Genomic DNA, 72,089 nt, shown 5'->3' on the forward strand with positions numbered 1-72,089 from the left:
TGCTTCAGTCAAACTAGGGAATCCTACGATTGGAGGGGGTGTTGTTGTAAGGAGTGCTTTTGGAGAGCTTATGGGTGCCCTAGCTAAACCTTAGGTAGCCTCTTGGTCGGTTCTTCGTGCAGAACTTGCTGCAATTCATAAGGCTATTATTTTTTGCATGGAGGCAGGTTTCATCTGTGGTGACATTGTGAGTGACTACTTTATTGCAAGAACTTGGTGACTTCCGATAATGGAGGGGACCGTTTGGATCCATCCTGCTTTCTAGTTGAAGAAATTAAAAGGTTGCTATCAGTTCATGCAAACCTGGTCTGTTCTTTCAATTTCAGAGAAACAAATGCTGCAGCACATTTTCTTGCTAGTTATGCAACTAATTAATCCGTGTATGAATCTTGGCTTAAGAACGGCCCTTCATGGCTGAACCATGTTCTTCAAACTGATATATGTCACCATGTTACTTGTTTAATATATCTACTCTAATTTTTCAAAAAAAAAAAAAAAAAAACAACGCCAGATGACAATCCCACATGCCTTGCACGTGGGTAAAACCAAGTGTGTATATATACATATTTAGATCTAAAACAAGATTACGGATTAATCAATATACCAATAGATCATAGGTTACTGAACCCCAAGTAGGCAACTTCATGGAAGAAGCACTATAGCTCAAAATATTGCATGGAGATAAACCCAAAATACCCACCGGTAAATTGTGCTTTTGTTTTGAAGCTTTCATATTTTCATAATTTACACCGTGCTTTTGTTTTGAAGCTTTCATATTTTCATAATTTACACCCAAACGCAAGGGCTAATTCATTTCATTTGTGTATCCTATACATACTTCTGTACTCCTTTTGTCTCACTGGTTTCAGTTAAACTAGTTCGGGTTTAGATCATCCTTGAAGGACAATTCTAAGTTACACATATCTGTCAGCATGTCATTCTCTATCTCTTTCAACTAAAAGAGCCTAACACTATCAAGCCTGACCTGCCATATGATGCAGTTTCACCATCATTTGTGCTGCAGCTGATTCTCTTGCTCCTCGAGGAACCAAATGCAAGTCACCTTCGCTTGAAAATTCAAAATCTGCCCCTCTGACGGTTACACTAGCTCGAAATCCACCTTAACAAAAATAAATAATAATGAAATAATGAAAAGAGAAAGGTGAAAACATATAGTTCTGAATTATAAATATCAGTACTGCATGATAATTCTTGATGCATCATAACTCTAATAGCCTTATCTTCCAGATAAGATACATAAAATGGAAAAATTCCCACACAGCATTCTTGAAGGCTTGTAATGGTAAAATTTGTTCCAGTAACTATCTAAAAGTCAAAGTTACAAGAATAACATTCGAGAAGAATAGAACAATGACCTTTTGAAATATGTATAAGGCTTTAGGATTTGGATTTCTAGTTCATACAAAGAAACATACTACCTGAGTTTAGAGTTTGTTAGTGTTTTCTGTTCACTTCATATGCAAAGCCGGATGCATTTTCAAGCAACGTCTTTTATGATTGATAATGAGTTAAAATGGTATTATAACTCACGTAATAATTTGTTCCATATATGTAAGACCCACATTTTGCCCACACTATATTGGACGAACCCAGGCTCAAAACGGACGTTAAAGTTTGAATGGCATTGACTTGATATATGTACTTGAATCCACCTAACTTTTAAAATTAGTGGAAACTTGCCCCAGGACCTCACGTAGGTCTACCCATAAAACTGATGCTTCTAGAGAGAGAGAGAGAGACAGACAGACAGACAGACAGACAGAGATAGTTAACCCCATATCATAGATTTCTTGTTTTGGGAGGGAAAAAAAAAAAAAATGCATTTGACATGTACATTTCTACTTTCGAAAAATGCATTCCATATTTTATCTGTAAGGTACTATGGTTATTTTGAATAATGTTTGGTGAAAAACTTACTAATTTTGCCACCTTTTTTATATGCAATGTCATAGTTTAGGGGGTATGTTTTGTGGATTATTTGCTAGTAAATAGTTTAAGGGGTTTATATGTATTTTAAACTTTGATTGATTCATCATTTAAACTTTAAGAGAGTAGAAACCATGGGGATTCAGATGTGAGAAAATAGATTGTTAAAGTAATGAGATAGAATCAAGAATAGAAGATCCCCTCTACTTTCAATTCTATGAACAATTATGCCACAAGCAATTTTCTTAAATTCTTCTAATTTCAGATTGCAGACTAATTAGGACTAATCTTACCTTCTGATAGGAATACACGGTAAGTTGGTAATATCCAGTTGTTTTCATCACAAACGCCATCTAGTTCCTGCCAAGTTTTTATTGTCATAAGAATGTAATACAACAAAATGCAAAGAATCCCAACTTTTATTGCGAAAACTTACACTGATTCTAACAACCAATTATTTTTTTACTTTTCAGAGGTATATGGCTAATTAAATCAGTTTACCAGGAAATTATAAGATATTTTGCATGGTGAACTAAATCTCAGGGATGGAATACATACAATAAGAATATTAACATTGATTGATGTGGAGAATGGTATTTCAAGCCAAGATGGAGGGCATCCTACATTTTAATACCCCAAAATCTAGACATGAGGATACATCCATGTACTTGTGCATCCTTGGGAGTTTTACACAGAAATTTATAGATGTCAACAATCATAGATTATAAGCTCAACCTCCCACCAAAATTCCAGTATTTCTTATTTTACCTTTCTCCCATCATGGATTCAAGCATGAAAATGTCAATTGGTATTCCAAATATCCACAATGCAACAAAAATCAGAGATGTTCAACTACACAATGTGCTAATTGCTAACATTTAAATATGGCCAAAACTTGAATTAAAGCTATTGCATAAAAGCTGCCACTGATGGCACCCACCTCCACCTAACATGGATGGAAAGCCAAACCAAAAAAAAAAAAAAAAAAAAAAAGCTGGCACTGATGGAAGGTAAACAGGTTGAAATGACTGCTAGATATAACAGAAAACATAGCACGTGTAATGACATGTTTGATGAGTATAGCCACATATGGTTTGACATGCTTTGTGGCAAGGAATTTTCATCTTTACAGTCATATATGGATGATCCAACTAGAAAGCCTATACAATATTAGCTTTCCCTTTTTCCTTGCCAACAAAAAGTTTGCTTTTAAAATGAAATTAGAGTTACCCTTCAAGTTCCATATGGAGCATTTGAATAGCTGAGAGTTGTAAACATGAAATAACAGTTATGGTTATGTTAAGAGTTCCATAATAGTAAAGAATGCATAAGGAATAAGAGACCCAACTTGCCTGGCATGGACTTCGTTTGTTGAGAATGGCCTCTGACAATCTCTTCTTCTTGATACATCGAGCTGAGAACTGGTCTTCAAGTTGATAAATCCTATCTTGTGCAGAACTTCTCAGGCATACATCATTACAACCTTCTATTATGGAATCTATCTTTAATGCCAAGTCATCCTCGCCATCTGTTGATTGAGTACAATGCAAATGTTATATAATTAGGTTACTTATTACACATTTTCTAACCAGAAACAACTGTCACCTAAAGTGGCAACACCTAAATTTAGAAATTCCATTCATGATCTAGGAAGCATGGGATTCCTGAGGGAGACGGGCCAGAACTCTGTTTCTCATTCCACTTGAAAAAGATAAAATTTTGCTAATTCCGAAAAGTACCTGAACTAATAAAGATTACAATTGAACTACGGTAATTATCTATTTTAATTCCAATTCCTGATTATTACTGCAATTGAATAAGCCTCATTCCCACTCCTATGTTGAAAATTTCAGTAAACACCTTAACAGAAATGTCATCTTTGTCACCATTGACTATCAGTGGTTTAACTCATTTTATTACTTCAAAAATACCAAGAAACAACCCGTAAGTTAAACTTTATAATCATATGTGAGGCTGTGACACAACTCTAACGACATGAACTGCATTAACAAAATGAAAATCAAAGATCATGTTGGCTTTAACAAATATATTTTGATCCAAGTAAACTAGGATGTTTCTACTTAAAATCATCCAAAACATGTCTTCCGCTCATGGATGCTCCTGTATTACAAACCATGCATCATGAACGATATGCCAAACATAAATTTCTTCTCTGCTGCTGTTTTGACCAAGTTAAGCAGGCACCAGAGTTCAGTGATGGAATTTGAATGGAACAGGTGATAAAGGTAAGCTCTCAATAGATAAATTCAAATTACCGAGAGTGCAAAGGGAGGATATAGCAAACACATGCCCGCTCAATAATCTTATGAAGGAAAGTTCTAGATGCTTCTTGGTGTGTGAATAAGCTATTTGTTAAGATTTTCTGGTACATTTTTCTGTTAGCCACTAAGAAAGGAAAAAAGTTTTTCAAGACTAGCACATAAAATAAAAGAGAAATTCCTTAAGACAAACAGGAAAGGAGAAAAAATGGAAAAACTGGTACTGGTATAAAAATAAGTGAAAAAATGGAGCTTTTTGATGTGACCATTCAATTGTACAGAAAGTGCAATAATTTTTTTGATATATAAAAAAAAAATTGAACGTTTTCATTTCTTTGAAAGAAAACATAATTGAAAAAGGACAAAACAATTTCAGTATTTCTAAAGAGAAATCCTATACAATACATAGAAAATCAAAACGAATTACAAATAGACTTATATTAATATTAATAGAATATAGTATCGATAGGATGACAAATCCTCTAAAACAGCCACAAAAATTTAAATTAAATTATAAAGCATCCTTTGATCTTAATTGAAAGCATAAAAAATAGTATATTTCATAAATTGGCTTGCTTAATTTCATATATCACAGAGGATATTTATACTGAGTATTCATAACCTATTCCAGGAAAAGTCAACTCAACAATAAATTTGAAACTATACTATGATTCTAATACAGTAATTCCTATCTAAATAAGGGAGTATAATTATACAGTACAATAAAGCTTGTACATGCTAACTCTCCCCCTGAAGTTGGTGCATAGATATCACACATGCCCAACTTCGATAGCGTCGTACAAAATGGACCACCAGAAATACCATGAGTCATTATATCAGCTAAATGATCTGCACTCTTAATGTAAGAAACCTTTATCCTGCCAGAATCTAAATTATCTTTGATGTAGTTCCTGTCAAGCTCAATGTGCTTAGTCCGATCATCTTGTACTGGATTATTTGCTATTTCAATTGCTACTGTGTTACCACAGAAGAGTGTCATGGGTTTCTCTGAACTGAAACCAAGGTCACTTAGGAGAATTCTTAACCAAGTAAGCTCTATAATCCCATGATGAAGAGCATGGTATTCAGCTTCTACATTAGACAGCGCTACCACATTTTTTTTCTTGCTTATCCAAGTCACTAGATTGCCCCCAACAAATGATACAAATCCTAACGTAGATTTTCTGTCCAATCTAGATCTATCAAAGTCTGAATCCATGTAACCTACAATGTCCAAATGTCTATGACTTGAGATGACTTGAGGTAGGCCAAAATACGATTCACTGCACCAATGTGTTGGTCACTTGAATTGTGCATCAATTGACTCACAACACCAACTGCATATGATAAGTCAGGTCTAGTGTGAGTTAGATAGATCAACTTCCTCACTAGTCTCTAATATCTCTCTGTGTTCATTGGACTCTGATCAGGATAGATGCATAAGCCATGGTTCACCTCAATGGGCAATCTACAGGTTCATAAATAGAGTTCCCAGCTTCAGCCAAGAGATCTAATACATACTTCCGTTGGGAGAGGAAGAGTTCATGCTTGAGCCAAGACACTTCAATGCCCAGGAAATACTTTAGATCTCCCAAGTCCTTCATTTCAAACTCCTTAGATAGATAATTCTGAAGCTTCTCTATCTCACTAAGCTTACTAACTATAACAATCATGTCATCAACATAAACAATAAGCGAGGTAATATTATCACCATCTCTTATATATATATATATATATACTAAAAAAAAAAAAAAAAAAAAAAAAACAGGGTGCAATTGGCCAAAGCTTGCTTGAACCCATATTCTTTCATTGAGTAGCCTAATCTTCCAAACCATTATCTTGGCGACTGTTTCAGCCCATACAGAGCCTTCTTTAACTTGCATACCTTACCTTTTGGTGTAAACCCTGGAGGAGGATCCATATATACCTCTTCCGAAAGATCAGCATGTAAGGAAGGCATTCTTCACATCAAACTACCTTAATGGCGTGTCTAGATTAACTGCAAGAGATAGTAAAAATACCAATATTCATTTTGGCCACAGAGGCAAAGTTCTCTTGGTAGTCAATTCCATAAGTTAGGGTGTAACCTTTGACAACCAATCTGGCTTTGTACCTGTTAACTGTCCCATCTGACTTATATTTTACCGAGAAAACCAATTTACACCCTACTATCTTCTTCCCTTGAGGTAATTCAACTATCTCCTAAGTAGGGTTCTTTTTTAGGGCCTTCATCTCATCTACCATAGAAGATTTGCACTGAGGATCTTCAGGGGCTTCCTGAAAATGACTAGGAATTGACACAGAAGACAACTAAAACGCAAATGCTAGAAGAGTTCTAGACAAACAATGATAATAGACAAAGTCAGAGATAGGATAAACAACATTAGAAGATAATTTTGCAAAACTTAACCTATCATGTTCTTTACGATCACGAAGAGGATATCTCTTAACTTCTTGGGGAATTGAGGTACTAAATTCAAGATTAGAATCAGTTCTTGATATTGAAGGTTTAGGAAGAGACATGTACCTCAAGGTTAATCTCAGAAGAATCATCTGATGGCATGGTAGATTCATCCAGAGGGTTATCGAAGATTGGAGGCATGACAATAGCATCCTTATTCTTTCTTGTATAACCTTTTTGAAACAGCCTAGCTGGTCTTTCACTCCTTTTACTCCTCTCTTCAAATTCAGATTCAGTACCAGCAACATTTTCAAGTTCAGGTTCCACATTGGTAGGTCTTCCTTCTTCCACATTAGCAAGTCTTCCTTCCGAATCCTCCCCCTTACCCTAAGTCCAAAACCTTTTCCCTTCTAACGACAAACATTCCTCTTCCTTACTGTTCATCTCCCCTTGAAGAGGAATCAAAGATACATCTTCTGAAAGATAATTCTTGCTCACAGAATTGCACACAGAATTGCACATCCATAGACACATAGCATTCACCTGTAGGAGGATGAAAATATTTGTAGCCCTTTTGTGAACTAGAATAACCAAGAAAGACACATTTAAGAACTCGAGGGTCAAGATTATCCCTATGATGAAAGTGCACGTGAAAATAACATGCATAACCAAAAACCTTAAGACACAAGTTTAAGGCAGAAGGAATAATGTGAAAATGAGATGACATTCTCAAAGGAGTTTGATAGTCAATGATACAGGCAGGCATTCCATTGATAAGGAAGACAGCAGTTATGAAAGCCTCAGCCCAAAACCGATTAGGAAAATGCATAGTAAAGCATAAAGCTAGAGCTACCTTGAGAATATGCTGATTCTTACGCTCAGCTAAGCCATTCTGCTGATGCGTGTAGGTGCATAATGTTTGATGAAGGATGCCATGTTCTTTGAACAAATCAGCAAGAGATTGGTTTACAAACTCACGACCATTATCAGAATGGAAAACTTGAACCGGAGTATAAAATTGTGTTAATCATTTTTAAAAAATTGAGGAATAACATGTATAACATCATTTTTATATTTCAACAAATATATCCAGCTTACCCTAGTACAATCATTAATAAAAGACACAAAGTATATATGTCCCGAAACTGAAGGAGTAGAGAAAGAGCCTCGAACATCAGTATAAACACATGTGAAAGGAACTGGACTTTTATTGAAACTTATTTTAAAAGGTACACAATGATTTTTAGCATAAATGCATTGTCTGCACCTTAAGCTAGAAAGAAAAACATTCTGAGATAAATGAGGGAATAAACTTTCTAAATAAAGAAAAGAAGGATGACCCAAACAACAATGCCATAAAAAAAATCTTATCTCCATTAGACATCCCTGTTGCTACTTGAAAACCATGTCCATGTTCAGATGGTAAATCTGTTGTCCTCTCTAAATTGTAAAGACCTCCTCTTTCCCTACCAATGTCAATCGTTATCTTCGTAAGATTGTCCTAAAACACACCATGAGTTGAATAAAAGGTTACAGAACAAGTAAGATGTTTGATGATCTTGCTAATCAAAAGGAGACTATCAGAAAGATTAGGCACAAGAAAAACAGAAGACATGGAGAACAATGATGATAGTGAAATGTTAAGGAGAACGATGATGATAGTGAAATGTTCCCTGCCTCTGAGATTGGCATAGGAGTCCCATTAGCAACCTAGACAGACTTGATAGATGAAAGCATCAGTGAGTCGAGTAAGAAGATTCAGTAGTCATGTCATCAGTGGCCCCCTGAATCAATAACCCAAGTGCTACCAGCAGCAGAAATAAAGGCCGAACCAGAATTACCTTCCTTAGAAGACAAACGAGTCATATGAGAAGCATAACATGGAGAGGTATCCGTGAGGGCAACCTGAGTAGATTTCTTTTTCTTTCTTTCAGCTTGTTTAAGTTTGTACCACTCCAGATAGCCATGCTTCTTCCAGCAAACATCGTCTGTATGCCTGGTGCTATTAAAGTTAGCACAGAAACGAGAAGAGGAATTGGAAGAAGAAACATGTGGTGTTGGCCGAGAGTTATTCTTTTACACAGCAAGGGCTGAAGCCTCAGAGCAATCTTCTGTTCTCATGGTGAGCTGTCTCTGCTCTTCATGCCGAACCACTGAATATGTTTCTTCTAGACTTGGTAAAGGAGTAGCCAAAACACAACTACTAACTTGATCTAAATTGCGATCAAGGCCTCAACAATACATTTCCTTTGTTTCTCAATATCTGATGGATGTCATAACATTGAGCCTCCAATAATCAAGTTCCACAAATATTGAGTTCAAATCATTATAGTGTTCTGCAAGAGGCAGACCATCTTAGCGTAATTGAAAGGACTTCTTCATCAATTCATAAACTTCAGAAAAATTAAAGACGTCAAGATAGCTCCTCCTAACTGCTTCCCAAGCATCCTTAGCCGCTCTACATCACACAATATGGTACACGAGTTTGTCAGTTAATTAACCAAGACCTCACAAGAGCATATTCAGCCTCCCATTCATCATATAGCTTGGATCACTCTCTTTGGGTGCAGTCTCTATCCCTGTAATGTAGCCCTTCTTTTTCCTGCCATCAATATGCATCTCCGAAATTTGGGACCAAACACGATAATTAATACCATCTACTTTAATAGGGATTGAAAAAGAAGTCTCATGAATGGTCACGGTGGAGGGCTATTGGCTTTGAGGAATTTTTGAGTCAGGCTTTGTAGACATAGTAGCTACAGATTAGGTAGAAAACAAAAAAGCAGACAAAGACAAAAAAGACAACAGCAGAATTTCTTTCTTTTTGCTTTGATACCAAATTGATAAACTTCCTTACTTAATTTCATATATCACAGAGGGTATTTATACAGAGTATTCATAACCTATTTTAGGAAAAGTCAACTAAACAATAAATTTGACAACTATACTATGATTCTAATACATTAATTCCTATCTAAATAAGGGAATACAATTATACAGTATAATACAGCTTGTACACGCTAACTAGTATCTTTTCAAACTTCTTAGGAGTCAAGCTCACAAAGAAGCAAAATCTTTAATTCAATCACAAAGCCCATAGAAACCTTTAAATCTATATCCAAAGAGTATCCCACTTCTTTTCTAACCAAATAACTCAAAACAAAGCCACCAACACACATTTAGAATTTCAGCCCTACCACTTCTTCAAAACCAAAGATGAGCAGTCACACCACAATTTCGAGATAGATGATCAACAAATTCTTCACTACTCAATGCACATAACATACCAAGCAGGGTAAAACAGGAAGTCAGTCTTCTCTTTAACAGCATATCACAAGTATCTATATTCTGGGAAATTTCAGATACTGTAAAAGAAAGTTCATACACATATCCTAATATTTCCCACCCCTCTACCTCCTTTAGATTTTGATCTTGTCACCACCTCAACAAATGAAATTATTCATGAAACATTCCTATCTACCCTCCCAAATTAAATCACCTTGTTCTGAACTCTAGCACCCTCTAGCACCAATACCAGCTTTGAAACTCTAAGCAAAAAGAGGCTATAAATGGAAGTGCTAGGTAAGAAACAAAAGTTAAAGTGTTAGAAAAAGACTTTCTAAACTTTTTACTCTGTTTTCTCTTCTTCTCTCTCTTTTTCTTTTCTTTTTTTTTCTCCCTTTTTTTTTTTCCGTGAATAAAAGTTAAAGCCATTAAAAAAGAAGTACCACATCTAAAGAGGATGAGAAATCTTCTAGGAAACATAGAAATATAGAACTCCAAAATTACAGGGCATTTTTCTTAATAGATGCCAATAAAAATAAATAATGAAAAAAGAAAGATCGTGCATAGTTAGGCTTCAAGATATCTGTGGGATAAGAAAAAAATTTTGGCTTCTTTATGGGCTTCATCCTTCAAGTTGTTGAACTTAATTGTCATTTTATCATGTGAATACATTTTAATGAACAAAACAAAAAGGACAAGGTGCAAATAAACAAGAAAGGAATGCATACCATTTAAAATTGTCTGGATTTTTTTATCACACTGAGCAATCTCATCCTCTAAATGGCGCAGCTGTAAAGACTGGAAAGACAAGCAAAGAGATTATTAAATAAAAAGAAATTTTCTCCTAACCCAAGAAGTATTAGCAAAGCAAATATGACAATGTGATAGCAAGGCACATCGTATAGAAGATAACATGACCAGTAGCTGTACTTAAAAAATTCTCGCAAAGCTCGTGTACTCAATTAAAAACAATACAAAACATTCTGAAGTATGTAAGTTGAAAACCGCTGAGCTTTGTTTAATATATGTCATTGGCTCAGCTACCATAAATTATACTCTACAAACAGTCTTACTGAAGGTCCGAATCCAATTCATTTGCATTGCAGATACACCATATTTTTTTGTGATTCAAAAAGAATAATTTATCACAATTATAATTGGAAAACTAAAGATTGCAAAATTAATACCAGTATATCCCTTCTTGAAATGAGAACTTTTAAAGCAGTTTGTGACAATTTGTTTTCCTTTGAAGTCAAGGTAATTTGTAGCTTTTCAAGATCTTTAGACTTTGAATGATAGGTGGCTGGGGAACGAGCACCAATTCCATCCTGATCTGACGAGATATACCCACTGACATTGTCTCCATGAGAAGCCTTCATAGCTCTGCACATGGTAGTGGTTGACCTTATTGTTGAATCCATTGTCTCAAACTGCTGAGCCATAGAGAAATTATTAGATGAAAAAGAAATTATTAGACGGAAAGCTAAAAATTGTAAAGGCACCTCTGAAACACAAGCTACATTCAGCAATTCACATATCATAGTAAAACTCAGAAGCACTAAATGAATTTATCTATATGCATTCCCATCTCTATCTCAAACAGAAGATTGGGAAGTATAGACTCTCATAGATCAAGATAAAAAATAAATAAATAAACAGAAAAGGCTGTAGCCGAAGTAGTGAAATCTAACCTTAACATCAACATGACTTGCTGAGCTATTTACATCACTTCCTGCATGAAAGGGAGGTAACACGTTTGCGTGGTCATCTGCTTCAGTTATATTGGAACTATGATTGCATTTTTTTCCATTCTGGAAGATATGAGGCTCACTGAGAGCATGGGGCAAACCAATCTTGCAAACTCCATAGGTTCCTTTCAGCGTGGAAGATTCTGAATCAACACCACTTATCTTGCTGCCAAGACCCCCTCCTGTGTCATCATTTACATGAGATCTCTTTCGGCTTTTATGTATTTCTGTCTTACAAGGATCTTCCGGCCACTCAAGGATATTTCCCACCCTTGAATCTTGAAAAATATTTAGATGTTCTTGCCTGGGGAGTAAATTTTAGGTTCCAAAAAGTAAAAAATACAGAGTCAAATAAGATTGTGAATTACTAGATCCTATGTCATATGTAAAATAAGAGAACAAAAAACATAAAAATCACAATTTTCAAATATCGACAATACTAATTACAGCAGAAAATACAGTTAAATTTCCATAGTTTTTTTTACAGCATATAAGCCTTAAATCAAATTCTTTCATGCAAAAGCTATAGAAAAACTTCAGACGCCTCATGCATGAACCATAAAGTACACAACTTATAGGTCATTCTTGATCAATACTTTTAACTGTTTCTGACGAGAAAAATTTTAAAACTCAAGACAGCTATGAAAATCACAATCTTTTAAGTTGACAATTCAATAGGGAATTAATTTCCTAAAGTTTGGACTCAAAAGTCATGCATCTATACCAAATAGGGACTGTTGCACATCAGCTAACTTTGCTTCATAGGTTCCACTGTGTTTAAACTAATTATGCAGTACAATGTTTATAGCAAGGGGACTTTTCTCTCAACTAAGGCTAACATACACAGGTCTGGAGGAATATTTGATTTATGCATGTATATCGTCTGGATGGCACATTTGAAGATACATAAGAGTCGAATGACATAAAGCTCAGCTAAATATCTTTCATCAATTAAATTAGAGTAATCATATATGTTTTAGTAAAATGAATGTTTGAGATTATAATTGCTACAGCACTAGCTTTGGATGGCATATCCATAATGCAAATGCCAGCAAACCATCATCTAACTCGTGAAAGTTTCTAGAGCACTCTAAATACACAAACATGAGAAGTTAGAACTACAAAGAATAAAGAAGAAATAACCGCACCTACAAATCCATTCCGAAAAAATCCCAACATAAGGAAGGACATGGAAATACTCAACAACTGGAGTAACTGTCCATCTGCCAAAACTCTTTCTTATCAAAGGACCCTGCAAGCTAAAAATGTTGCACGGACATAACATCGAAGCATCAGGAATACCACAGAGAATAGCAGCTACATGAAAAATCACATAATCATAATGCACTTCATCAATACTTTTATAGAAGGATGAATTCAAGTAGTGAAAGCATCATATATGTTGCTTCCTCCAATAGTACAACTGATATTATGGCATGTCAAACTTTCAGTCAATGGATGAAAAGATAATTCTGTAAAACAAACAAGTGCCTGATCGTATTCATCTTTTACCAAAGTGCTTTTGGTCTTTATTAAAACATATCTATCATCTACAACTTAAAGGAGAATTACCAGTTAAAATACAAATGATTTGACTTCCCAACGTAATTGCATTGAATTAACAATAAAAGGAAACTGAATAGCTTCCACCATCTTATGCTACAACCACTTTCACAATGATGCACAAAAAGAATATTTACACCTAAAAGCAAAGGAAATAACACAAACAAACATAGAAAAGTAGTTTAGAAGCCTCAAAAATAAAATAAAATAAAATAAAAGACAAAAACAAAACAAAACAAAGTAACAAAAACAAAAGACAAAAGCCATCACAAATCGAAGTGCAATTGGCCAACAGCTTTGAGTTTTCGAATTTGAGTTAATCAAATATTGTTGCTTCTAGCTTTTCAACCAAACTACAATGAAAAGAGAATCAAATATGGCTATTCAGCATTGAATAAGTTGTGTGTTTTGTTGGCTTAAACACAAATTCAGGTTGATGATAATATGGTAACAGAGTCCAGCGTGTCTTTCTTGTCTTGTGTTGAAATCCAAGTAAACCTCATTCTAGTGATTATGGCTCATTTTCAAGACACGATTGGCATCTGCTTCCTATAAGTCTAATTTTCGGAATTGAAGGTATCTAGCAAGAGAAACTAACATCTTTATCAGTTACTCTCAACTAACCATTCTAAAGTGTAACCAATCATGTCATGCTTCAGGAAAAATCAAATTATCACAAAGTAATAACTGACCATATATCACCAAGTAATAATTGGTATCCACCCACGACATTCATGCCATACTTAAGGAAATCCAAATACTTAGCATCTTTGCGGGCCTCTACAAATAAAGCTTTCAAAGATTTTCCTTTTTTCTTTGATTGTTCTAGATTGGAAAATTTTCATGGGGTGGCTGATTTGTTCATAAATTGTATTATTGTCCTAATGTTACCATTTTGTTTTTCTGCTCTATTTTGAGGATTGCTTATCCCTCTATTTTACACTTTGTCAATATTTCCTATCAATAAAAGATCATTTTATATTTGACAATTAAAAAAAATAAAATAAAATAAAATAATGACCTTCACTATTCAAGATTTTGAAAAAAGGCAAATACACTGAACTCCTGGAGATTATGAATATTAAGCCAAAAAGTGTATTCAATCAAGGTACACATGCTAGACTAAGGAGATACTAGAAGTTCATAGCTTCTGGTAGTTTAAATTTTATTGAATCTAACAACATTTGCAAGGAGAAGAAAAAGAAACTATGGGAAAAAAATGAAAGCTTAAATTAGAATCAAATGGAAATATATTTGATCAAAGAAAAAAATTCAGGAATTTCTTGCAGTTGCCTAACACAGGCTATTGATAATGTAAAAGCCCAACAACCAATTTCACTCTGACTGTTCAATATATCATTCAGACTTCTGAAATATACTTCAGAAGGAGAGATAAAAAAATAAAAATAAAAATAAAAATAAATAAAAGGATTTAGAACAAACTAAAGTAACTAGTTCAGTCTGAAATATACCTCCTGCATCCCTGACTCCTGAGTTAGTAAACTAAATTTGTATATAACCAAACAAAATGCTCAACAGATGCTTATATTGAATACTGACATTCATTTGGTGTCTAGAGAAGGAAAAACAAACAACGGAATATAATCTACATTGTCTTGCACCAAACAAAGCCTACCCATTGCAATTAAACGATCAAAAACCTGTGCCATATAAAATACTCTTCTCTACCAGTTAAAAAGAGAAAAAGTAATAAATAAAAAGAAAGATGAGAAGGCTGTGCCCAGAACTAAACCTGTCGATAGCATCTTTAATGGGAACTTGGTTGACATCCTTATTGACTGATTCAGTGCACATCATAATGTAAAAGCGGGTAGCTGTCTTTTCTTTACTCACAGAATACACAAGATGGTTTTCCAAAGCCAAAAGGTCGCTCTGACTAATACCTATATCACATATGAGAATCAATAATGTATCAACAGTGTTTTTGGCAAGTCTTTGGCAAGTCAGAAACAAAAGAAAGCAAGAAGAAAGAGCATTCCTAAGGGACTCCTTATTTTAAAAATCATATTTTTCAAATTAGAGACCATCTTCAAAGGATAAAGAGTGATATTTTAGAAGGCCCTCCAACAATACTCTTTATCTATGTTCTTCACTTTGCTTTTTTCAAAAAACATTTACAATTCTACACCATTAAATAAAGTTTCTTTTCTCTATATATATATATATATTCCTATAATATACAGTGATAGTGCCCTTGGGACTTGTGCAACATCAATAAAAATAGTATCAAATACAAATAGAGAATGGATTTGGCTTTCTACAATTGAAGAGCCAAACCAACTCTTTATATTAAAAGGTCAAAATAAAGTGGATTGGAGCTTTTTTTAAGGGTTGGCCCTCTAAAATAAAGAGCATTAGATACAAAAATGTCAATAGAAATAGTATCAATCAATAAAAATAGTATCAAATACAAATAGAGAATGGATTTGGCTTTCTACAACTGAAGAGCCAAACCAACTCTTTATATTAAAAGGTCAAAATAACGTGGATTGGAGCTTTTTTTAAGGGTTGGCCCTCTAAAATAAAGAGCATTAGACAGATAAAAGGTCCCTCGGGGATGCTCTAAAAATTGAAATGTGCAACAAATCCAGAAAATATGATCTTCAAATATGATGAGTGAGCAGCCTAGTCAACATGCAGGTAGAGCTATTAAAACTTTTATAGTATATGGTAACTTGACAAACACAGAGAACTTACAAAAGGACTTTATTTAAATAAATAATAAATAGCAGGGCTCCTCATTATGTCAGGCATGTTGTGCCAAAAACATTTACATCTAAACAAAATAATAATAATAATAATAATAATAATAATAATAATAATAATATTATTATTATTATTATTATGTCGTGGTAATAAGAAATAGAATATTATTACTTGTCTGAGATGAGATTAGAAACATAATATATGCAAAATCTAAGCCCTAAATAAAGAGCATTCTAGGCTTAAAAACTTTTTGTCAGATGCCAAGTCATTGAAATTACCCATCCACCACCACCCAACAGAAGTGAAGGGGAAAAAAATATATATATATACATCTATACATATATAACTTAAAATTAAATTAAATTAAAAGAAAAAACCTCCAAATAATCTAGAAAAGCCATTAAATTTATTTTTTCATTTGCTTTTTCATCAACCTTATAGCTTATCAACATGAGTTTCGCAATTAAATATAAACATTTAGAGATCACTGCTTCCAGTTGTTGCACATTTCACTTTCTATAATTAATTTTTCTATATTGTTACATGTAACCACCTTTTTAGACAATATATTTGGGATGCTTCGGTATAGTTAATATCAAAATAAGCTGGTAACATATAAGGAGGCACTGCTGCAAAAACACAATGATGTTCATCAGCATGAAATTTTATGCAAGGAATATAGCGTACCTGTTGCCTCCTTAACAGCTAAATATGCAAGTTGCTGTAAAGCAGCTTCATTAATCTTCGATTCAACTCTTAAATTTCTGATCATGACTCTTCTTTTTTTATCTGAATTCTTTGCTTCCACTGTACCTTCTGAACTTTGGCTCAAGACATCCACGTCTTTCTGAAACACTGACCATACCCCCTGGGTGATGGAACTGAACAATAAAAAGCAGTTTTCTTTCTTTGAGTCGATTAAAAGAACAGCAACTTTGGAAATTGGCCACCCCTCAATGTATGGAACTTCTCTTGAAGCATCTAGACTTTTAGATACATTGCAGGCATCCACGATCATTTTCTCTGTTATCGAGAATTTTTTGTCCAGGTCCTCTAACTCAATATCATTGGATCCTTGCATAAATGTCAAATGTGCCAACAAGGCTGGTCTAAGAACCACAGCCAACTTGCAAAATGACTCAAAACCCAAAAATTCTAGCTTAGGGTATTGTTTCCTGTGGTAGTAGTTATATAGTAATACGACAGCATACACCTAACAGAAACAAATTTCATAAAATAAAAAATAAAAAAATAAAAAAAGGCAGTTATGAAGGTGAACAATTATGATTTCAAGAGTTAAGAGCATGCACAATGCAAGCCTGTGCAAAACAGCGTGAACTTGTAACTCAGCACTCCAAACTACCTAAAAGAATGTTTAAGTAGCATTTATTGATGTGTTGTAAAGAGAATAAAATTGAAAAAATTATAATAAAATAACATTATTTACATAGGAGATGGAACCTTTTTAGACATGTACTTTGAGCACTCCACACTTCATTCAATAAACTTTAAGTGAAAAAGTTTTGAGCAGTGACACCATTATTAGACCGGTTGCATTTAAAATTTGCTAAGACCTGAGTTTAATGAATTTTTTGAATGTTTTATAATAATTCTTTTTGAAAATATTTCCTTTCTTTTTTAAATGCCTTCCCAAAGCTCCAGCAGCAACACAATTAGTGCTTGGTCCAATGTCTAAAAAAGTGAAACCAATTCCAGAATGTTATTGATAATTAGCTGATAACTCAATCAGTTAGGGTGTTGCAGATTTTCAAGGTGACATTTATTTGAATGTAGGCTTTTACTAAATTAACATAATTTGATCTTTAAAACTTTAAACAGACATGATACATACAATATATAATTCTCTATGGATCAATAATTTCATTAAGATAGTACAAGCATATGCTACTAAACTCATGCTTGTCAGAACTATTTGAGATCAACTACTTTTGTTGTTCATACAGAGATATAGTTTTGTTGCTATTTTTCCAAATACAGAAATTCATAATACTTTTGGAAGTACCACATTTGTCATCCATAATGTTAGAAAGCTTGAGACAGGGTTAGAATACAATATTTGAATCGCTTCAGAGTGAAGCATGTTTAGAAATCAAAACCTACACCAATGCTATTTCTTTAAAACTAACCCGTAAATTAAAAATATCATACCACTGATAATTGTTTATCAGGTATCTAAAATATCGCTTAACCAAGTTCGTTTCATGGTTCAAAATAATTATCTAATACGTCAATGCAGACTAGCAGATAATGCCTACTTGTCAAGTTTAACACAATTTTCAAATAATATGAAAGTTTAACAAAGAGTATGTGGGTAAAGCACTGATAACATAAACCTTTCCAACCTATACCCATGATGCCAAACACAAACAATTAGAACTACTATACACATTAGCAAAGAATTCAACGACACAACTAGAAACCAACTTTGAGAAAGGCAGCTGCCCATACGAGGCATTCTCAATATTTTAATATCTAATTATGGAAATTAAAAGAAAAAATAAAATTGGAGTTTTCTATGTAAAAATTAAAACAATCAAAATGATGAGAAAATGGGTAAGAGAATTGGCCAATGGAAAAATATTAAAGAGATTAAATGTAAGAGAAACACCTGTTTTGCAATTGATTGCTGCTGAGATTGCGATGGGGTTTCCCGCAATAAAGATTTTACCGGAAGCAGTGGATCAACCAGGTATTCCAATAATGCCTCTATAGCATCCTCAGTCGGACATACGTCTGCCATTGCTCTGGTATATGAAAACATTTAGAACCCCACTTGCCCCTTTTTTTTCTTTTTTCATTTTTTTTTTTTTTTAACTCCACAAAAAAAGCAATGGACAAAGAACCCAAATGCATATACATATATATAAAGATGATTTACAAAAATAATTCATTCGTGGCACATATGTACAATTATGTAGAAGCAAAAATCAAAAACGTCAGTTCCATTGCAGAGAAACTTACATATTCCATTTTCCATGAAAAAAAAAAAAAAAAATCATATAATTCTCAGGAGTCCTGGGTTACATATTTCATTTTCTATTAAAAAAAATTATAACAAAAAAAAATTCATATAATTCTCCGGAGTAAGGAGGACAATGCAGAAAACATAATATTAAAAAATATATATAAATAAATAACCAAAGCAAAGAAGAAAACTTAGGAACTGAAGCTCAAATAACTCACTTAGCAAAATACACATCACTCACATAATATACACGTAAAATGTACAAAAACCCAAACCCAAGCCCTATAAATAAGTTAAATAAACAAGGAAAATTTTGGGTTTTATGATTAAGGCAAAACAATATAAAAAAGAAAAACTACTGCAACATAAAAAGCCAAAAACAAAACGTACCAAAAAAAAAAAAATGATAATAATAAAACCGAGGATAATGCCTGTAAATCAGCAAAAATGCATAGTGTTGTGCAGACCTGAGGAGAGAGAGAGACGAAAGTTGTGAATTGATCAGTCAGGCAAAGAAAGTCTGTTTTTTTTTGTTTTTTTTTTTTTTTGTAATTTTCATTTTCCAACGCGCGCCAAGTGTCTCTCCTTCACTACTCCCAACTTGACAATTTCTTTTTTTTTTTTTTTTTGCTTCAAGGCAATTTCTTTTGTCTTTTTCTTTTTTTCTACCCAGAAAAAAAAATTAAAAAATTAAAAAAAAATAAACTATCCTTAAGCATTTTAATTTTTTTAAAATCATTTAAAATTTAGCATAATTTGCCCAAAAAAAGTTAATAAATTTATTTATAAAAATTGTTTTTATTTGCATATGAAATTAATATTAAATTATTCTATAATTTCCAATAATATTAAAACAAAATTTTAATACATATTAACACATAAAATAAAGGTAGAAATGATAATTTAAATTCAGTTTGATGCATAGGTAGGATAGTCTCTTCATAATTCAACTTAAAAAACACACTTTTTCTAAGTATCATCAAGTTTCCTTTTCATGATTTTTGTTATATTAGATTATCTTAACATAACCTTAATGGCAAAATCCGGCCCCCTTTGTAGATAAGGAATTTGAATAACTACTAAATGAATACGAAATATAGGATTATAAAAATTTAATGCATCCATCCATCTCCAACATGCACATGCTATGAATGTCAAGCTGATATGATCAGGATTATTATCTACTTTTAAAAATTATCATTATAATTTTTTAAAAAACAAAATTTTCTTTTAAAAAATAAAAAATTAATATCATATATAATTAATTAATAATCTTTTCACACACCCTTAAAGAACAATTTTATAATTGACTATCAATTCATGCAACCAAGATATCAAAAATGTTAAATCCCATGCCACCATACATAGCAATTCATGTTTCAATTGGAGATGCTTTTAAAATCAAAAGCTTCATGTCCAACGTACGCAGTATACTCATTCCCCTCCAATCTTTTTCCAATGCACAAAGAAAAACAAAACCACCCTTTTTCAAGGCGTAACAATACTAAGCTTTAGAATTTTGATATCGTTGAAAATATCAAATATTCAAAATATAAAAAATTATATAAAAATATTTTAAAATATCGAATATCGATAAAAATTCATAAAAATAATTGAAATTTATTTTAAAAAATAATTTTTTTTATTAAAACTCTAGTATTAGTTTATTTAAATAATCAATTATCAAATTAATTATAAAATTATTAAATAAATATTATATTTTTCTTAATCAATTTAATTTGTAATAAACGATAACAATCATAAATAAACTATTATTGATAAAAACATGCAAAAAATATATATGTTTGATAAATTATTTATTAATTAAGATAAATCAATCATTACAATTACATTATATTTCATAAATATTATCTCAATATTCATATAACTGTTAGATAATTAAAAATTATTAATATCTTTCTCATTATCATTTTGAGATGTGAAATGTGAAAAGTAATTATTAAAAGATATATCTCCTTAATAATTTTTTTTATATAATTATTAATATGCTAACAATAAAAATCTCATATTCAATATAATTGTTCTTTACGTTTAGTATAATATATTCTATTATTTTTTTATTTTTATTTATTTAATGTTATCAATATCAATTTTACATAATATTATATTTCTATATTATTATTTTTCATTTTTATATAGTCAATTATTAACTTGTAATTATAAAATTTTAATGAATTATCTTATACAAAATGTATAGCAAATATATATATATTTTATCAATGAATATAACTTATGTATAACAAAAATATATATATTTTATCAATGAATATAACTTATTAAGGTTATTGCATTCAATTTATTTTATTTTATTTATATCATTAAATATTTAAAAAATAATTAAAAAATTAAAAAAAAATCACAAAAAATTAATTTGATAAAATAATTTATTAAACATCACTAATATCTTTGAATTTTTTATAAAAAATTTTAAAAATTTCATAGATCTCTTCAAAACTTACATGGAAATTTTCAATGGATATTATACATTTTTAATTAAATTATTAACGATTTAACGTAGATATTTTAATAAAATTTATGTAAAATTTTTGAAAAAATTTCATAAATTTCAATGAATATGATAAAAATTCTACCAGTTTTCATTTAAAATCTAAATTTTATTTTGATTCCTTAAAACACATAGAAATTTCAAGAAAATTTTGAAAAAATTTCCAATATTTTAAAAATTGAGCAATACAAACATTATGCAATTTTCTTTCTTTTTTATTAAAATAAAAAATAAAATAAAATAATAAAAAAAACAAGAAAGAAAAGAACCCTTTCATGCAACCTTAAGGTTGGTGTGGCAAACGAAACTGAACTTGCTGAGGTTCTTTGACATAGGTAGTATAGCACCTGAAATTTTGCCTTTACCCTCAAATTCTTTTTTTTAATTGATTTCTTTTTAGGCCATTGAAATAATACAGATCCATCTTAAACAGGTAAAATCTAATTGAGAAAAAACCAAGAGCACTATCACTCAATAAATTTGCATTTAAAGAAGATCCCGAATTTACATCGACTAACTAGTGACTGAAAAGGGTTGGGGGGAAGGATTTGGGAATCAGAAATTTGCTTCATCCTCCGCAAAGTTCAATAAATATCTCAAAACTGAAGCCTTTGGGTCATCTTTAATTCCCCCGTCTTTGATTTCAAAAATGCCCTTCATAATCCGAGTGTAAAGTCTCTCAAGCTGTGGAATGTCATAATTTTCAGATCGATCCACAAATCGTTGCTTGACAGACTCCACTTGATTTGTAATCTCTCCATCTGACATAGTAACATCATCAGATCCATTCCCATCGAAACGATCAGAAACTTCTCCAGAAGTTTCATGCTGATTGCCATCAGCCAAAGGAGTTTCTTGCTTTTCGGGATTTGTGTCATCATTAGTCTCAGATTCATGAGAAGACTTTGCTATTACTTGATCTTGATGCCGTAACTTCTCTTCTGTAGTAGTTGAAGCTAACATTCAGGAAAAAATTAACATCAATATATCATGAATGGAATTCAGGATAATCATTGAATAGTTGCAAGAAAATCAAACAGACCATCAGATGCGGAACTCACTCACCTCTCACCTACTGATTAGAAACACAACTCAACATTTATGGAACTTGCAAACTGATTTTTTGCAAATATCTTATATATTATCCAATATTACCAAGACAACAAGCTTAGCTCTTAGCAAAATAAGAACAAATAAAAGACAATAAGCTTAGGTACCTCTCTATACACATATTTGTAACCTAAAATCTTAGATTTTTAGCCCATCTAATAAATTGTATTTTCGTTTGTTTCAATGTAAACCCAAACAGCAGAATCAGTAAAATGTACCTCATCAACTTCCTAGATAAATAATTAAAGGCCTAAATACCTGTATGGGCAGCATCAACATTCTTTTTTGGACGTTTAAGTGCCTCGTAGCTCTGATCAAGATTGACCTCCGGTTGCACATTACGGAGTCGAGCACTTGCTCTAGTAACAGTTCCAAGCTGCACAACGGGTGTTGATGGGAAAGTAGATCCTCCTAAATCATCTGGAATAAGCATTGGACCACCCTGCGCTGCAATTTTGTCGCAGTATGCCACAAGTGCAGGGTCCATCTGTGAGAGCATTCCATGAACCTGGTGGAGGAAATGCAATTATGATTGTTGACAATCCAACATCAAAGGATAACTAAATTAAAGGACAAACTTACTGCATCTCGAAGCTCATAAGCTCTACTAACTATCCTAGCACCATTGTAGTCATTTCCATTATAGACCTGATTTCCAGACAAGAAAATACACAAACTGTTGCATTAAATTTCTTCAACACAGCACTAATAAAATGTAATCATTTAGTAAATAAGTCATGCAACAAAGATAATATCCTTCTGCTTTACGATAGAACTTCAGATGTATTTGAGGCTGTTTTTCAAATTATGCCAATGAAAGTAAGAAATATCAAGAGGAAAATCTTAAAGATTACACCATATTGAAGAATAAACTGGTGACAAATTCTCTTATATATATATATATATATTTTTTTTTTTATTATTTTTTTTCCCTGGAAAACTTCATCTACCTCCCTGAGGTTTGACGAAAATACAACCACATCCGCCGAATTTGAAAAATCATCATTAGCCCCTGAAGTTTGGAAAATCACTTAGCACCCCCTAAAAGTTGATTCTTGACTAAATTGACTTACAAAATATCTATTTTTACCCTTTCTATCAAAATAAATGCATAAATGATTATTTTATTATTTACTTTTAACGTATATAATATCATCTATTATAAATTGCACTAAGCTCTGTCTAACCAAATAAATAGAAAATTAGTTAATGATATTTGTCTATATCTATTCATCTAAACAAAGATATTTGTCTATATACATATTTGTTATTAAAGGAAAAAACCAAGATTTAAATATTCATTTTTATACAAAAGGGTAAAATAGACTTTACAAAATCAATTTGGTAAAATAGACTTTACAAAATCAATTTAGTCAAAAATCAACTTTGAGGGTGCTAAATGCAACTTTACAAACAAAGGGGCTAAATGATGATTTTTCAGACCTTGGGAGTGTGTGTGGTACTTTTATCAAATCTCAAAGCGGTAGAAGAAATTTAGCCTTGTTGTTTTCTGAGGACGGAAGGTTACTACAGACTTTTTAACATAAATTATACTTGAATTATATTCCTCATCAATAAGCATTTATGTTATTTCCACAGTACAAAACCGATAAATGACACATGCAAAAAGCAAAAAACTACGGAACGCACCTTTGCATTGGAAACTATAAGATCAACATCTTGCAGGAATGCTGAACATGTAATATACTGTCCAGAATCAACATGCTGTAGCAAAGTAGCCATGTCCATAGGGTTCTGAATAATGGTACGATAGTTTGGAGCATCCTCATCCAAGACAGGATAGTGGAAGACGCTAAACCGTTTATCATATAAAATCCTGCAGCAGAGAAACAACATAAGTACAGACAAGAAAAAGAGGTTGCTGAAATAGTCCTAGTCACATGTGTGAAATCGATTGTGGTTAATTAGGTTCATTATCACAAATTATTGATTAAATGACCAGCTAGGCTAAGAATAAAGAAGCTTTTCCTTTATAGAGAAAAATAAGTACAGAAGAGAATCTGAAGTCTATTACAACATAGAATGTAGTAGCCCTTCAGACCCCAATATAAAATATACATAAAGAAGACTGTAATGAAGCAAATTGGATTCTCCTTTCTCAAAGAAAATAAGACCTTCCTGTTTCCCTTCAACAAATCTTTTGTTTCTTTCAAGTTACACAACCCAATGCAAAACCCAAAATGAATTCTCCATAAGAGTTTCAACTCTCTGATCTCGCAAAACCTCTAAAATCAGTTAAAAATATAGGCAAAGCTGTTTTAGGTAATACCCACACAAAATATCAGCTGAGGATAATAGCCTACAGCAAAAACCAAACACAAACTCACGCTCCAATGACCAACATCCAACAGTACATTGTCTCCTCTTCTAGTCAATTCTAGCCTTTAGCAAACCCAAAGCTTTAAAAGAAGTTAAATAACCAAACTAAACCTACTTTACTTTTTATTATTCTTAAAAAAGTACTATATAGTTGTCATGAAGTAGCACTAGCACCAGAATTTCTTCCACAAAGATTGGGAACAATGACCAAACATAAACTCAACACTCCAAAAACCAACATCCAACAGTACATTGTCTCCTCTTCTAGTCAATTCTAGCCTTTAGCAAACCCAAAGCTTTACAAGAAGTTACATAACCAAACTAAATCTACCGTCTTCCCAATCCTTTTCCAATATATTATCATTTATTATTCTTAGAAAACACAACATCACCTAGAAATTTAGAACGATAGAGAAATTTTAGACAATATAGAAGACCATCCATTTAGTGTAAAGATTACTTTTAGCAACTTGAAATAACATATCTTGCTCAATAATTTCATATTATGTTAGTGATATTGATGTAACACCATTGTAATATGACATTCGGTAAGCTTCCAACTCCTTGAAAGAACTCAGAAATAAAAATTAAACTCCACCTTGGATCTGAAACTTTATAATATAAAACCAAAAGTACCTGTTACATGGACTCTCTATTTATTAATTTTAATCTTGAGCATGGGAAATTCCCCTTGTTCTCTTACGAGGTGAGCTTGGGTGAGCAGAAAATTAAGTTTAGGAGGTCCTAACGATAAATACGTAAGACCGAACAGATTAGCTACAGAAACACTTTAAGTAGTTGTGTTACACTGATTTGGAGTGTTACTGGTGGCATACAGCTGTGGTAGATCGTTGGAGGTCTGGAATATAAGATAGGCATGAGAAGGAGTAAGGTCTGAGAATGCAAAGAGTTAAGAAAGCCAAAATTCATGGAAAGGTTCTAATGATAGTTTACCATAGAGAAAAAGGTGAGAACAGACTGGAACACTAACTTCACACTCAAAAATCAGTTCCATTGCTCAAATCAAATCATTTTCTGTACAATGTGTTTTGTAGATTCCATTATTGGTGACTTAGAAATCAAAGGAAACAACTATGAACAGAATAGTCTCTTGCATTATTCTTTAACAGTAAAATTGTCTTCATTCCCACTGCCTATTGCGCTACTTCAACTGCCACCATTGTTACATTTCTATTGTTGTTTTCAAACAATTTCTCTCCATTTTCATCAGTCAGGCCACAAATTTAGAATTAAAAAATAAATAATTAAATAAATAAATTCCATAAGTTAAGTTTGCAGAAAAAACCATATTACTTCAGAAACATTTTATTCTCAAAAACTAGAGCCTTCCTATTCCATTATCAAAGTTCAAATAACTTGAGAGCACTGAAGAATATCCACAAGCCCCTAGACAGGTAATCATAGAACACTTTTGGTTATGGTCTTTTTACTCTTTAATATGCAGTTAAATCGATATAGACTCGAGGAAAACAAAACAAAGAAAGCCTTAACTTCTTGCGGCATAACCTTCACAATTATAAAAGAGTTTTCATCTTTTGATGTTGCATGTGGGATTAATTTAGAATTGAGAAAGTCATTGCAACAAGGCCTTTTTTCCCATGCTGCATTATAAATGATGATATGTGGAAATTTGTATATCAAGTAAAATGCAAGGGTAAAAGAACTTCACATATTAGCCCTATATAGATACAATGGAAAGTGAGGAAATGTTAATTTTGTGTTTACTGAAAGCTGCCCTACTCCATACATGGCGCTAATGCAAAATTTAACTTAAACCAAAATGAATTAAGAATTCACCTTCTTTGCTTCCTTCAATGAGCATAAATATGACCAGTCAACTATCCAATCTACAAAGATTAACAATACAGATCCAGTTACTTTGTTCCAGACTTTCTTTTTCCCCCATTATTTCCAACTATGGCAATACCTAATCCCTAAGGATTTACAGATTACAGCATCCTATATTGGCCACAAACTCCATGAGCAATAAATTTGTTCTACTAACATAATGCTCAAGTCACAACTACTGGCATATAATGGGGCCTATCACCATTTAAACCAATACGCATAATGTTGATTGCTATTGACATTAAATTCCTTACTGTCTAACCTATAACCAAAAGCAAATAAAACTTGAAAAATCAATAAAATTCAGTAGCCTTCAATTGGACAGAGAACCAATTGTTATGGAAGAGTTAGAGCAATTTATATCTAACCGGTTGCAGACATCTCTGAGGCACATCCGCATTCGACGAAGTGCATGCTGCTCTGCTTCTACCTTAGCTTTTAGTTCAGAGGCCTTTGGACCACTTGCAACTTTTGGAGCCTTGGGGAGCTCAGAAAGAGATGATGCTGAATGCTGGGATTTCTTCATCACACCCTCCATCAGGACTGACATAGCAGCTTCAATTAAACGGTCAAAAAACAAAGATCTGTCTTCAGTAGATGGTTCTCCTACCTGGTAGCTGACAAGAAAAGAGTAAAGCATGACCAAAAGTATCGGCATTGAAAGTCGTACTAACAATAAAAACCATTCGTAAATGCAAGTTCTATATACAAGATTGTTTTTATTCAAGCACATTCATAAAAGCCAAGTTAATCAATTGTACTAGTAAAACAGCATAGTTCACTTTGTATGCACTGGGATATGTTCATGATGTTCTATAGATGTATCGAATTTTCAGTTAATTACCGTAATTGAAATCAGAGAAATCTCACGTTCAAGAAATTGACAAAAAGTGGCGAAATTGAACAATACCAGAATTTATGAAGAGTGAAACATCTTAACCACATACAAGGGGTCCATCTATGCAATCCTTTTAATGCAAGTCCATGTAGTAATTGAAGGTTAACAAGAGTGAGATACTGATGTACAAAATTTTTAGATGGATTAAACGGCAAGAACTTAGCTTCAATAGGATTATTGAAATGTGTCTACCCACTTCCATTCTAACTCCATAGCTCTTTCGGAACCAGATAGAAAACCACAAGACCACCTCATGAACTGAATTTTGGTTCACCGCTAAAATTGGCACACGGGGAAATGGAATAAAAAAGTAAGACTCAGCGAGTCTTATGACCTAAAAAGTTGGAGAGGAGGATTCAGTGTCAACGGACCAGCTAGTTGCGCTTCATTATTATACATCAGATAAAAGATTTGAGGATGTTGGAAAGTTTCCTCGTCTATTGATGTAAATCCTGTTTTTACTCCTCGATTGATGATCCTTCTATTCCAATTTCTAGACCTCTATGTAAACATATGGAAGGCTTGTGTTCCTACGGAATCTCAAGTGTTTACTAGCCTATCATCAGCTAGCAAAAAATTCAATATTTGCAACATGCTACAAAAAGAAAACTAATGGTGTGTTTGTCTCTATTCTGGTGCATATTTTGTAGGTAAGTGTACACATGTCTTTATCTCTTGTGAGATGGAATTCAAGGTTGTAATGTTTGTCAAATGGAGCTGGCATTTCTTGAGTGATTCCTTGTGTTGTTAAAGAAGAAAAACATTTGTTCTTAAATTTCAAGGTTATAGAAATAGTTGGAAGTGTGTAACTATTGATGAATAATAGGAATTGAATAAGTAGCAGCCAATACTTTCTTCGCAAGAGTCTTTAGGTATATCCATAGAATTAATGAATGTTCATGTATTTATCCAAATTCATGTACATGAACTATCATATCTAATTATGTAGTAACATCTAGGTTCATTATGTATCCTTTCGGACATGTACCACATTTATTATGTGTTAGTTCATGTACCTAAATCTCTATATAAAGACAATATCAATGGCAATAGAGATATATGCAGATTTTATCCAAACAAAGAATACAAATTTTTGTGAGATGCAAACTAAACGACAATAAGTGATGCCTATGGTTCCTTGGAGTGGTCCCTAGAATTATACTAGTATGAAGCTAGTAGTTCCTATCCTTAAATCGTTTTATCTCTCCTCTCTTCTACTTGTCCTACATCACTATTGCTAATTTACATGTTTCATAGTTTGTGAGAATGGAGTATTTGAACACGGATAGAACACCTTGACAACCTTCAGAATGGAATTGGCTTTTAGCCTAAAAATAACTTTTTCCAATTATTTCAATTAAGTTGGAAAAATCTTATGTAATTTCTTTGGTTTAGTTGATAACTAATTTTTTTAGCTTTAAAGGATTCCTCCGCCTCTTGAAATCATGTATCAAAATCGTGTACCTTTCAAATCAACAAAATTCAAAAACAGCAGTGTACATATACTTGAAAGAAAGGTAAGACCAGGAAACCAGCAAGAGCTATACAATTTTCTTCATTGTGGAGTTTTCATCATCTATCAATGTGAGCCATATTCAAAATACCCTTTGATTATCATTACTGAACAGCTCATTGGGAAAGAATATTATGCTAAACCCAGATCAAAATATACTAACCAACAGAAAGGGAGTAATTTTACACTACAAATTTTCAAGAGAACTTTAAGCATAACATAACTACATTATTGAAATTTTTTCAATTTAGAATTATCCATTTTATTCTCTTAACAGAAACCAGGATATAAACGTAACCATTTTGTTTTATTCCACTTTTTGCCTTCTTCTTTTTTTTTAATTTTAATATTTGTAGATATAGTATTTTTACAATGTGAGCACTAGAAATAGAAAATATGTTAAATAACCTACTTCATAATATCAGTAAATTTTAGAGAATGTGAATTACAACTACAATATCCTTCTGAAAAATTCTTCAGCAAAACAATGTGAAACATTTGGAAGTTTATATTCAGCTGCTAGTCCTGTAAGTTTCTCTTCTCATATTAAGATTACTTTTCATGTTTAAATACAGATTTCTAGGTTTGCTTTTAATATTTGCATTCAAATAGAGTACATCTTTAGTTAAATGCCAGAAATTGTTGTTTTACATAGATTTTTTTGGTAATAATTGTTTTACATAGTTGCTTTTACTAGCAGAAAGGTACCCTCTAAGTGCCAATCAGACCATACCTTAATAAGCAGACAACATTAATACTGCTCAGATAGATAAAATAAATAAATAAACAATGGGAATATGCAAAAAAACTGCAGTCATTTAAAATATACATCAGATAAGTTAAATACACTATTGCAATTTAAAGTAAGTAATTGAAACTTTGAGAAAGAAAAAATCCATGGAACAATGAGTGAATGTAGAAATCAACTATAATCAATTAAACATACGTCAGACGAATTAGAAACACTGTCAGAATTTACTGGTAGTGATTAGATATTTTAAAAATGAAAACATACACAGAACAGTGAGGGAAAATTGCAGAAGCCATGGCATCAACTTCACAAAGCGGTTCTGAGGATGTCCCAAGTAATAATATGGGTAAATCACATGGCAACTCTTCTAATAAACTCAGCAGGACTGCCCTGAGCTGCTCATGAGCCTGCAACAAAATTTAAATCCAACTCAAATGGCAGAAGCATGCATGCTTAACTAACATCAGATACATATGATTATGAACTTAAAGTATGAACTCACTGTCTCCCACCAAAGGTTGAACTGAGGTAAATAAAGTATAGATGGTGTTGTTCTTCTTGCTTCGCCAAATATATGTACTAAAGCCTCCTCTGCTGTCTTAGCACTCGGATCAGAAAGTAGAGATGAAAGCCCTAGAGAATGAACAGGGAATTTCTCTAGTTCATGTAAAATTGCAGGCCCAAGATGATCCTGTTAAACTAAAGCAGTAAGTACCTTTAGTTTGTGGCTCCAATATTAAAAGACATGTCAATATCAGGAGATTTCAAGATATTTACCAGTCCAGAACCTTCACCACCACACAAAAGAAGCCGAGGCCTATATACAAGAGGAATCGCTGAACCATATGATAGCATAGAAAGCTTTGTCAATTCTGATGACACCGCAAGGGGAGGGAAAATATCAGATATGTACTTCATGGCTTCACGTAGATGTCTCTGTAGACAGGGTGCAACTACCAATGACAGTGGCCTGGAGTGCACAACAGCACCTCTATGAGCAGCAGGAGTAATGGTTGACATGGCTCCCACAAAGTGATACTTTTCAACCTTTACTAAATCAACATCTATAAGAAATTTGTCATCACTTGTATAAACCTGAGGATATTTTTCACGGAATGCACGAATGGCAGCTTCAGTACACAGAGCCTTCAAATCTGCACCACAATATCCAACACAACTAGCTGCAAGTTCCGATTTCAGATCATCAGAGGGAGGATGTTTCCATTTACGAGTATGAATATCTAATATTTCAGCACGAGCCTCACAACCAGGTAAAGGAAAATTGAATTCACGATCAAATCGACCAGGCCGACGCAAGGCTCCATCAATCGCATCAATTCGGTTCGTTGCTCCAATCAAAACTACTTGTCCTCGAGAATCAAGACCATCCATCAAAGCAAGCAAAGTGGACACAATGGAGTTGTGAATTTGCTCTTGTTTACTGGATCTCACAGGTGCAAGTCCATCTATTTCATCAAAGAAGATGATCGAAGGTTGGTTCCTTTGTGCTTCCTCAAAAAGCAGCTTCAATTGTCGCTCAGCCTCACCAACCCATTTGCTAAGCACATCAGCACCCTTACGCATGTAAAAACTGACTTTCTGGCCAGCTTTTGATGCAGCACATGCTAATGCCCTGGCAATCAATGTTTTCCCAGTACCAGGAGGACCACATAACAGGACCCCCCTTGGCGGAGTTATATGATAACTAGCAAAGAAATCTGGATACAGTAGTGGAAAGAAAACCATTTCCTTCAAAGCATCAATATATTCAGACAGCCCACCTATGTCATTAAAACTCACACTCTCATCAACCTGTAAAGGTTGAATATCGGCACCTCCCTTTGAGCTTGGCCCAGCAGTTTGAATCCCAGAAGTCAAGGTCGCAAAAGCATCACCCTGATGACCCCAACCTGATGCAGCAACATTCAGTCCCCATGCTGCTGTCCCATGCATGTCTAGTCCCCCAAAGAGCCAAGGTTGTCCAGATCTGCCCCCACCACGACTCCAGGGAATGGCAGGGCCTTGGTCCAGCTCATCCACAAGAAGTGAATCATCAGAATCTTCAGTTCTTGTAATACGGTGGCGTTTATGAACCCGTGACCCACCCTTCCTTACATCCCTACTGACCTTAGTCCCCATTCCTTGATGTAGTACTCTTCGAGGAGATCTTGGTCTTGGTTTTCCTTCTTCCATAGAGAGCCTCCGGACATCTGCACGATTTCGAAGGTCATATCGCCTTCTTCCATCCTGTTCTTCTTCACCCTCTTCATCATCACCATCTTCCTCTCCATCATCATCACCATCACCTTCATCCTCAGCCTCGCCTTCATTTTGGCCATCATCTGCATCATTGTCTTCAATATCATTTCCATTTTCAGTTTCATCTTGACCAACTTTCTCTTCTGATGTACCTTGTTCATCATCAAATTCCAAATGTTCTCTCACAGCTACCTTTGTACGACGAGGTCGCAATCCTTCTCGTCGTGGTGTTGTTTTATTCTCCGCAAGCCTTTTTCGCTTAGGAGACAATAACTCATCTTGACTCACATTATTATCAATCTGATTCCTTGACAATTTATATGCAGGTCTCTGAAACAAAACCATTCAATTTTAGTCCCAGGCAAAATAATTATGGTTTATTTTACTTTTAACACTTTTTGGAGCTTCGACTATCGAAGCTCAACTGATAACTGACCTCCATTAAAAAGGCATGCTTGGGAGAGTATAAATTCTCACCATTATGTCTTCATCCTCGTAACCAGAACTGTCTGTATAATCTTCAAGATTTACAGAAGCCCTTCGCTTTCTGGTAGAACGTCGAAGGTTGGTTGCATCTGCCTGGAACAAATGCAGTATAAGATACATCAGAATCTTAAAATGCTCAACGCAACTTGATAGAAAGTGAACTAAAATTTAGATCAAAGTGGTTTCAATGGAAGAAAAGAAAAAAGGCAATATGTCACTCGCTTGAAGACAGTCATTCAATAATTAGTGATTAAATAAATTTCCCAATCTATCCTCTTTCCAAAAAAAAAATTAAACATCAGCAAGAGCAGCCAAATAAAATGAAAATTCCAGAGGGCATTTATCAGAAACATAAATTTTATTAATTATAAAATTATTAAATATAAAAAACTAACAGCATGATACAAAAGAGGACACAAATTTCTATAGAACTGCTAATAAAAAACTCACAGCTTACAAAAATACATTTTCCAACTCAAGGAAAGTACAAAAAAAGTAATGTCTTTAAAATTTTTAAGTCAATTCCAACAAGGATACTGAGAATTTCAAATAATCAGATAGAAACCAAATCTTGATGCTAAGCTACACAAACATTCTCCGCAGCCATTATCTGCATGCCTCCACAAAGTTTTCCTTTTCTTGCCCCTCCAAATCCCAAAAGCTAAAAGTAGAAAAAATAGTAAAAGAATAAAAATAAAAATTAATAATGAATGGCAAGACTCCAGACACATAGCTTCATTTAATATTCTATACCGAAGTTGAGCAGCACATTGCAGTTGAGAAACAAATAATCAATGAATTTGCGAATTTTCTTACACATTCTACTAATTGAGAAGCAAGTAACAACAAACTGTAGTATAGCCATTCAAATACATGCATCTATGATGAAACACCAGCTTTCTAAATCATCAAGGATGTGTGAAAATCCAAAGAGGAAGGATTACCAATCAAAATTGAAGAAAGATTTTCAAAAGTGTACCCTAGACGAATCCAAATTCCACGCTCTTTTATCAGGAATCGTAGGTTTAAGATCTACTTATCAAGTAAGTTAAAAAGAGAAGCAAAGTTCATAGTTTCCCAAACATTCACATTTCAACAGAAGTTAAATTTCCAACTGATTAAGTTAGAAAAACCATCACACACAACCAAGGAAAGATGTGTGGCATTTTTGATAGGGCCAATCGACAAGTACTTGGATACATGGTTGGCAAAGATTGCTCTCCCCTTTCCAAGCACCCTTGAAAATTTTAATAGATTCTCATCACCCACAAGCAATTATGCAATAGACCAAAAGCAAGGATAATCCTAAGATATAGATTTCCATGGGTTTCTATAAGATCCTTTAGTCACTATATGCAAACCAGCCAAGTGAAAACCATACTTTGCTGACCCCCCATGCCATAAGGATTCTTTCCCAAAAGGAAATGTACAGAAACTTTCCTAACCAAGCCATATTCCAAATCTAAGATTTTCCACTCCTAAACCAGCCTTTTTTTGGGATTTGATAACTATCTCCAAAGACACAAATTGTTCTTGAAACCTTCAACAGTACCCTCCTGCAAAAAAACTCTTTGTTCTTTACACCTTCCTACAAACTACATTTGGAAACTTAAACAAAAGTACATAATAAACCAGAATGTTCAATAGAATTGATACTTTGTAGTTTTCTTTCTTAAGCCATGGTTCCTTTTCTCAGGCAAATTAATGGGCATTTCCTTCTCATGTGACTCAAGCCCCCCTTTGTGTTTCGGTGACATTTTCAGCTCCAATATATATAATTTTAAATGGTGGATTTGTTCATATTCGATTTTGGACTTTTGAATCGGAGGAGAGGACCAAGGACGAAGTTTTGTTAATCTTATGCCTAAGTTTGTTAAGGATTATACAGTCTTAATTTGTTTCCAGTTCAAGAATTGGCAATCTTTTTAAGTGAGATGCTGAATCTCTTTAATAGGTACTCAAATTTTTGGTCAGGGAAAAAACCTCAAAACGGTTAAACAACCTACAAAAGTGAACTTTCACTAAATGAGTCTTTAACATTACTATTAACCCAGGTTCCTTAAAGAATATGTCACGGTTTTCAAAGCCCACATATTAAAATAAATAAATAAAACTAATAACAACACATTCATCAATAGCAGCTTCACTAAAAAAAAAAAAAAAAGAAAAAAAAGCCAAGCAAAATCGTTCAATCAGAAGAAATGGACAATAATCAAGTACAAAAAGGCAAATTCATCATGCATTTGATTAACACCAAAACAAAGCAATTCCAGATACGCATGCAAATCATCACATTTCAAATAAATCTATATGACATATGCAAATCTTAAACCCAGTAAAAATCTCAATATTCAAAATAAAATCAAGGAAATAATATTTGCAAGTTACTACTCACTTTGGTGTTAGTGTTTGGTTTGCCACGCTGTCGATTCCCAGGAGAGAGCATCTGGGCAATACGAGAGGCCGCAGTCCTGGTCTTGGTCTTACCCTTCCTACCGCGAATGAGGTTGGGAGTGTAATACAAGAAGGTCCGTCCGTACATCTTGGGCCTCCTCCTGAGCCTGTCGCTGGTTCGTACCGGCCCATCGCCGTTCCCTGATCGTTTCGAATGCATTTACGCCAACCGAAACAATCACTACAAGGCCCTTCGGCTCCGGCTTTTTTCTATCTCCGATGCCTCATCATCCACTGCAAAAACCAATATATATATTTCACACATATACATACACACGCGCGCGCGCGCGCACACACACACACACACACACTTATAGAAATGAATAATTGTATAAGGAAGAGCTTCAAAGCAGCAATGATCAAAACCCTAATTTTACTGACCATTAGGTCTTGAAGCAGAGGAGCGAGCTGTTGGAGGAGATCTAGGGTTTTTGAACGGAGAGAGAGAGAGAGAGATAGAGAGAGAAAGAGAGAGAGCGAGAAACACAAAGAAGAGGGTGGGTGGGAAGATTGTAATTTCCTTGGCAAATGGAGGCTTTCGTCGTCTTTTTACAACAAAAGCAAACACCCGCAACTAACCTCAATGTTGCTTAATGCCGCGTTTGGGTTTTGCGTTATTTAATGAAATGCGGTTTCTTTATTTTGTACCTTCATTTTTTATTTTTATTTTTTTTCTATTTTGTCCCTCACAAAAAAACGTTTTGCTTATTGGCAGGGGTAATTTGATTACAAAATGGATAAAATGCCTAAAATCACTTCAAAACAGATAAAAAGCGCTTCTCATTGTATTTGGCAATATAATGTGAAATCACTTTTTGATGAATTTGTTTTTGAAAATTTCTTTTTTTTTTCTTTTTTTTCTTTTTTTTTCTTTTTTTTTTTGTTATTTTTAAAGAAGTGTCCATATTTCAAATGATTTCTAAAAATCACCTTGAAATGAGTCCACAATTATTCTAGTGAAAATTTATAAAATGCCATTATCAATTTGTAATGCTACCAATGTTTATTTGGAAGTAATTTTGAAAAGGTTAAAAAAACATTTCTAAATCGATAAAAGTGTTTCATATAATGTTGGTTAAAAAATGGAAAATCATTTTCTAGTAATTTTGTTATTGGAAAATACCTATTTGGTGATTATAAAATAAACACTAATTATGTAATTTTAAAAAACCAGTTGAAGTGATTTTTAAGTCACTCCCCAATAAATCCTAAATATATATAAATATTTATAATGATAAATGAAAACTAAAAAAATATTATTTTAGCATTTCAACTGGTAAACAACTTAACACCCATAGTATTCTTGTATTTCGATTTGCTTTCTAAACTTATTTTGAACATAATTTGCTCTCCAAGTAATTATATAAAGTCACATTGCTCAATCTCTAAATTTGCTTTTTTCTTTTTTAGAATTTGACCAAATTAACCATAAATGTTCAAACTAGCTATTATATAAATAATGTACCCATAGGTTATGACTTTTATTGGTGTTATTGTCTAATTTTTTAATCAATTAGTTTTTTAGAGTCGGTTTTTGTGTTTGGCCTATTTGGTAATTGGCAAAGTTATTATGAATTTAAATTCTTTGGAATAATGAAAAGTTTTATATATTTGAATAGTTGTTAAGAAATGTGAAAGTGTAGTTTAAAGAATTAAATTTTCAAATTTAAAGAAAGTTGTCCCCTTTTAGGTGTCATTTTGAGTTTTTTTTATAAACTAATTATGTGAATTTTTAAAAATACAAATTTATCATTCATTTGTAATACAAAACTTAGGGGTATATTCAGTTTAGAGTTTAATGAATTTAAAAGGAATTGTAAATTTTAAAGGATTTGATAAATTATTATAAAATTCCATAGACTTTATAAAGAATTTATAAAAATTCAACGAAATCTTTAAAATTAAAGTTGGATTTTATATTGACAATTTTTTTCATAATTTTACTTTTAAAATTCATTCAAATCCATTATTTTTTAAGAGGGGTGTATTCCATTTAGAATTTAAAGGATTTTAAAAGTATTTAAAAGTTTAGAGGTATTCGATTTAGATTTCAACGAAGTACATACAAGTCTAATGATATTTAATTCAGATTTTGATAGATTTTATAAAAGTCTATTAAAATCTAGATGTATTCAATTAGGACTTTGTAAGATTCTTTTAAAATTTGATGGTATTCAAAAAGTCATTGATTTTAAAGACTTTAAAAAATGATAGATTTTAATAGATTTAAAAGAATTTTAACAGTGAAATTGTGAAGAAAATAATCAATATGAAATCCAGCCTTAAACCCAAATATTTCGTTGGATTCTTATAAAATCTTTATGTAATCTGTAGAATTTTATGACAATCCATCAAATCTTTTAAAATCTATAGCTCATTTTAAACTCATTAAACTCTAAATTGAATACATCCTCCTAAAATCTTTTGAATACTTGTAGATTTTAAAAGAATTCTACAAAATCCTAATTGGATACACCTCGATTTTAATGAAGTTTTATAAAATTCATTAAAATATGAATTGAATATCATTGGATTTGTATAAATTCTTTTAAAATTTAAATCGAATACATCTAAACTTCTAAATATTTTAAAAATATTTTAAATGCTAAATTGAATACATCCCTTTTAAATTTAATTACTTTCAAATTATAAAATTACTTTTACTAACAGAACGCTATAAAAGCCTACAAACAAAAAAAATATATATATATATATATTATAAGAGGATACTCGTTCTTAGAAAAATAATTTTTGAAAAACATAAATTAGAGATTAAATTCTTCCAATACTTTGATGCTTCCATTGAAATTGTTTGCTTATACTGGAGAAGCAAGATGAAAGCTACTTTAAATAATTAAAACGCATTTGAAGCTACATCTCCACAAAATCATTAATATTGTCATGATATTTTTATGTTAAGGATTAATTGTATTTTAGTATCTCTAGTTTTTAAATGTTGCAATTTAAATTATTAGTTTTAAAACTTACCACATTGAGCCTTCTATATTTTGTGCACATTGATTCGATTATCATCAAATTTTTGAAAATCAACCAACAAAGAATTATGATCAAAATATTCTACTATAAAAAAAAAATGTAAAACAAGTAACTTAATTTGCAAAGGTCGCAGCCCCATATATTCCATAATTATATTCAGAGCTCAACGAGCACAAAACAAAAAATAGAGGGCTTAATATGATGAGTTTCATCAATGGTCCAAATTGCAATATCTTGAAACTAAAAGGCACTGTAGTATAATTAATCTTTATTTTACTTATTTTTAAAATTTTACAATTTTATTCAACTAATAAATTAAATAATATTTTTATTATTAAAATGTTATACTGACCTTATAAAAGTATAGTTTTAAACACATTTAGGTCCTCTGAACTATTATATGTTATGTATTATACCTTTAAATTACAAAAAAGTCTCACATTACAAACTATTGCTTTATACCACTTTAATCAAATTATGAATTTTCGATGGATTAATTTGATGCATCAAATTAATATATTTATATCAAAAAGCTATTGTATTATACTTTATTTCATTTTTTGTTTTTTGGCCAATAGGCCTAATATTTTCAAATTCAACAGGCAAAAATGCATAATTGGATTAATATGATAAGGAAAAGAATAGTGCAAGGGGCAAACCATCCTCTTTCTAATTTGAAAAACAATGTGTAAAAAATGTAATAATTCAACATGGTAAAGAATGGTATCTCAAATAACATTAGAAGATTCACCAATAAAAAAAAAAAATTAGAAGATACAAACTTTTATTTACTAAAAGAAAGAAATGAATACAATATAGTTAAAATGGAAGAAAAGCAAAAATAGTCTACAAATTTGAAAAATAAACAGGACAAGATAGATGCTAAGCCTAGAAAACAAATCTTAAGTAAACCAAAAAATGCCTATCTCCTCACAAATCTATAAAGTGATATCAAATATGATATGTTAGTAGATGAAATGATGACCAAAAAGCGGTATTATTTACCTGTTTCTTTGAAAGAATATCAATAACTCCATTAGCCTTTATAAAAAAAATAATATATATATATATATATTTTTTTTTTGCTCTAAAAAATAATATATATATAAATATATATAGTGCATCTACAATCAGATTGTCCCAACATTAACTCTTCCAGTCCAAAAACATGATTTTAATCTTGACTGTTTGATTGAAACCAACGGTGCAGATTAAAGTCACAAATTTCCTCTGAAAAATTCATTCCCACGTGTTGAGAACTTCTTCCACTGCCTTGCCTTCCTCTTCCATTCTACTTCCACCATCATTCCACCTTTCTTTATTTCCTCTTCTCCTCTGTCTCCTATATCTCTCTCCTTTTTTTTTTTTCTTAAATAAAATCTTGGCGACGTCCTAGACCTTTCGAAACCCACCGCCCAGGATCCCAAAACCGAGCCATCACCTTGGCCTTCTCTCTGACAATCCCAAATCCAATCCACTGCTAGATCTTATTTTAAAAAAAAAAAAAAAAAGAAAAGAGAGAAAGAAGACAAAGGAGAAGAGGTAATGAAGAAAGGTGGAACAGTGGAAGCAGAGGAAAAGAGAAAGGGAAAGGAAGGAAAGGATGTGGGAGGGAAAAATTTCAAGTTTTCCTAGAGTGTGGATTACTCGGAACTCGGGCATTCTTTAAATGACATGTGTATTATCTTTTCCAAGTAATAAAAGTCTTGTTATTCCATTTTTGGGTTGTAAAGCAAAATCAACATTGCTGAGCAGACAGAGAACCAAATCCAAAGATTGTCTTGCAGATAAATTTTTTCCTCTTAAATAAAAAATTAGAAATCTAAAACCATCCAACATCTTATCGAAGTTGGTTTCCTCTTGCAAGGGCGAATCAAGTATGATTTTATATTTGAAAAAAAAAAAAAAAACCTAAAACTCGTGATCAGTAAAGGTCCAATACCAAATATTTATTTATTTATTTTTGGTAAAATACAAGACCGAATATTTATCAGTTTGGAGATAATAGGTTCATTTGATTATTCCATTACTTTTCCATTGGAGAATGAGTTATTTGTTCCATTTTGCCATTATTGAAGGATTGAAGAATTGAGTGAGATCCGGTTGTTGATTTTTATTTTATTTTTATTTATAAATCGGTCTTCTGAAATTTGATAACTGGAAAATGACGAGGTGAGATGAGGGAGTGCAAAGTGATTTGATAACAGTATGGGGATCCTAGTTTTTGTGTGGAGTGATTTGAGGCTGATAGCAGCAAGGCCTAGGTGGTGGCTTTTGGAAGGTCTGGGACGTCGTCCAAGTTTTATTTAAGAAAAAAAAAAACAAAAAGATAGAAAAGATAGAGGAGGAAAGGAAAATGACGAAAGGTGAAAAGGTGGAATCAGGGGAAAAGAGGAAGGGAAGGGAAGGCTGTGAGATCCCACATCGGTTGGAAAGGGGAATGAAGCATGCCTTAAAAGAGGGTATGGATACATTTTCCCTGCGACGCGTTTTGACAAAACCGTGCGGGCTGGGCCCAAAGCGGATAATATCGCATGCGGGTGGACTGGGCTGTTATAGATGGTATCAGAGCCAGTACCCGGATCGGTGTGCCAGCGAGAACACTGGGGCCCCAAGGGAGGAGGATTGTGAGATCCCACATCGGTTGGAACGGTGTGCCAGCGAGGACGTTGGGCCCCAAGGAGGGAGGATTGTGAGATCTCACATTGGTTGGAAAGGGGAACGAAGCATGCCTTAAAAAAGGGTGTGGATACCTTCCCTTGCGATGCATTTTGATAAAACCGTACGGGCTGGACCCAAAGCGGATAATATCGCATGCGGGTGGACTGGACTGTTATAAGGCTGTGGGAGATGTTCTTAGCAAGTGGGAATGAATATTTAAGAAATTTGTGATTTTGATCCAGATCGTTGATTTTAATCGAATGGTCAAGATTAAAATCACGTTTTTGATCCTAAAAAGTTAAGGTTAGGACGGTCCTGACTACATAACTCCTCTCTCTCTCTCTCTATATATATATATAACTACTCCATTAGGTATAGAAACTTTAGAAGTGATAAAAAGTAAACAATCAAATCATTTAGATTTAGCTTTTAATCTAGAAGGTACATCCAAAGATTTTGATCGAACTAAATGAACTGCGTATAAAGAATCATATTCAAGCCAAATTCAATCCCAAGTGTATTTCTTGGCTTAGTCCAAGGCAAATATTAAAGTCATTAATTCAACTGTAAAAGCATAAGCTAAGCCATTGGAGCCCAAAGACAACATTTTAGAAAATCTTAGACTTCACAATTTCAAAAAATTATCATTAACAAACACCTCATCTATACTTAATTTTTGTTTTTACAATATTATTCAATTATAAAATATTTTATAATTATTTTTATACTTTCTTAGACTTTTTACTATTTAAAACTCACATATTTTTAAAAAATATTTAGTTTATTCCTAATTGAAATAAAATTAAAAGGGTTTAAATAAAATTTTCTTTTCTTTTCTTTTTTTTTGGGTCAAAATTGTGCTAAAAGATCTTTTTCATATAATTATTTGCCAAAAAAAAAAAAAAATCTTTCTCGTATAACTGTTTATTTTTGTGCATTCAAAGGGAATGCAAAAGTGCAAGTAAAGTATTAGAACAACGAAAATTTTCACTTTAATTCCTTATGTTTTAGTTTTTTATGCCCAATTACGTTTATAGTTAAAAAAAATTTACCATAGACCTCATGATTCATTTATATTTCACTTTATTACTTTTAGTAGTCAAACTGTTAATTAACTTTTTTTTTTTTTTTTTTTGGAGGAAAACTGTAATCAACTTAGATATTTGATTTGAAATGAAAACATTTGACTTTTTTGCTTATTTATATATATATATATATACAAACAACTGATTTATTATTTATTTATTTTATATCTTATCATATTTGTTTCAAATAACAATTTCATTTATATTTTATAATGTTTATAGACATAAATATTATGAAAATAAATGAGTAGTCAATAAATTAAAATTAAAAATATGATTGTTCTTCACAATCTTTTTATTTGCTACACGTGAATAAGAATAAACCTTAAAATTGTCATTTTGTATAAATAATAAAGTTTGACTAGCAAATGGGCTCATGTGAAACAAAAATAAAATATGAGTAATAAAATTTTCTTTTTTTTTTTTTTTTTGGGTGAATTATTATAATATTATTTTTTTAAAATATAAAAATAAACGTGCAAAAAGAAAAAACAAAAACAGAATGCTAAGCTGAATTTTGCCCCGGGAAAGTAGAACTGGAAAATTTTGGAGGATAAAATTTGTCTAATAAACAGTTGAAGAGTTAATATAAAATAAATAAATAAATTGTTGAAGAGTTATGGATATATGGTGTGCTAACTTGCAGAATCAGGCAAAATTCAAGGGTATTAATGCAAAAAACAGAACGTGGTGTATACAGTTTATTTGAGTGTATATTGGACCACCCGATCCAAATTCTTTCTTCTTCAGCTTCTCTTCGCTCTTTCTCGGCTACTGGCTTTGAATCTGAAACCGCGAGCCAAACCCCCAGCGGAGTAAGAGTAGAGCATGCGTTTGCTCTCTTTCTTTTGCCGATAATTTCTAGATATATATATATATATATATTATTTTGGTAAACTACAAGAAAATTCTGCAATTTTGAAGAGAAAGTTGATGAATGGAAGAGGGAAACAGAGGTGATCAATTCGAGAGTTCAGTGTTGGAAACAGATCGTGATGGTCCAGTTGATGATGGTAATAGCATCAAATCTCTGATTTTTATTTTTTATTTTTTATTTTTAGGTTTCTTTAAATATAATCTTCAACAAACACCTGAGAGCAATCTTCGTTTTACATTTGAATTTATATTATTAATAATGGGTCATCTTCGTTTTCGCTTTTAAGTTAATTGCAATTTATATACTTCGTGGCTTGGTTTGCATGGCCTTTTTTCTTTTTTCTCCCCATTGTTGTTCTTTTAAGCTGGGATATTGATTATTTATTTACTTCTTTTAGTATGCTTTGGAATGAATATTGTTCTCTGAGTGGCACGGCATATTGCAGCTAATTTGCGATTTCGATTTCAATTATTTTTACTTTTATTTTTAAAGAAAAAATTTGTCTTGTTTCCTAGAGTGTTAGGAATTGCTTACATGACTTGTTCTTTTCAATTTTCCATATAGTAGGGGAGGCAGATTGTCTTAATTTTTAGATAAAATGTTTCTGTTATTAACAGTTATGTATTCGGATGCTTTTCTTTTGCTGTTTACTACTCTCTTTGGCAGCTTATGATAGAAATATATGATTGTCCTTGTGCCAGGAGTAATATGTGTATTTATTTGTTTTTTTAATTCTCCAATCTAGCAGATAAAGTGAAGGAGAGGTGTAGAGATCAGAGAGAAGCTCAGCCAGGGGAGCCTAGATGTGTTATATGCGGACGTTATGGTGAGTATATATGTGATGAGACAGATGATGATGTTTGCAGTTTGGAATGTAAACAAGCTGTATTGCGCAGAGTTGCCAAAACCCATGTGCAGGCTGGTCTCCAACCACCTAAAGGATTGCCTGCAGTTGATGAGTGCTTTTATGTTAAAGATTCTTTTGATACACCTGGATCTCTATCTGTATCTAGTGATCAGACTGAATTGCTTCGAAGAAGACTCGACATTCATGTAAAGGGTGACTTTGTTCCCGCACCCATCTTGTCATTCTCTTCCTGTGGTCTTCCTCTAAAACTTCTCCAAAATGTAGAGGCTGCAGGGTATGATGTGCCTACGCCTGTCCAAATGCAAGCAATTCCAGCTGCTCTTGTCGGAAAGAGCTTGCTTGTTTCAGCTGACACAGGATCGGGGAAAACTGCTTCCTTTCTGGTTCCAATTGTATCTCATTGTGCAAATTCTCGGCTCAAGAGCTGTAAAAACCAGAAAAATCCATTAGCGATGGTTCTAACACCAACCAGAGAGCTCTCCATCCAAGTAGAGGAGCAGGCTAAGTTGCTAGGGAAAGGTTTGCCCTTTAAAACTGCGCTTGTGGTTGGTGGTGATTCTATGGCTGGACAACTCCATCGTATTCAGCAAGGAGTGGAACTGATTGTAGGAACTCCAGGTAGGCTCATTGATCTTTTGATAAAGCACAACATTGAACTAGATGATGTTGCCATTTTTGCACTGGATGAGGTGGACTGCATGCTCCAAAGGGGCTTCCAGGATCAGGTAATGCAGATATTTAGGGCCCTATCACAACCTCAGGTGTTGATGTATTCCGCAACAATCTCCAAAGACATAGAAACGATGGCAAGCTCAATGGCAAAAAATGTTATGTTCATCTCTGTTGGAATGCCAAACAGGCCAAGTAAGGCTGTGAAGCAACTTGCTATCTGGGTCCAATCAAAGCAAAAGAAACAAAAACTTTTTGACATATTGTTGAGCAAGCAGCATTTTATGCCACCTGTTGTGGTTTATGTCAGTTCAAGACTTGGGGCTGATATGCTATCTAATGCAATTACAGTGACCACTGGGATAAAAGCTGTATCAATCCATGGGGAGAAGCCCATGAAGGAAAGGAGGGAAATTATGAGGTCTTTCATAATGGGTGAGGTTCCTGTGATGGTGGCGACTGGGGTATTGGGTAGAGGAGTTGATCTCTTGAGTGTGAAACAAGTTATAGTGTTTGACATGCCCAATTCCATTAAGGAGTACGTCCATCAGATTGGTAGAGCATCTAGACTGGGAGAGGAGGGTACGGCAATTGTGTTTGTGAATGAGGAGAACAAGAACTTGTTTCCAGAGTTTGTTGAAATACTGAAATCTTCTGGGGCAGCTGTACCTCGGGAGCTTGTTAATTCTCGACATATGCTCAACTCTTCCATTGGAAGAGGCCATAAAAAGAGGAAGCATGGTATTTGAGGTTTCAGGTACTTTATGAATGAGTTGCCTTGGTTTCTATTCAGTATCTTGATGTCATGCTTGAAACTCATTTGCTACTATTAAAGGTGGTATTTATATGGTATATCGAGAATGTAACCTTTATAGATCCATGAACGTAAAGGCAAAGCAATATATTGTGATAATCTTTGAATTTGAAGTTTGTGACTTAACAAGTAACATGAGAAACTTGGAAATTCATGTGTTGATCTTATATAGGCTTTGGGTGGTATATGAAACTGAATAAGCATTAACACCTGTCTGCTACTACTGGTTGGAGGACAGGACAAAAACAGTTTTGATTTGCACTGAAGAAAATTTACAAGTGGTGGTAAAGCATGTCAGATTCTTATAGTTTCTACCCAGAAGTTTCTTAAAAGGGGTTGTTTTGCAAATTGAGGCAATAGAGTGAATATTAGAAGACTTTGCCCCTGCTAAACTAGGAAGTTTCCCCTCTTTGTTTTGAGATTTTTGAAACATATGAATAGGGTATGGCACTCCCCAAATATTTATTTGTTGTACATTATGCGAAGCAGTTTTGCCCACTGGTTATATATTTTGTTTTCAGGTGTAAGTATTGATTAGATATATTGTAGAAATTTAATGTTTACCTAGTAGGAGCTTTAGAGTATGACACTCGTTCTCCTTTTTGCAGGCTCATAATGTACTTTTCAATTATCAGATGGATGTCCTTTTTGGCACTCTCCATGTATTTCGTTTTGTAAGTTATGCTGGACGTCTCTAGGTCTATATTTTGATTTCTAATGCAAGTACCGAATTTGCAAGATATTAGAAATTGAATGCTGCCTGTTAACAGAATTAGTCATATAGATCTTGTATGGCAATATACATCCATGAGTCAGTCAGGAGACCTGTCTAGAGGAAATTATAGTCGGACGAATATGAATACATTTGGTTTGCAATTATAAGACAGTTACCATATCATTCATCAGTTTTAGAAACAAGTTTGTAGAGTTTGGAAGGTGGTTTCAAACTTTTTCTTTTTTTGGTGAATAGGTGATTTTAAACTTGAAGATTATATATTGGATATATTTTATATGTAGAGAAAGTAAAGAAATAGAGAAACAATAGAGAAACCAAGAAATGTTTGTGAAAAGAATGAGAGCATTGTCGTAATATGGTGGGTCACACCTCCATTTTTCATTAAGTAATATCTTGAAAAGAAAAAAAATGCTGTTTGCTTGATTTGTTTCTACATATAAAAAGCTGGAAAAAAAAAATGTAAATTGGAACTGATGGGACCTAAAAACCCTGATTTAGGATTTTCCTACATGTGGTCTTCTACTTTGCTGCTTCTGTGAACATCAACTGTCTCAATATAGAGTTGGTTGCAATAAATATCAACTATTTTGTTGGTAAAATTATACTTAGGATGCAATGTCATCAAGTTGCTTCTTATTTGGATTATTGTTCCTCAGTTCTACGGGATGGTTTTTCTATCCATTTCATATGATTTTAATATTATTTAATTTGTAAAATTCAGACATTGTGGTTTAGGAATGCTTGCCTTGGACACAAATTCAAGGAATTGAGATGACTTATCTGTTTTCAACTTTGGGACTCCAATGTGACCAAGTTCTTTTGTTGGTAGAGTATCCTTTTCCCTGCCAAAGTCATTTGGAGAAGACTAGCAGTAGTTTCCCTCGGTTCTGCAATCCTGGAAATGATCAAACAACTTGTCCGTCATTTATTGTCTAGTACATATTATAAAGTGACATTAAGTGTGTTAAAGATGAATATAATGAACTGAGCATGATATGCAAGCTTTGATGCAATGGAAAATTGTACAGAGGATGAGGTTCGAATACTGGATCACATTCATGGTTCAATGATCTCAACCAGATAAAGGTAGATGTCTCTCTTTTGTAGGAAGACCTCAATTGACATGAGATGTATGAGAGTCAGTTGCATTCGGTGCTTAGATTTCTTTTTCATAGAATATGCTCTCAAGCATACAATAGATGTGGAAGTGACTGAATTGCGCCTTCATAAATGTGAGGGATGATTATGAAACTAAATCAGCATGGCAATCTTCTTTTTAATCTCAAGTTAATTTGGAGGGCATCAAATGCGTAACCAAAGGATTTACTTGTAAGGCTAGGGAAATTGGCAGGGTCATTTTTTTTTCACGGATTGGAGGCCATAGAAGGAAGCTTTTCTGGCTAATGCACTCAAAATCTAAACGTTGAAGCTTTTTGCAAATACCAGAAAGAAGTCTTGAGTGGCAGGGTCTTCGGGAAAGTAAGTTTGGAATGAACTGAGGAATAAACTGGGATTCATTTATATGTTTCCCCAGGTGTCCTACTCTACTAGCTTCATTATTTGGTTCAGACTCTTGGATGCTTTTAATACTGAAAATAAAACGAGTGAAGGAATCGAGAAATTTTGTAGTTCGATAAGAAGTGTATGCGGTTTAGAGAGAAGAAATTATGGTTAGCACAACAGTCAAATGTCGACATTGTTACAAGTAGTATTATATATTATTTGCAGCATTACATTTTGTTTATTTTGAACATTTTACTTGTTTTTTTATTTTTAGTGATTATTAGACATAAAGTATTAGGTGGTGTTTGGATGGTGGAATACAAGGGTTAAAAGTCTAAATTATGGCGGAAATTTTATCAAAATTTTCATATTTTAAAAGGATGAATAAGGTTTCAAAAATTGATATTTTTGTTGAAATTTGAATTTTTCTAAGAGGAAAAAAAGAAATCTAAATTTCAAATATAAACGGATAAAACTTCCATCATACCTATTGAAATTTTTAAAATTTTATCAAAATTTATATGAAATTTTTTTATCAAAATATCTGTATTAAATCTTTTAACAATTTGGTCTAAAAATTCATAATTTCTATTGAAATTTTCAAAATTTCTATAAAAAATTTTGAAAATATTTATAAAATTTACAAAATTTTTTATTATTGATGTTTAGGAATTTTTTTTAATCAAATTAACTTTATTAATAATTTTTTAATTTTTTAATTGTTTTTCAAATATTTAGTAATATAAATAAATTAAATTAAATTAAATTAAATAATCCTGATAAATTCCATTCGTTGATAAAGTATATATATATATATATATATAAATACTATGCTATATATTTTGTATGGAAATATTCATTAAAATTCTATAATTATAAGTTAAAAATTGATTATATAAAAATAAAAATAATAACATAGAAAATAATTTGAAGAATTAATGTTGATAATATTTAAATTAATAATATTAAAGGGACAAAAATAAAAAAGATAATGAAATATATTGTATTAAACATAAAGACAATCATATTTAATACAATATATATATAAATATAGTTGATATATTAATAATTATATGAAAAATTATCAATGAGATATATATTTTAATAATTACATATCACATTTCATATTTTAAAATGAAAATGAGGAAGAGAACAATAATATTCAATCAACCAAGAATTTTATGTGGTACTAAGAAGACGTTTATAAAATATAATATAATTGTAATAATTATTTTATATATCTTAGTTAATAAATAATTTTATCAAATATGTATTCTTTATATTTTTATCAATAATAATTTATTTATGATCATTACTGCTTGCAATTATAAATCAATTAATTAAAAGAAATATAACACACATTCAATATTTTAATAATTTCTATAGACAATTTGATAATTGATTGATCAAATAAGCTAATCTTAAATTTTTCATTAAATTTTTTTATTTTTTAAATAAATTTTTGTTACTTTCCATAATCTTTTTCATAAATTTTTATCTATATTTCATACTTTCTAATATTTACATGAAAATTTAATATTTTAAACCTCGATATTTTCATTAATACGAAATTCAATAGGAAATTTTAGTCCTAAATAGAAATGGGTAAAATTTCTAAAATTCTATTGAAATTTTTTATATTTTCACAAATTTTTCATTAAATATCTACATCAATTCCTTCACGATCTTGTCAAAAAATCTATTATTTTCATGAAAATTTTAGAAATCTCTGGAATTTTAAATTTTTGCCAAAATTTCTATTAAATTTATTTCTAAATTTTTAATAAAAATTTAAAAATATTATTGATGTTTAATTTTTCATCCATTAATTTTTTTTTTACCATAATACATTTGATATTTTTAAAAATATTATAAAGTATATGTAAACTATAATATAGACAAATACAAATATGCATGTGAAATAAATGATAAATATTATATTATAAAGATGTGTAAAAAAATATTTTCTTTACAAATATAGCTAAATAAATTAATGAAATGCTTATGGAATGTCGTCAAGTATTAACTTGTGCATACCATTTCAAATCAGCCATCATAGTATAATAATTTTGTATATAATTAATCAATATTTTATAATGATATCAACAAATAGCCATAATTAATATAAGATCCATATGATTAATATATATGCAAAACTAAATATGCAAAATTAACTTTTAATAATTACTCTTATATTTTATATTTTAAAATATGGATAAATAAAAAAACAATAATTTTCAACTACCTAATAATTTTATGTTGTATAAATTATATTTTGTGACATATAATATAATTGTAATAATTGTTTTATATATCTTAATTAATAAATATTTTTATCAAATATGAATTTTTGTTTTTGCATTTTTTGTTGATAATAATATTTTTATGACCATTAACATTTACAATACATTATTGATTAAAAGAAATATAAAATCTATTAAATATTTTTATAATTTTTATAATCAATTCGATAATTAATTGAATAAATAAGTTAATTTTAAAATTTTGATAATTTTTTTTAAAGAAAAATTTTCATCATTTTTTTGAAATTTTATCGTTATTCAATAATTTTTGATATTTATATATATTTCTATATTTTAAACTTTTCATATTTTCCATCAATATTAATTTTTATACTTTAATGTAAAAGAGAAAGAAATGATCATTCTAATATCATCCTCATTTCATTATTTGATTAACCAAACATGATTAGAATGGTGATTTCATATTCCTCTTCATTACGCCAAGTTGGTGGAATGATTCTTCCCACAAACAGAAAAAGATCCTTTGTTCCATTATCTATATCATATTGTCTCTACCATTTTATGTTTAAATTAGTACTTTGCAAAAATTAAAACTAATTTATTTTTCAATGCGACTCTCTCTCTACCTTCATTCTACTCTCTCCCTACATACACTCTCTCTCTCTCTCTCTCTCTCTCTGTGTATTTCCATTTTCTCTCTCTATTTTTATTTATTTATTTTTTGGCTTCCATTTTTATGTAATCCCCACATTTTTAACGAGGGGGGGGGGGGGGGGGGGGAGAAGGGAGGGAGGGGAGGTGTGTGGGAAGAAGCAGTGATGAAAATATTGATATCGATAAAAATATCGAAAGGATAATTTTATGAAAATATTGATATCGATGGAAATGTCGATAAAATTATAAAAATTATAAATATTTAATTTAGAATATAAATTTTTACATATAAGATCATTAGTATAGTAAACCAATATAAAAAAATATAATAATTAAAATACAATGATAATAAAATACAATAAATACTCATCCAATTACATATATACATCAAAATCCTATATATTATACAATAAAAAAAATAAATAGTGTTATTTATTTATTCTTTCTTTTCTTTTTATTTTTGGATAAATAAAATGAAATTAAACATTAAAAGAGTAAAAAAATAATAATAAAAAAGAGAAGATAAAAGGATGTGTGTTAACGTGCTACGACCCTACAATTCTTAAACACTTTAGAATTTTTAAAAAAATCAGCTGGCCTAACTAACAAGTTGGATATTTGGGCCTATGAAGAGGCCCGGAGAATGTGAGTAAGCTTCTTCTTCTTCTTCTTCTTCCTCTTCTGTGAAGCTCAGGTATGGTATGGTTGCGTGATGACTAGTTTGGTAGATTTCTCCTCGATCTAACGCTGAATTTTGGAAATTTTTGGGGCGTTTGCATCGTCTCGACATGGGAAACAAATTCCAAACATCAATTTTACGAAATCTGAATTAAAAAGAAATGCCTAAGCAGGTTAGGTTTTAGCCATGGATTTGCTTTTTAGGATTAAAAAAATATTTTCTGACCAAATCAAAGGTTTAAAATTACTCCATTCCATCTAAAAATCACTTTATAACAAAGCCCAAATCATAATCTTGTTTAAAAACAAATCTCAAAATCTAGTTCAACTGTTAGGAAGAGATGAGATGAGAGAGGGCCGAAAGAGATGGGAGATGAAACATAATTTTCAACCGAAAAAGATGAGAGAGGGCCAGCCGGGATTTACATTGAAAATTTCCATCGACAACCAACTTTTGCATTTTCTTTCCATAGTTATCCATCAAAAAACAGAAAATTCCACCGATTTCTGAGGATACTGATGATATTTTTCGACTCCGGCGGCATTTCTTCGACACTCTTTACAAAACAATTTTCTCCTCTCCTACCGGTGTTGCCGGTGATAGAAATACAAAATTGTCGCCGATATTTCGCCTGTGTCGTCGATTTTTGTTCACTGGGAAGAAGAAGGTATTTTCATTTTGTGGCCGATGTAATTACATTCCCACAATGATATTTTTCATTTCTTTTACATGTATATATATGTTAATATATTTTTCATTTCTCATCAGAAAAAAGGGAAGGAAAAATAAAAAAAAAAAGAAGAAAATCTGCAACTTGTGCTAATTCCTTCATCATGAACTGAGGATAAATCGCCCCCCCCCCCCCCCCCCCCCCCCTCCCCCAAAACAAAAAAAAAAAGATGAAAATAAAAAGGATGTGAATGGTTACGTTGAAAATAATCTAAAGGCATGTTGTCATCAAGGCGTTTATAATTAATGATGATACCAAAAAAAAAAAAAAAAGAAAAAAAAAGAATAAATTGAAAAATAACTAAGATAAAAAAGTAAGAGAATAATTGTTAACCAGTTTGTCTAAGAAAATTTATTGAGAATAATTATGATATGCATATTAAAGAGAAGAATTATAGTATAACTAAGATTAAAAAATAGACAAAATGTAAAAAAGTGGTGAGATATCATGGTGAGGGAATGTGGAGAGAGAATGTAGATAGAGAAAGTGGAAAATTATTTTTATCAATTCCTTAACAAATTTGTCAAAAAATCCATAATTTTCATAAAAATTTTTGAAATTTCTATATAAATTTTTATCAAATTTATTTTTTTTAAAAATTTTTATCCAAAAATTAACAAATATTATTGATTTTTCAATTGTCTACTTACCCATTATTTTTTACTATAATAAATTTGATATTTTTATAAATATTATAAAGTAAATATAAATTATAATATAGGTAAAAATAGATATAAGCATGTGAAATAAATGATAAATATTATATTATAAATATTATAAAGTAGATAAATATTATAAAAATAAACAGAGAATATATTGTTTGCATATGCAGCCAAATGAATTGATAAAAAATTGATGAATATTATAAAATATTGTTAAGCAGTAAGTCGTGCATGCCATCTCAAACTCAACCATCAAATGATAATAATTTTGCATACAATCAACTAATATCATATAATGATTATTAACAAGAACAATCATATTTACTATAAGATTTATATGTTTAGTATATTAATAATTATATACAAAATTATTAAAGAGATATAAATTCTAATAACTATTTTTCATATTTCATATTTTAAAATAATATAAGGAAAAAATCAATAATTTTCAACCATCCAGGAATTCTATGTAGGATTGAAATGATATTTTATAAAATATAATGTAATTATTTTTATTGTTTTATATATTTTAATTAATAACTATTTTTTTTTACCAAATAAGCATTTTTTTTTATTTTTTATTAATAATAATATATTTATGACCATTATTACTTATAATACATTGATTGACTAAGAAAATATAAAATCTATTCAATATTTTTGTAATTTTTATTGCCAATTATTAAATAGGTTATTTATTTTTTAAAATAAATTTTCATCAACTTCTATATCTTTTAAATTTCTATCGATATTTAATAATTTATGATATTTTTATATTTTGAACTTTTGATATTTTTATTGATATTGATTTTTTAAACCCTGATTATTGGAAGCCAAAAAAAATATATGGATTGATATATAAGCGGTTGATATAAATCATGTCATTTATTCAAAAAAAAAAAAAAAAGAGGTCATGTTATTAGGATATTAGAAGAAAAGAAGAATGATTAGGGTATTAGGACAATATTCCTATTATATTAAACTTTTACTAGCATTCATTCCCGTACGATGCACGACATGTAAAGCCATAATAGATGATATTATCATAATAAATGATGTTAAATATAATCTATAATAATTAATTATGTTTAAAATTTTATTCAAAAGTTTTATTGCAAATAAGTGTATTTGGATCTTTTTTTTTTTCCAATCTATATTATAAAAGTTTGTTAAGAATTATAAATTTATTTTATATATAATACTATTCAATTACTGAATTAAAATTCAAAAATTATATATATAAATTACCTATATACTTTTTTTCGATCTATGGAATTTTCCATTTATGATGTATATAAAATTTATTTAAAATTTTTATTGTTAATAAATATATCTGAATTTTTTTTTTCAATCCATACTATTAAAGTTTGTTAAGAATTATAAATTTGATTTCTATATACTATTCAATTATGAAATTTAAATTCAAAAATTACCTATATAATATTTCCTGTCTATGGAAATTTCCTATTTAATTTTTTCATACATAAAATTTAAATTTAAATTCAAATGCATCTATATAATATATAAAAGAAGAATCGTATGCGCCACGTGTCAGCATACTATTCTTTCAAATTCTCTCCAAAAACATATTTTTTCGATTTTATTTATTGATTATTTATTAATTATTATTTATTATCTTACTTTTTATGGATACAATTAAATATATATAAAATTAAATTTTGATATAGTTTAATTACATATGGTAATAATTTTGAAATATGTTTATTTTATTTATCATTATTTATTATTTATCATTCATTATTTTATCTTTTATGGATATAACCAAACATATATATAACTAATTTTTAATAAAATATTTGATTTGATATTATTTACCAAATATATGTTTATGGGTTTGTGTAACCATAGTTAAAGATATAGGCCCGTGTATATATAACATATATATATATATATATATTCCCTTGCATGTACTATTATTTAATATTTGATTTAATTTTATTTACCAAATAAGTTAAATATATTTGGCTATAAATTAGTAAGTGGCACCTCTTGATTTTTTTTTAAATTTCGGTATTTAATATGTTGTTAGTTTTTATTTATCTTATATTTCTGTTTTAAGGTTTAAGTTTTTTTTTTTTTTTTTAATTCCTTAATCTCAATTTTTTATTTTTTTATGAATTCTAAACATGATCATATTAATCATAAGCATGTACGTGAGCCATGCTATAGATTTTTGGACAAAATTAATGATTCTGAATCAAGATATAATGTAGAAACTCTTAAAAAAGAAAAAGATGTTTCTAACGAAGAATCCTTGTTTATTGATTCACTTTTGCCTATCAACTTTTTCAAGATATTGGATTAGAAAAAGATAAAAATAAGAAGACATAGGAGATTATTCAGACCGAAGGCATGCAAGAAAAAGCAATACGATCTTCAATTCAAATATATTTATCATCAATAAAATTTTTATTTTATTTTGGAGAATATGTCCAGACATATCGATTTTATCAACCATATCAAATGCTAATAAAACACAGTGGACATTCAAAGTTCGAGTCCTAACACACTGGAAGGTCCCATACTTTGATGATAAATAAGAAATTAGTAGAATTGAGATAGTGCTAATGAATGAATTTTTATTTTTATTTTCATTACATGTTATTGATATTATTATTATTATTATTATTATTATGTGTTTATATTATACAATATAATATTATATATAATATCGTGCATACTATATAAAATATATTATTATTATCATTATAATTGTACTTATTATTATTATATAGATTATACAATATCATCTTATATATAATAATATAATAATATTATATATCTATTCATTTGTTTAAGGTTTAAAAATTTTAACAAATATTTATAGGGTGGAAATATTCATACTACAAGAAAGTGTTCATTGGTTCGTCATTTTAATCTACTGATTCATGAAGGTCAATTGTATTTAATGCAAAATTTTATAGTTGAATTCAATAATGTCAAATTTAAGACCACAAGATACAAATACAAATTGAACTTTATGTCGAAGATTGATATTGTTGACGCTTTGGATAAAAATTTTCCAATGTAATCATGTTCATAAAATAAAATAAAATAATTAGTTGTGTTGAAAATATTCTATATATGGTATAAATAATTATAAATAGAAACAATGAGTTATAAAATATAATAAAAATAATTATTTTATCAAAAATCTTTTAAAATATATATAAAAAGAAAGATCCCTTTAATCCATATATATATATATATATTAGATGATGGAAGAGATATAGAGGATGTTATTATTTCATTTAAATTGAATTCTTTATCTAATCAAATTAAAGAAAGGATTTAACATAAAAAAATTAATTATTTACAAAGAATCAAAAAATATATTTGAATTTGAATTTTAATATCATAGATGGAAAAATATTATATAAATATATTTGAATTTGAATTTAAATTTTATAGGTGAAAAAATTAAATAGGTAAACAATTTTTAATTGAATTCCATAAATAATTAATCTTATAAGGTAAAAATATATTTATAGAATAAATAATAATAATAATAATGATAAATAATTAAATTATATTACGAGTATTTAATATATGGAAATTAATTATTTACAAGGAACCAAAAAATACATTTGAACTGAAATTTGAATTCTATAGTTGGAAAATATTATTTAAATAAGTTTAAATTTAAATTTAAATTTTAAAGATGGAAAAATTAAATAAGAAAATTTCATGGGTAGAAAAAATTATATAGGTAATTCATAATTGAATATTATTATATAGAAGTCAAATTTATAATTATCAACAAACTTTTATAGTATAGATTGAAAAAAAAAATCAAAATATATTTATTAGCAATAAAACTTTTAAATAAAATTTTCAAATTTAATTAATTATTATAGATTATATTTAACGGCGTCTATTATGGTTACATTATAGATGGAAAATTCAATAGATGGAAAAAATTATATAGGTAATTTTTAAATTTGAATTTCATAATTGAATAGTACTATATATAGAAATAAATTTGTAATTTTTAACAAACTTTTATAATATAAATTGAAAAAAAAAATCCAGCAACAAAACTTTTTAAATAAATTTTCAAATATAATTAATTATTATAGATTATATTTAACATCATCTATTATGGTTATATATTTCGTGCATCGCACGGGATGAATGCTAGTTTATATAAAAGAAGAAGCGTATGAGACACATATCAGCATATACTTTTTCTTCATTTCCTCCAAAAGCATCTTTTTTATTTTTATTTTATTTATTATTCAATATCTTACCTTTTATAGATATAACCAAATATATATAAAATTAATTTTTGATATAAATATCCATAACTATCAAACAATTAATAAAATTACATATGGCAATAATTTTGAAATAAATTGAAAATAAATAAAATATTTAATTTTATTTTATTTACCAAATATATATTTATGGTTTAATTATGGCCTAATTAGTATACATATATATTATAAAGCAATTATACATATATATGACCTAATATATATACATATATTATAACAGAATTATACATATGTATGGCCTAATATTAGATGGCCTAATATATATTGTAATGGAATTATGGATCTAAATATATACATCTATATAATCCATATAACATATAAAAATAAAAAGGTTAGTAAAAATTTTTATCACGTGTTATCCTCATGTTCATTCTGTTCCCTCCAAAAATATTAAAAAAATTAAAATTCAAAAATAAAATTACTTAAAAAATTCTACAATCTTAAAATCATTGTCATATATTCCGTTATATTCATTATATTTTCTTCCAAAGGCATTATAAATTTAAATTCAAATGCATTTATATAATTTAATTTAAATTTAAATGTATTTAAATAGTATTTTTTTTTATATAGAATTCAAATTCTAATTCAAATGTATTTTTTGGTTCCTTACAAATAAGTAATTTCCATATATTAAATACTCATAATGTAATTTAATTATTTATTATTATTTATCCTATAAATATATTTTTACCTTATAAGATCAATTATTTATGGAATTCAATTAAAAAATATTTACCTATTTAATTTTTTCATCTATAAAATTCAAATTCAAATTCAAATTCAAATTCAAATGTATTTATATGATTTAATTCAAATTCAAATGTATCTATATAGTATTTTCCATCTATGGGATGAAAATTAAAATTCAAATATATTTTTTTGATTCTTTATAAATAATTAAATTTTTTTATATTAAATCCTTATATTTAATTTGATTAGATAAATAATTCAATTTAAATGAAATAATAGCATCATCTATATCTATTTCATTATCTGATATATATATATATTTGAATTTAAGAGATCTTTTCTTTCATATATATTTTAAAATATTTTTGATAAAATAATTATTTTCATTGAATTTTATAACTCAGTGTTTCTATTTACAATTATTTATACCTTATATAGAATATTTTTAATTTATATATATATATATATATGTATAATTGCGTTATAATATATATGTATACTAATTAGGCCATAATTAAGCCACATAAGATTAAATTAAATATTTTATTTATTTTTAATTTATTTTAAAATTATTATAATATATAATTTTATCAATTGTTTGATAGTTATGGATATTTATATCAAAAATTAATTTTATATATATTTGATTATATCTATAAAAAAATAAAATAATGGCACATATACTTCTTCTTTTATATATCATATAGATTTATTTATTTATTTATATGTATTTAGTTATACCAAAAATGTCTTTATTTTTATTTTTTAAAAAAACAAAGTAGTTGCTTTCTTTGCTATGGTCATGATATGCAATAAAAATCTTGTCCAAGTGCAAGTGGGCATCCTCTATTTATGGGGAAAAAAAAAAAAAAAAACAAAAGAGAAGAAACAAATTAAAAATATAAATTGTCTCGAAGATACATATCACCTCCAATATTTTTCGTTATCATTTTTGAAATTAGGAAACACACACACACACACACACACACACACACACACACACACACAGAGGAGTACTTTTCATTATCATTTTTGAAATGATGCACACGCGCATGTACACAAAAAGGAAAACTCAGTTTTCTTGATAATTCCACGCACGCGTACAGAAAAGGGAAGTTCAGTTTTCTTGATAATTCCAAAGCGTACAAATAATTTTATGGTGAGCAAGCACTTACGTAGAGAGCCACCGAACCACAGAAATTAAGTAAATAAGAAAAAACAATAATAAGATTTAAATATCATATAAATTTTTTAAACTATGTTTAAAAGAATATCCAAGGAAAAGAAACCTCAATTTATCCCCCAAAAAAAAAAAAAAAGAAGGAAAAGAGACCTCAAACTCTATTAAATCCATATGCATATAGATATTCTTCTTCCTTAGACAATCCAAGCTATAAGCCAAATTCATCAAACAACAACTAAAAAAAAAAAAATCCAGACCATATCCCAATCAACAATGTCGGAAGCTACACAGAGGTTTGTACTTTCTTGTTACTCCAGTGTCCCATATAGTTTTTGCTTTAACTTCTCAATCACTCCCTTTCGCCACATGTACGAACACGCATCTTTTCATTCCCTTTGTTTGATTTCTTCCTTTTTTTTTTTGCTTTTGAATTTGTTATTATTTTGGTCTGTCAGGTATGCAGTAGTAACAGGGGCAAACAAAGGAATTGGATTGGAAGTTGTGAAGCAGTTGGCCTCCAATGGAATCACTGTGGTGTTAACAGCTAGAGATGAAAAGAGAGGTCTTGAAGCTGTTGAGAAGTTGAAGGAGATTGAGCTTTCTGGTCAAGTGCTTTTTCATCAGCTTGAAGTGACTGACCCTGCTAGTATTGCTTCCTTGGCACGATTCATCAAGACCCAATTTGGGAAACTTGATATCCTGGTATAATTCTTGAGGGGTTTCTTCCAGTGATTTTTTTTTGGTTTGTTTCATGGGTTTTATCTTTTCTTCGTACCCTCTCACATACGCAAAATCTCATGAGAAAGAATGTTAACTGTTGATGCAAAAAATGAACAGCCTATCTAACATCCTCCTTCACCATCGAAAATCTCTTTAGGGTGCCGATATATGATCAGTCAAAGTGATTCCGATGGTTAAGTTAGAAGTGAGAATTTGGATGCCAAAAGTTATCAAGGTTGTGATATCTTGTCATGGCATCATATCTTAATTGAGATGCATTAGTATGAGGTTTTCTTAGCCCCTAATCGTAGTGGGTTGGATTACGGAATCAAATAAGGAAACTAGGGAAGTGATTTAATTAACATCCCATAATAACAACACATATTTAATTGTCTGTAATATGCAAACAAACTCAAAATCCAGTTTTCCCTTTAAAGGTCTCTTTTTTGTTTCTTTGGTAATTTTAGGTTTATTATTTGGTATAAAGGCCAATTGTTTAGTTGTTCTACATTCTGGTATGAAGTTTAATCATTTCTGTCCTGTGTTCTCTCGCATACCCAAGAATATGATATGATAAAAATGATAGGATCTTTGGAGTTTTGCAAACTGTAGGTAGGTCTTCTCTTTGGCTTCCATGAAAGAGGGTATCAACTTTAAAGGCATATAAATAGCCCATCAATTATATGCTAGATATTATTATATATCTGATTTTTTATTGTTTTGGTTTGTGTAAAGTTCTGCAGTGCATTGTTTCCTTGGGTTGGAAAAACAGTTGTTTATAATGCTTTATTTCTGGTACAAGATCACTTGGCCAACATGTTTGTGAAACCGTGTTTCATTTGGTTTTAGCTAATAACCAGTGCAGTAAACATTTGTTGTTGTACCATCTACTCTTGAATCTTATTGAATTGTTAAATGGAAGTATGGCTATGCAGATTTCATTGCATTTGTTAATTGTCTAATCTCTGATTTTCTATGTTTTGTTAATATGATAAAATAATAATGATGCATTGGGAATTCTGCACAGGTGAACAATGCAGGGGTAATGGGAGTGATCGTAGATGTTGATGCATTGACGAAAGCAAATGATGGAGTAAGTGTGTGATGATTGTTTTAATTGACGGTATAGTGAGTGATTGAAGTGACGGTATAGTCATTATGTTTTCGTTGCAATTTATTTGCGAGTCTTTATTAACATAGTTCCAACCAAGAAGTAGCAATTTCAATGCCGCAAAGTGAAAATATGCTGAATTCTTCTGTTTTTGTTGTGTTTTTCCAAAGAAACTGGTCTTTTGGAACATTAAAACTATGCTAGGGGCATCGAAGGTTTTGGGGTTAAAGGGTGATAACTATAATGAGATCTAATGAGATTGGTCTCTTGGGAATTGAATACCATGCTAGGCTTGAAGGTTTTTGGGTTCTAACTAACAGGCCTTGATAAATTATTCAAGATATTAATTAAGGGTAAGCATCTATTCACAGTTGGATAAGAAAATTGAAGGGCTATGATCGTTTATCAAAAAGGAATATTAAATTCCTTTGTACATGAAATGTTCTTCTATAATTAGATATAATTCTCTTTATACTGTTCAGGAACGTGATTGGAGGAAAATAACGTCTCAAACTTATGAGTTGGCTGAAGAATGCTTGCAAATAAATTACTATGGTGCTAAAAGAACAGCTGAAGCACTTATTCCTCTTCTCCAGCTTTCTGATTCCCCAAGAATTGTTAATGTTTCCTCTGCCATGGGGAAGTTGCAGGTATGGAAGTTAACTTAGCCTTTCTTCAGAAAAATGGTTTCTCAGTTTACTCTGTAATCTATGTATGCTTGAATCAAGTTATTCATTTGGTTTCAATTTGAACCTTGAGTTGGTAAACTTGTAGGCGATCTATGTTACCAAACATAACAAAATTTTTACCCAGTCCTCTCAGTGGTTGACAAATTTTAGTCTTTATAGAACTATTAAAAGATTTTAAGGTAAATGGTTATTCTCCTGAATTCTCTTAACTACTGAAACCGACACACTGCCCCCAGGAACCATTGTTTCTTAGACACGTCAGTCCTGCTATGCAATTTTGTCTTATGAATTTTGCAAAATTCGTTTTACACACTGGATAAAAATGAATTGCATAATTAAAGTTCTAAATATCGTTAAATTATGTTTATACCATTTTCATCAAGTTTATATGTCAAAAGGCATGATTGGATTGTTATGAAAAGAAATAATAGTTCAGGGGAAGGAGCGTTTTCTAGTTTTGGGGATAAAATGAAAAATGTATAACAGTTAAGGGAGTGAAGTAATAGTTATCCAATTTTTTTATTTTTTTTAATTATATTTTTATGTCAATTTAATGAACACAAACCATTGATAAAATTGAAGTTATGTTTGGAGTGAATAGTTTTGCTAATTAGTTTTTATTTTTCTCATTTTTTTTAGAACATAAAAAATGATTGGGCAAAAGGAATTTTTAGTGATGTTGAAAGCCTGACAGAGGAGAGAATAGATGAGGTTTTGAGAGAGTTCCAAAAGGATTTGAAGGAAGGTTCGCTAGAAAGTAAAAACTGGCCAACTACTGCATCTGCCTACATAGTATCGAAAGCAGCCTTGAATGCTTATACAAGGATTCTAGCCAAGAAGTATCCTAGCGTCCGAATCAACTGTGTCTGCCCTGGTTATGTCAAGACCGATTTGAACTTCAATTCCGGCATCATATCTGTCGAAGAAGGTGCTGCAAGTCCTGTGAAGTTCGCCTTGTTGCCAAGTGATGGCCCTTCTGGCTTTTTCTTTATTCGGTCCGAAGTGTCATCTTTTTGAAATTTTGGAATCCACTCTTTGAGACATTTTTTTCTTTGTGGAATTTTATATGAATTCTCTAATGATGTCGTGTTAGTTGTATTCCAAATTCCCTATTTGAAAGGAGCATGTAAACTTTATGTTTTTATAGAACTTCTTTTAATAAGATTCAGATTTCATTACAGGATGTTTCATACAGTTTCAAGATAAGACGTCTACTTTCTCACCATGATTTGATCAAACACAGCATAAATGCATCCTTAGAAGTAATTATCGAAAGCAATAAAAAATGTATGGAGTCATATAAATGTTGTGATTCTTTGATCACAAAAAATACAGAAAGCAAACATAGAAAACAAAAAACACAAAAAGATCAAGAAGAAAAGGTATATTATTATTTCTCTCTGAATTCAATACATAAAAAATTTATTCAAAGCTTTTTTTGGAGTCTCAATAAACTCTGTGTTATTCGTGTAATACGAGATTGAAAACCTAACACCTATTTATAGTTTCATAAGGTTGTCTTTTTTACAAACAACTTAATCATCAAGTAAAAATCTAATGGGCTAAACTTTAGAAGTTAGGCCAGACCTTACAATTCTTCCTGTCCAGTCGCATTCAAAACTAATGGTCACCTATCATCCATTACAGCTATATCTTTGCACAACTTCAACTTTTTTAGTGTGACAATTTTTGTAAACATATCTGCTGAATTCTCCTTTATGTGAATATTCACCAATTTGAGTAGTTTGTAATCCGTGACATTGCATATCCAATAATTATGAATATCAATGTACTTTGATTGATAATGATATATTGAGTTCTTTCTCAAATCCACGTCATTTCGGCTGTCATAATGTATTTTGTAGTCTTTATGTTTGATGCCCAATTTATTAAATAACCACTTTAGCCATATGGCTTCTACTATGGCAATGTACTTAGTTTTTGTCATAGATAAAACTACACACCTCCGTAATTTTGATTGCCATGACATAGGTCATCTAGCAAAAGTGTACAAATAATCTAAAATTGAGTTTATACTATCAAGGATCTCCAGCTATATCTAGACCTGGCAATTTGGATCATGACACGGCGACACGACTCGAAAACGACACGGAATAAATGGGTTTGGGTTTATTATAAATGGGTTCGGGTCATAATCGGGTCAACCCGTTTAATACGATTATTAATCGTGTCATTTTCGGGTTGACCTGTTTAACTCGAAATTGACCCGTTACGACCCATTTATTAAACGTGTCAGTTTCAACCCGACATGATTATATACCTATTACAACCCATTTAAATTTAATTTTAAATTAATATTTTATCACTAATATAATATTTAATAACTAAAAAATATTATAAATTAAAAATTTTATAAAAATAATTTTCTATTACTAATTTTTTAAAAACAAAAAATACATCTTTAATAAAACAAAAACATAAAAATAAAAAAAAAATTCGGGTTAATAGGTTAATTTTCGGGTTAACGGGTTAATAGGTTAGTTTTCGGGTTAATAGGTCAATTTCAGGTTAACGGGTTAATAGGTCAACACAACCCGTTAAAATAATCGTGTTAAACGGGTCGTGTCGTGTTGACCTGTTTATAAACAGGTCGGGTTAGTGTTTTAGGTACCTGACACGATTAATAAATGAGTCGTGTTCGGGTTAGGCATTTTTGACACGATTATTAAACGGGTTGACACGAACACGACCCACCAACCCGAATTGCCAGGTATAGCTATATCTACATTTGTATAGCCTTCTAGAATTGGATAACATCTCCCATAACACAAGTATACCTTTGATGTACCTTTAAGGTATCCGAGAATTCACTTGAGTAATTTTTAGTGTTCTTTTATAGGATTTGAAAAAAATCTATTCACGATACCAACTAAAGCAATCTCCTTTATCTTTTCTCTCACAAGGAGCATGATCTCTTATTTAACTTGAAAAGGTTTTTGAGTGGAATGCTAATTGGTTTTGCCTTATACAGGTCGAATCTCTTTATTAGTTGTTCGACATACTTCTTCTGAGATGGTTATTACATGTGATTCATCCTGTCTCGAACCATTTGCATTCTTAAAATCTATTAAGCTGATCGTAAGTCGATTATATCAAAAGACTTGGACAATTCCTTCTTCAACTGATTAACTTTTATTACATCTTGTCTAATGATCACCATGTCATTTACATAGAGCAAAAGTTCAATGAAGTTTCCATTTGGAAATCTCTGAATGTAAATATGTTGGCTTACGTGAGTCTTCTTATAACCTTAATTCACCATAAAAGATCAAACTTCTTGTACCATTGTCTAGGTACTTGCTTGAGGCTGTACAAGATCTTCTTTATATTGCAAACGAAGTTCTCTTTTCCTAAAATACTAAAACCTTCTAGTTGCTCCATATAGAATTCTTTATGTAGATCATTATGAAAAAAATATTGTCTTCACATCCATCTGCTCAAACTTTAGGTCTAAATGGGTTACTAGATCGAAAATAATTCATATTGAAGTTATCTTCGTTGCTAGCGAGAAAATCTCATCAAAGTTAATTCTTTTTTTCTGTTAAAAACCTTTTTACTACCAATCGAATTTTGTATTTTACCACTTTTCCATTTATTTATTAGTGCCTTCTTATTTATTGGAAGTTTAACCAACTCATGAGTATGGTTTTTTTACAAAAACTCCATCTCATTTTACATTGCTTGTAACAACTTTTCTTTACCTTGATAGGATTCAGCTTCCTAGAAACTCTCTGGCTCCCCATTTTTAGTAAGAAAAATATACGAAGATTCTAGATATCTCTTTGATGGATCATGACCTCATTAAGATCTTTGAACTTATAACTTGTTGGTTTCAAGAGGTATATCATCATTTAAGCATTGTTATTGTCCTGCAATTTTTGGTGATTAAGTCTCTCCTTGCTCAACATCATCTTCTCTCTCCTATTCTACTTTAGCGATTCTCTATGCACTTTGTTGTCATCTATGGTGGTTTGTGCTAGATGATTGATGATGAACAAAATCATAGGTACTAGAATTGGAAGACTTCATAGGCTTTTTAATGTCTTCTATTGCATGGTTTTCACAGAATACATCCTTGCTTCTAACAACCTTCTTTATCTTTCGATCTCATAGTCTATTTTCTAGTTCGTCATCTTCAGATCTTATAAAAATGCATGGAGTAGCCTTTACTTTGAGCTTCTACTTGAGCTCCTTAGATATATATGTAAACGTTAAATATCTAAATACTCTTAAATGAAAGTAGAAGGGGTTCTTGCTAGACCACACTTTGTATGAAATTTAAAAATTCAATGATACTGATGGTAAGTTATTAATCAAATAGTAAACGATATGAACAACTTTTTCATAAAATGGCTTTGATAGCTTAGCCATATTGATTATGCTTATGACTTTTACCATGATTGATTACCTTATTGCTATCTCCTTGTTTCTCTATGACAAGGGCCTATGATTGATGATTATCTATGTCCTCTCTTTCGGCCTCCTTATTAAATAAAGCATCTTTTATCATAGCCAGTAATTTTTCATTTGAGGACGAATTATTGAGAGACTACTAGCTCCTTCCAGCTATTTGGAAGAAGCAAAGAAGCAGGAGTGCTTATTCCCCATCCCTTAGTTGTAACTCCATTGCAAATTGTTGATTTACTAAGCTTTGAAACTCACCAGTATGTTCGGAAGCTTCACTCTTTAACTTTAATTTATCAATCACCTCATCAACAGGGCTATATTCTGAAAGGTCTTGGCCTGATACATGTTCTCTAACTTTGTCCAAAATGTATATACGTCTGTCTCCTACGTAACATGATAGAAGACATTCTGATCGATTCATTGCTGGATCTGATTGATTCTTGTTTAACTTCTTCCATTGTGGTTCTTTGGTGGCATCAAGATTCTTTTCCTTACCATCCAAATGGTCAAACAAAACTTTACAATTAAGCAGATACTCCATCCTAGGTCTCTAAATTGTACAATTGGTGGTAGTGAACTTGATTTAGCTCTCCGAAATGATTCTTTCATTGACATCATGCTTTATAATGGCTGATCATAAACTCAGAGATGAACTTAGAAAAATGGAGTCTATCAGTGCATCCAGAATGGTTGAAAACATTGGATTTAACTTTTCTAGAGTCAAAATTTGAATCTTAGGAAATTTAAGGCAAAAGTACAGTTTTCAAAAATTTTGGGTCAAATTGCAAATACCAAAGGTTATAGGATAAACTTGCAAATACTAGTTACTATAGGATTATATCTACAATTTTTGAAAAATTTGGAAACTGCCGTTGATGTGTCAGATAATATGGTAGATCTATTGACATGTCACTAACGTGTCACAATGTGACAGATGATGTGGCGCTAATGTGGTTGCTGACATGGCATGATCATATGACACCTTATAGGCGCAACTCGGCTTGGCTCGCAGCTTGGCTCTTGTGGTTGGCGCATGTAGGGGTGTAGCGACTCATGTTACCTGTAGGAAACTTTGATTAACATGTGGCAGTACATGGAGTTCCGGTTGGGCTCTTTCTTTTCATCTCTGCTAGATTTATCATTTGCTCAAATTTTTGTTTGGAGTTTGTTAGTAGCGAACTCTATCTCTGAATCTAGAGCTCTATACAACTTGTTATAATTCCTTGACCACAAAAAAACACTATAAACAAAGAAAACAAAAAACATAAAAAAAATAAAAATTAAGAAGGAAATATGTATTATTATTTCTCTTTGAAATCAGTAAATAAAAAAACTTTTCTCAAAACTTTCTTTGGAGTCCTTGAAAAATTTGTGTTATCTATGGGATACAATATTGAAAGTTTAACACCTATTTATAGGTTTATAAGATTGGATTTTTTACAAACAACTTAACCACCAAGCAACTAAATCATCACGTAAATTTAGGGCTTGTTTGGTATGCTATAGTATTAATATGTAGTGTATTAACCTGTATTGTATTAGTCTGTATTGTACTAATATTGTGTGCTATGTTTGAAGTAGGATCTTACTTGTATTGTAAATTTTTGTAAAAAAATTATTTTTTATTAGAAGAGATTGATTGTTATTATTCATATAATTTTGTATAAAGAATTATATTATTCAATAAAAAATTAAATAATCATCATTTTTAAAATTATAATCAATTTTCTTAAATATTTATATTTTCTTTAATACACTAAATTGAATATTAATCATTATTCATAATAATAATAATTCATTACCTAAAATTATATAATACTGAACAAAATTAAGAAAAACATAACATTTTTCACAAAAAAATAATAATAACAAAGAAAGTTAACATCAACAAGTGAAATGCATCTTTTCAAAAAAAAAAAAAATAATAATAAAAGTGTAGTGCATAATTCACCAACGACATGTTTGGCACCTTATATTAGTGTGTATTAAGAAAAATGTATTATCTATTACAATGTTTGGTGGTGCAAGGGTATTGTATTATGCAATACTCCTCTGTGTTTTTTAATCTGGCCAATGGTGTATTAGTAATACACTTGATTTTCTTTGTATTAACTAATACCAAATAGATCGAACCCAATATCTGCAACTATGCCGCCTCTCCTCCCAACAACTGCATGGTCGACTAATCTCTGCAATTAAGGCTTTTTAATTTTTTTTCTTTCTACAATAAAGCTTTTCTTTTTTTTTTTCTTTGTATTATTTCTATTTTTTCTCTCTTCTCATTTTCAATTTTTCCTTCCTGTTATCTTTCAACTACAAGAAAACTAGAAGAATAATAGTGATCTATCTTCTCCCAACATCTACACGGCCAACTGGTCTATGCGAGTAAGGCTTCTCAATTTTTTTCTTTTCTTTCTTCACGGTCGACTAGTTTTCTTGCCTTCTCTCAATAATCGCGATCTGGATTTCAACATCAATTTTTTGAGTTTCTTGCCTTATTATTTGTTTTTTTTTCCCCTAATTTTTTATGCTTATGTATTTTCTGCCAAGATTATGTTGCTTCCTCCCTCTCTCTGGTATTGTATTGTGGCCTCCTATTAGTTTGATTGAGAATTCATAACTTGGGTCCATGAAGCAGGCGGGTTCCTCTTGCTCATGGGATTGAAACTTGACTTTACATTCATGTTATTTTGACTTGGTAACAAATGATATGGGCAGGCCGATGTCAGGTGGATAGGCTTCCATGGGAAGCGCAATTAGTTTTGCACTTTATTTAATTTGTTGGCAAAGTGGTAGGGCAATCACAACTTTTTGATACTTGCAACTCATTGATTACATTTACAATGCCATTCTTCTCTTTTCTATATCACAGTTGAGAATGGAAATGTGAATGAGAACTTTAGCACTATGCTCTTTCTTCTTCTTCTTATTCTTTGTGCTTAAGTTTTCTTGATATTTGTGATGATAACTCATCATCATTTAAATTTATAGTGCCATTCTTCTTTTTTTGTATAGAACAATTGACAATGAGAATTTTATCACTCCAGTAATTATTTATTATCTCCTAAAAAACAATTAATCAAAGATAAAAAAGAGGAGAGAGGGTTTTATAATGCACTATCCCTGCATAAATATAAAAAGAAATTATGGAGAATATGATAACAAAATCCAAAAATAATAAAAGTAATTTAGAAGAAATAGTAAATGGGCTCATTTTTTAGCCAGGCCTTAAAGTCATTATCTTGGATTGGATGGCTTTATCATGTTGATGGCCTTAGATCCATTTCTCAGCCTGTAATAACAACAGCAAAAACAATTATAAATTCCCTCTTTGTGCACCACAATACAATTTTTTTTTTTATTTGCCAAAAACAGATTATTAATGTTATTTTGACATGTAAAACATAGTCAAAATATGAAATATTGTTTTTAAAAAAGTTATATTACATTACGTAATAAAACAACACTATATTTTATTTCTTAATTAGAATTATGTGTCATGAATTTTGGATGATAATCATTAGGAGATAAGTTAACGAGGCCAAATGTCATTTGCAAGTAGGACTTTCTTAATTATTATTTTCAAATTTGTTGCGTATTCTTTTAAAACTGATAATATTGATTTACTTTTATTTTTCTTATAGGTAAATATGGATCAAAAAAAGGTATTTACATTTCCAATCATAAGGGTATGGCACTTACACATGATGGGTCTAGTGTTGATGATGATGTTGTGGATACTAAAGAAAAGACAAATGCATTATAACAACTACATGCTTAGAGACCAAAGCTTTGTTAGGCATGAGATGAGATTGAGTTATATAGACAGTATAATAGGCAATAGTGACTTGCAATGTATTAATCAACTTTGAGTGGATAGAAGAACTTTTAAAATATTACGTGAGCTACTTCGTAATGACGGAATGATCAAGAAGGATGGCATCGTATCCTTAGAGGAGCAAGTATGTATGTTTTTAAATATACTTGCTCAACATGTGAGGAATCGTACAGTTGGCAATAGATTTAAGAGATCGAAAGAAACAATTAGTAGGTATTTCAATTCTATATTGCATGGTATATTACAGTTGCAAGGTAAATTACTTCATGTTCCATAACTAGTTTCTGAAAATTGTATCGATGATAGATGGAGATGGTTTAAGTTAAGCTAACAAGAGTATAGGAAATTTTTAATATATTTGCACTATGTTGTTTACATACTAATTTTTATACTACATAGAATTGCTTGGGTGCATTATATGGAACTTATATTAAGGTTCGTGTGTTTGAACATGATAAACTAAGTTATTGAACTAGAAAAGGAGAAATTGCAACCAATGTTTTGGGTGTTTATTCACATGACATGAAGTTTATCTTTGTGTTACTAAGGTGGAAAGGTTCTGCTTATGATTCTAAAGTACTTTGGAATACAATAACTAAGCCAAATAGGGTAAGAGTCCCCACATGTATATAATGATTTATGTGATTTAGTTGATTAAGTAATAAAATAAAAAACACCTATAAAAACTAATGTTTTTCTTTATAATATAGCAAATACTTTGTTGATAGTGGGTATACAAATTGGGAGGGGCTTTTTACACCTTATAGAGGAACTCAATATCATTTATTGGAATAGAGAGAGGGTGGTTAACCTTTTAATCCTGCAGAGTACTTTAATATGAAACATGCTTCAGTAAGGAATGTTATAGAAAGATGTTTTGGATTGCTTAGAAATGCGATGGGGCATATTGAGGAGTCTAGCTTTTTACTTCATCAAAACTCAATGCTGAATAATTACTGCGTGTTGCTTGTTACATAACCTTATTAGAGGTAAAATGATTGCTGATCCAATGGAGAGTGAAGCACATATAAATGGTAGAAATCTAGAAAATGAAGAAAGCGAGGGAATAGACACAATTGATTCAATTGATTCTTCAAATGAATAGACAATTTGGAGGGATAACTTAGCAAATCAAATGTATGAAGAGTGGAGAGGAGATATGCACCTTTAACTTGTATTTCTATATTTGATATCTAGTAATGGAAGGATTGTTTTGATATTTTAACATTATGTATGTTTGAACTATTATTACTTATTAGTGTAATTGCTGTTTGTACTTGTTTCTTTGCTTGTATATAATTTATTTAAACTGTAATTTTTTGATTTGGATCCATTTATGTTTATTCTCTTCTTTCAATTTTATTTCCTTTTGTATATTTCTATATATATTTTATGAATATTATTTATGCAAATTATTGTGTTAATATTCGTATGATGTGGTTAATTAATGTGGAATTAAAAAATTTTGAGACTTACAACACTATATATGTTCAAATAAACTATTTTAGGAAGCATAGTATATAAATTAAATCATTGTGACATTTTGCTGTGAATGTGTCTAAAATTATTAATATGCACATATATATTGGAATGATTGGACAAAATAGTCAATCAAAATCAAGACAATCATGGAGTAAAATTGAAAAAGATGCTTTACTATCTATACTTGAAGATGTAGTAGCATTTGGATTTCGGTGTGATAATGGATCTTTCAAATCTGAAACCATGATCCATGTTGAGAAGGCTTTGAAAGTAAGATTTCCTAATTCAGGCATAAAAGCTAACCCTCATATATATTCAATGTTGAGATATTAGAAAAAATAATGTGGAATTGTTTTTAACATGCTTAATACAAGTGGATTTCCATGGAATGATGTGTTGAAATGCATTGAGGTGGATAGCGATGAGGCATGGGATAACTATGTCCAGGTTTAACTTAAAACTACTAGACAAATTTATTTGTTATAATATTTAGAGCATAATAATATAATTAAAATTAATTTTGGTTTTTTGTATTGTAGCATAACAAGAATGCTGATGAATGGAGAGAAAATATTTCGTTATATTTGATAGATTAGCTAATATCTTTGGAAAAGATAGAGCAACTGGAAGGGGAGCTGAAACTCCATTGGTATGGTTGAAGAGGTAAATAGATAAGATGATAATATTAATACTCTTGATATGGAAGAGAGCTCTTCAATTTCAGTTCAAAATAGGTCAATCACTACTTCAACCCATAAAAGGAAAAAGAGAGCATATTCTAATGTAGAGGATATTCTACTGACTTCATTTAAAAAATGTGTGATAAATCCATCGATAAATTGAAGGTGATAGTAGATACCTTCGTGAAACATTATGAAGATTGATATGATATTTCTAAAATAAATTAAAAGATATGGGACTATCTGTTGAGGATCAACTTGATGTCTTTGGTTTTGGTACAGTTAAGGAGATGTTTATGAGGAGGTTACTTAGAAAATTGAGAGGAGGTCCATCAAGTTTGGATGACTAACTTTGTTGTATCGTTTTATGGTTGCATTCTATTAATTTTATTTAGTTTTAGTTTGGATTGTGTGAACCTTATTTGCTAGAGTGCTATGTGTTAGTATGGACTATGTTAACTTTAGTTGCTTATTTCTGGCATAATTATAGATCGTATGAAATATGTTTGAGCCATTATGTAGAATATTGTTATGTTGTGTTGTTATAACTATATATATATATATATATATTTTAAACTGTTTTTAAATTTATATTGTAACATATAATTTTATTTTTTCTATATAT

General features: G+C 30.8%; 4 protein-coding genes across 26 annotated transcripts; 2 read left to right on the forward strand and 2 right to left on the reverse strand.

Moving 5' to 3' along the window:
- Positions 1-591: 591 nt before the first annotated feature.
- On the reverse strand, positions 592-19,545 carry LOC107422026 (uncharacterized). 9 transcript variants are annotated; one of them, XM_060815669.1, is made up of 11 exons: positions 19,404-19,545; positions 18,580-18,715; positions 16,638-17,088; positions 14,977-15,127; positions 12,809-12,919; positions 11,604-11,964; positions 11,100-11,345; positions 10,641-10,710; positions 3,300-3,475; positions 2,241-2,307; positions 592-1,120 (listed from the first exon to the last, which is right to left on the reverse strand). In XM_060815669.1, the coding sequence occupies exons 2-11, from the start codon at positions 18,709-18,711 to the stop codon at positions 975-977; spliced, it is 1,911 nt and encodes a 636-aa protein (XP_060671652.1). In that variant the 5' UTR covers positions 18,712-18,715; positions 19,404-19,545; the 3' UTR covers positions 592-974. The 9 variants fall into 9 exon arrangements, 6 of the variants coding, with proteins under 6 accessions (XP_060671652.1, XP_060671650.1, XP_060671648.1 ...); XM_060815667.1 differs by having other exon boundaries at positions 11,100-11,342; positions 16,638-17,163; XM_060815665.1 differs by having other exon boundaries at positions 16,638-17,163.
- A 2,271-nt stretch (positions 19,546-21,816) lies between these two features.
- On the reverse strand, positions 21,817-35,697 carry LOC107422022 (ATPase family AAA domain-containing protein At1g05910). Of its 2 annotated transcripts, XM_016031404.4 has the most exons (11): positions 35,525-35,697; positions 35,085-35,377; positions 32,681-32,782; positions 30,722-32,533; positions 30,447-30,635; positions 30,209-30,351; positions 27,151-27,399; positions 24,224-24,410; positions 23,156-23,221; positions 22,832-23,081; positions 21,817-22,419 (listed from the first exon to the last, which is right to left on the reverse strand). In XM_016031404.4, exons 2-11 carry the CDS (start codon positions 35,301-35,303, stop codon positions 22,019-22,021), a joined length of 3,618 nt encoding a protein of 1,205 aa, XP_015886890.3. In that variant the 5' UTR covers positions 35,304-35,377; positions 35,525-35,697; the 3' UTR covers positions 21,817-22,018. The 2 variants fall into 2 exon arrangements, with proteins under 2 accessions (XP_015886890.3, XP_048332650.2); XM_048476693.2 differs by lacking the exons at positions 35,085-35,377; positions 35,525-35,697 and having other exon boundaries at positions 32,640-32,781.
- A 6,889-nt stretch (positions 35,698-42,586) lies between these two features.
- LOC107422017 (DEAD-box ATP-dependent RNA helicase 41) lies at positions 42,587-47,594 on the forward strand. Of its 13 annotated transcripts, none has more exons than XR_007242085.2 (5): positions 42,587-42,899; positions 43,509-45,057; positions 45,287-45,556; positions 45,723-45,788; positions 46,572-47,594. XR_007242085.2 is itself a non-coding variant. In XM_025075974.3 (3 exons), the coding sequence occupies exons 1-2, from the start codon at positions 42,824-42,826 to the stop codon at positions 45,047-45,049; spliced, it is 1,617 nt and encodes a 538-aa protein (XP_024931742.2). In that variant the 5' UTR covers positions 42,588-42,823; the 3' UTR covers positions 45,050-45,057; positions 45,723-46,449. The 13 variants fall into 13 exon arrangements, 1 of the variants encoding a protein (XP_024931742.2); XR_007242087.2 differs by having other exon boundaries at positions 45,353-45,556; XR_007242083.2 differs by having other exon boundaries at positions 42,588-42,899; positions 43,509-45,637.
- Positions 47,595-58,599: 11,005 nt separating this feature from the next.
- On the forward strand, positions 58,600-62,214 carry LOC107422025 ((+)-neomenthol dehydrogenase-like). 2 transcript variants are annotated; one of them, XM_048477950.2, is made up of 5 exons: positions 58,600-58,884; positions 58,972-59,218; positions 60,264-60,329; positions 60,830-60,997; positions 61,676-62,214. In XM_048477950.2, exons 1-5 carry the CDS (start codon positions 58,790-58,792, stop codon positions 62,051-62,053), a joined length of 954 nt encoding a protein of 317 aa, XP_048333907.2. In that variant the 5' UTR covers positions 58,600-58,789; the 3' UTR covers positions 62,054-62,214. The 2 variants fall into 2 exon arrangements, with proteins under 2 accessions (XP_048333907.2, XP_048333908.2); XM_048477951.2 differs by having other exon boundaries at positions 58,602-58,809.
- Positions 62,215-72,089: the final 9,875 nt, after the last annotated feature.

Source organism: Ziziphus jujuba, chromosome 3 (genome assembly GCF_031755915.1).
Source record: "Ziziphus jujuba cultivar Dongzao chromosome 3, ASM3175591v1".
In the NCBI taxonomy this organism is placed as follows: Eukaryota; Viridiplantae; Streptophyta; class Magnoliopsida; order Rosales; family Rhamnaceae; genus Ziziphus; species Ziziphus jujuba.

Excerpts from the sequence above, each read along its gene's own strand:
- LOC107422026 (XM_060815665.1), bottom strand. The coding sequence starts at position 18,711 with ATGGCAGACGTATGTCCGACTGAGGATGCTATAGAGGCATTATTGGAA. Across the intron at positions 15,128-16,637 it reads AGCTGTTAAGGAGGCAACAG|GTATTAGTCAGAGCGACCTT; the intron begins GTACGCTATATT and ends TATGTGATATAG. Across the intron at positions 11,965-12,808 it reads TTTTCGGAATGGATTTGTAG|GCAAGAACATCTAAATATTT; the intron begins GTGCGGTTATTT and ends TTTACTCCCCAG.
- LOC107422022 (XM_016031404.4), bottom strand. The coding sequence starts at position 35,303 with ATGCATTCGAAACGATCAGGGAACGGCGATGGGCCGGTACGAACCAGC. Across the intron at positions 32,783-35,084 it reads AACCAAACACTAACACCAAA|GCAGATGCAACCAACCTTCG; the intron begins GTGAGTAGTAAC and ends CATTTGTTCCAG. Across the intron at positions 30,352-30,446 it reads TCAACCTTTGGTGGGAGACA|GCTCATGAGCAGCTCAGGGC; the intron begins GTGAGTTCATAC and ends ATTTTGTTGCAG.
- LOC107422025 (XM_048477950.2), top strand. The coding sequence starts at position 58,790 with ATGTCGGAAGCTACACAGAGGTTTGTACTTTCTTGTTACTCCAGTGTC. Across the intron at positions 58,885-58,971 it reads ATCACTCCCTTTCGCCACAT|GTATGCAGTAGTAACAGGGG; the intron begins GTACGAACACGC and ends TTGGTCTGTCAG. Across the intron at positions 59,219-60,263 it reads TTGGGAAACTTGATATCCTG|GTGAACAATGCAGGGGTAAT; the intron begins GTATAATTCTTG and ends AATTCTGCACAG.
- LOC107422017 (XM_025075974.3), top strand. The coding sequence starts at position 42,824 with ATGGAAGAGGGAAACAGAGGTGATCAATTCGAGAGTTCAGTGTTGGAA. Across the intron at positions 42,900-43,508 it reads TGATGGTCCAGTTGATGATG|CAGATAAAGTGAAGGAGAGG; the intron begins GTAATAGCATCA and ends TCTCCAATCTAG.